Source organism: Lactuca sativa, chromosome 5 (assembly GCF_002870075.4).
Source record: "Lactuca sativa cultivar Salinas chromosome 5, Lsat_Salinas_v11, whole genome shotgun sequence".
Classification (NCBI taxonomy): domain Eukaryota; kingdom Viridiplantae; phylum Streptophyta; class Magnoliopsida; order Asterales; family Asteraceae; genus Lactuca; species Lactuca sativa.
The window spans coordinates 212,006,872-212,078,960 of NC_056627.2; positions in this window are offsets into that span (position 1 = coordinate 212,006,872).

Below are 72,089 nucleotides of genomic sequence, written 5' to 3' on the forward strand. Positions count from 1 at the left end.
TAGGAAGGGTGAGAATGTGTGTAGCATCACAAAATCGGGCCAAACACACCCAACGTAGTGTGTGCGGCCGCACACCCGAGTGTGCGGCCAGCCAGCCACACACAGCCAACCGCACACCCCCTTAGCCTCACACTCTAGCCTATATAAAGGACCTAAGTCAACCTTACACCCTTTTTCATACTCCTTCAAGTTGGAACATTCTCTCTCAAGAGTTCTTCAAGTTTTCCTCTCCAATCATCAAAACAAGTAAGTAAACACCCTTAGATCTTTACTAAAACACGTTGGAAAGCCTTTGCCTCGAGTTTGATCCATGAAATCATCATTTTAGACGATCTTCATGTGTGTATGGTCGCACATACATCATGTGTGACCGCACACACATTTTTTGGCCCTAAAATGGGCTTATACACTCACCCAAGCTTAACATCAACCAAAACACCTTCTTAGAATCATCACAAAGCCTTGGAAAAATCGATTTGGTCAAGTTTGTAGGAGTGTGTACGGCCGCACACACCATGTGCAACCGCACAGACCCTTTTTAGGGTCCAAAATGGCCCCAAACTCTTAGTCCGGCCAAGCAATGGTCAAAACACCTTCACTAGAACGTCACAAAGGCTTGGATCCACGATTTTGACACACTCCATAGTGAGTGTGTGGCCGCACACATACTTGGCCGCACACTCTGGCTGCACACACACAAAAGACATGCTTTTGTGGCCTTACACTCCAATATAGGGCTATACACTCCTTATGTGCAACCATATGAGTTGATAAAACTTGATTCTAAGTGTTTTATGTCCTTGGTACATGTCCCAATCATCATTAGTGGTGATAACTACTAATGTATTCACATATATGTAATTATATGTTAAATAGGATTCACTTGCGCTCAAGACTCCATTTGACACCCAACAATCCTATAGCGATCTTTCATTCGAGTTACTCACTGCAGGTGAGTTCATACCCCCTTAATCGACCCTTTTAAATGTTTTTTAAATGCTTTTATGGGGGGAATACAAGTTGAATCAAACAAGTTATAGTGTGGCGGAGCTCTGCTAAGCCTCTTGCTAAGCGCACCCTAATGGTCCTGTCAGCTGCGATCTCAACCTCAAGTGGACAATCTAGCTCTCCTAGAGCTCTGCTAAACCTCTTGCTAAGCGCAAGAGAAACGAATGATCGGGTAGCCCCCGAATCAAACAATAATGTGGCGGAAATATCGTTCACTGAGAATGACCCTATACAAAACATATAACCATAAGAAACAATCAATAATACATGCAGAGATAAGGGAAAAATACATACCCGTCACCACGTCAGGAGTCGCTCGCGCCTCCTCTGCGTTCAGCTGAAAAGCCCTACTCTTCGCCACCGGCGTCTCAACTCTGCCATGATGGCCATCCGTAATCCTCAAAGTAGCAGGAGCAGGTGCTGACACCTTCCCCGCAGCAGCTAAACTCGGACAATGGGACTTTTTATGTCCCCTCTGATTGCACTGAAAGCAAATCAGATCTGATGCCACAATGGCGGTAGTAGTGGCTGTACAATCTTTGCTCATATGCCCAATTCGGCCGCACTTGTAGCAGCCGGCACTCCCTGCCTTGTACGCCCCATCGTGCAATCTCCCACACTTGCCACACTGACCGTGGCTCTGCTGACTCCTAGCTCTGTGATCTGAACCCTTGGGCTTTTTTTCCGAACTCCCTGAACCTGGAGCCGCCTCCGACTTCCTCTTTCTCTCCATCTCAAGGTCAATCTCTCTCTCTCTCTCTCTCTCTCTCTCTCTCTCGCCCTAACAATCATGTCATCCAGCGTTTTACAGCTGGACCGGCTCACAAACTAGCAGATATCACTCTGCAACATCTCATGATACCGACCCTTCTTCATTTCCTCATCAGCTACGTACTGAGGAACGAGAACTACCCTCTCCCTGAACTTGGCGGTGATCTCCGCCACTGTCTTTGTCGTCTAGGTGAGGTCCTGAAACTCCCTGAACCTAGTAGTAAAGTCAGCCCAGGTCATAGCATCCAAAGCTGCGTCATCTCCAATGACATGTCTGATCTCCTCCCACCAATCCCGTGCCCTGTCCTTCAGAAGACAGGACGCCAATCTGACCTTGTCTCCCTCGGGACATCTGCTCGTGCGGAAAGCGTTGGCCACTTCCGCCAGCCATCTAGTACTCGCTATGGGGTCCCGCGCCCCGTGATAATCCAGAGCTCCGAATGCCTGGAACTCCCTAAACGTAAGCGTGCGTGACCCCATCATGGCCGCCACCTCAGCACGAAATGTGCCTAGTCTCTCCTCCATCAACTCTAGTATACCCTCCTTAATCGAACCAAAGATCACAGGAGTCTGCTCAAGTATGATGCGTGTAATCTCTGAAGAGAGAAACTCCCTAGTCTGCTCGTCCAACTGCCTGGCCTCCGAGCCTGGTCCAGATCCCTCTCCGGCACCTGAACTGCCGACTGCTAGTCTAGGGCGCAAAACCACCATTCTAAAAACACATTACGACAAATGTCAGAAACACTGATATATTTTGAGGGATCGCTACTACCGCAAGTTTCCTGGTCTCATCTCAGCTTTCCTTGGTTCAAGTACGGATCCTCTTCTTTCAGTAGTACGGGCCCATACTACCTTCCACATCTATCTGTACTTTCCTCAAGTACTACCTCGACTCCACCAAGTCACTTCTACTGCTACTGATCTCTGCTACTCTCATCCTAGGCTTGCCCTAGGGAAATCTCTGATTCTAGCCAATCCAGTCCTCAATTGCTGAAGGCCTCCTTGTAATGCCAATTAGTCATCACCTGGATACCATCACATGTGATGAGGCTCAGATAATCCTTTGAGTAAAAGACTCGTCCCTACAACGGTTGGACTCAGACTAGAGCTGCCCAATAGGGCCAAATCCAGCACTCTGAGATTATTCAACCATGTTCACATGTGATGTGACGTATTCAACTAATGGCTAACTCCCATCACTCAGAGTCCCACAAAGCACAAAGCAAGCAACATTCGGACATATGAAACCACTCAAGCAATTCTATCCTCATAACGATAAACTGTACTAGCATACAATGCTAAGTTCATACTATCAGGCATAACCTAAACAGGCTATCCTACTGATGTCTACTCAATACTAGCATGCAACTCTCATAAAGCTGAAACACATATAGTAGGCACATAAGGCATCCTCCTAGATCCTTAGTCCTATTCTAGCATGTTGTTCTACTGAAACTGAAACTGATAATTATAACATAAAATTGTATGGGTAATTTGGGAGTACTTGAGCTCGGTTGATCGCATGCACCATACCTTTTACTCTTTATCAAAACTCTTTTTCTCTCTAAGTTCTTTTCAAAAAGTTTTTTTTTTCAAAAATGTTTTTCCTTTGAAAATCTTTTACCGTTTCCTTAGTTTGAGTTCAGACACACCCGAAAGTCTATACGAATCCCTCAAACCAAGGCTCTGATACCAACTTGTAACGTCCCACAAAATACGACCCAAAAATTTTTGTTTAATCATTATTGAAATCATTGTATTAATACCATAAAAAAACCCGTACGTCAATATCTCAAAACCAAAACAAGTATCACAAGAACACTGTATCAAGATTGAATCAAATCATATCAATGAAAAGCTAAATCAACTCCTAGGACAAACTGAAGCTGTGGTGTGTGCGATGCCATCATCCCGAGCTCTTCCCTTTACTTGCGGAAGTACCTAAAACCAAAACTGATACTGTAAGCACGAAGCTTAGTGAGCTCCCCCAAACTACCACATACCATACAATAACATATAAACACATACTAAGCCTTGCCCACTGCATCAGACCGAAGTCCGGAAACTGCATTGGACCGAAGTCCGGAAACTAACCAGGGCCTTGCCCTCTGCATCAGACCGAAGTCAGGAAACTGCATCGGGCCGAAGTCCGGAACTAACCAGGGCCTTGCCCTCTGCATCGGACCGAAGTCCGGAACTGACTGAACATAACATAGCATAAACATATCAACTAGCATGAACACATATACTGCCTTTTGCATCGGACCAGGGTCCGGAACACATAACACAAAACATGCTTGAATCACAAAGACATCAAGCAATCTAACTACTGCATCAGACCAAGGTTCGGAACCACTGCTAACTAAACGGGTCGGCATTGTGGCCGTAGACCCGTTCCTACTGGAAGGAAACTCACATCGTGATGCTGACTGCTGAACTCCTGAATGAGAAATCCCCGACTGCTACTCCGGCTGCTTCCCAGCTATCATGGGAAATAAAATACTAAATTAGAATAGGGATTCTCCTATGGGTAAAATGACCATTTTACCCCTGTTATGGCATGGGTCACAACATGTCCCAAAACCCTCAATTCCTTCTAAGCCCATCCATGGCCCCATTAAAGGCCCACTAACGGCTCAATTTGCTCCATTGGTCCCAAAGCCCTTATTGGGCCTTACCCAAGCCCAATACTAACCTTTGGCCCATATTACAGAATTCTGAAGGCCACTAAGGCCCAAAGGCCCTAAGTCCCAAACTCAGCCCACACTGAGGCCCAAACGCTCGAAGCCCAAACTGGCAGCGTACGCAGGGCGTACACCGAGGTACGCTGAGTGTACTGGCTACTGGCTGGTACGCAGCGCGTACCTCCTTGTACGCCCAGCGTACATCCCTGTTAAGCCAAAGTCTCATTAAGTGCTTAATAATCCGGGTCAGAAGCTAAAATCTTAGATCCAGGTCTTATCCTACGTATGAAACCATAAAGTTGCTTACTTGATGGCTTACAAGACTCTCTTAAGCTCAAACTTCTAAAAACAACCATTTATAACCAAGAAGGTGGCTAGATCTCATGCATGGCTTCATGAGAGCCTCAGAAATCGAAACTTTATTACTATGGGGGCACTTGAGCTTCATGGATAGCAATCCCAAGCTCCAGAAACGAAGTTTCATGGTAAAGGTCCTTCCTTTGGACCTAAAAGGTCCAACTTCCAAAAACTCTTAGATCTAAGCTTACAAGAGGAAAGTGTAATGCCCGAAAAATGGATCTACCAATGATCAAAGACAAATAACAGAAGCAAAGATGAAATAATAAGCAAATAACAAAACGAACCAATCTTGCGTACGCCTTAAAGCAATAAAACGTCAGATACAACTTGGGGAAAACACGAAGGCATCAACAACCTTTAAAGTCTGACACAACGCCCTATTTATAGCCATGACTTACAACCACAAGGAGTTTACGGCCGTAAACACATACCAACCGTAAACTAGACAAAATTGATTTTTCTACACAATCACTACCACTAATCAGTATACCTAGACCAAACCATTAGACAGGGTCTTTCAATCTCCCCCTTGGTTTGGACTAGCTCGAGTCCATTCCTTTGTCGACAATCATCACGTCTATCTGGCCCATCGCTCCATTCCACATTCTCTTGCTTAGAATCTCCACGATCATCGTTGTGTACACCTTGGCTCCTTCCTCGTAAATATCTTCAACAACTTTAATTTGAAAGTTGCTAAGATAATGAATATCCCATTTCCTGAACTGCAGCAAGTCTCTACGATCGTACAAACGAATTCACCCATTCTTAAGTTTGATAATAGCTCCCGATGTATTTTCATCATAGACCCAACATACCAAAGAACTGAGAGATCCATCTTGATAGCCTTGAAGTACAAGAAATTGCTTGACTTGTTTTGTTGCTGGCCACATCACTACCTGCAACGGCTTGTCAGTAGACGGTTCCAAGACATCTGGGTGTTCAAATACAACTGACTCTGCCGTCGGCATGGATGGAAATCCTTTCTTCACTTGATCATCCAGAAAGTGTTTAAACTGAGTAACCTGAGGAGTGTTGAAAAGATTGATAAATGGAGCTTGAGACAATTCCGTTAAATCAATTCTCGTGAACGACCTAAATGCATGAATGTCCTTATACAACTCTGAATCACCACTCTTACGAATGACAATCCACATTCTGAGAGCATCATGAAATCCCCGGGCAGCCACTCCTGATCTATCTCCAAATGTATCTCGGAACCTAACAACTTCAAGATCAGTAACAGTTATTAAGGGTTCGCTCCGAAATGTATTCTGATTAATATTCCGTTTAAACAACAATTATCCTTTCTGAACATCATCTTCTTGATTACGACGAATAAGTTCTTGAATGTGTGGAGCTAATGGAGGTTCAACAACAACACACTCAGCAGTACCAGAAGACTGACCGACTGGTAGGTCAACTGGAAAAGCTTGTACGTGAAGATTAATCCTTTGTTCTTCAACAGACGTCTGGTATTTCTCACCAAAATCAGCTTCAAGTTTCTTCTTTAACTCAAAATAACTCGAAGTCAGCAGATTAAAATGATCTTGTAAATCGGAGACCTGTTTGCTTTTCACCTTCTTATCCGTTTTAAGTCCAGCCAGTTGTCTGCGAAGATCGACATTCTCGGCACGAAGCTCTGCCACCTGAATATCAAGCTCAATATTTTTCTGGCTAAGAATCGAAATATCTTTCTGCAGACCAGCAAGAGTAAGATTGTCATCCCTTGCACCACCTTCTTCAATGGAAACACCCTTTCCTCGAGGATCTGGCGATGCAATTTGTTCTTCATCCATGTGCAACGCCAACCTTTCAGAAGCAACATCTCGACGGTATCTAGGGACTGAGAAACCAGGCGGTGCAGAGGAACCACCGACATCAAATGTTGAACTCGGACCAGTTGGAAACATCTTTGTAGTGGTGAGCCTTGTAGTAGTAGTAGTGAAAGGTGGGGTAGGATGACCACTAACCAAACTTGTGATTAGTTCAGATTGTCTTGCATCAAGTCTTCTTCTTTTAGATTGTTGTTGGTCAGCTTTAAGAGAAAACACACTCACAAACGGTTCGCGAGTAGGAGAAACAGACACAGGAGGGGAACATCCCATAACCATCTCCATAGGAATAGAAGTTGACACCATTTGCTTTGAAGTAGGAGTTCGCGTATCAAACGCCTCGCTCGATTTCCTTGTCTCAGTTGTGTGAAGACCAACATCATCGATATTATAGAAAATTGTGTCAAGATTTTCATGAGACACAACATTAGCACTGCTTGCCAACGAAGCTGCAATATCATCGCGATCGAAACCAGTCAAATCTAGATCATCAAAAGAGTCATTTCTCTCTTCACCCATACTCATCTCTCCATTAACTTGATCATCACTCAACTCTTTTTCATGTTCTGAGACAGTTTGAACTTTGGGAGTTGGAGAATCTTCTTTTTTGGTTTCTTTATCTTCGGACACATCTATAACAATGTTGTTTGGCATTGACCTTTCAGCAGATGTCTGCTCCGAGGAAGTTTGCTCAGACGACTCATATGACTCTGGAGTCTCATCCAGTTCAGTAAATTTCCCAAACTTTTCAAGAGGATATAGTCCTCAAAATATGACTTTGCCTTTCCGATTTTGTTTGATGAGTCCCACCGTGTGAGGACCTAAGGACTTCATATCTAATGTCTCTCCCGTCTTCCTCACTTTTGGAAATTGAATGTTGATGAACACTTGTATGAAGCGGGGATACAACAGAAAAGCATCCCGAGTAGAAGCTCTGATGTTAATAACAAATTCCTCAAGGATGAACTTTGAGAAATTAAAGCGAAAACCAGCAGCAAGAGTTACCAGAGCACCAGTTGTGCGCTGAGAGATCTCATCTGCCCCAGACCTCTTTCCCGAGATGCAGCTTACAAAAACATGGCCCAAAAACCTCCAGTATGGGTGTAGCAACTTTTTCAGCGTCGGCGGAAAGGTTCCCTCGTAACTCATTCTTCGTAGAACCCTTTGAATATCTTCGATTCCAATCTCTGTCGGGAAATTGGGTTGATCATCAATTAGCAACGCTTCACGAATAAAGCCTTCATCAATGACGATTTCTTGATCCTGTACTTTCGCCTTCACTGTAAAATTGCCATCATCATCCATGTGAGTCTCCACAGTCGCCCAAAACTCGCGTATCAAACTTTGATAAACCACCGGATTGATAGTGATTTCGGATGCTAAGCAACATTCACGCAATCGATGAATCATCGAACGCATATCCGAGTGAACAGCTGGAGGGTCCGCGAGTACAATTGCCAGGTTGTGCATATCTGCAAATTTTAGGTTCGCCATTGTCTACACTCAAACACAACTGTAAGAAACCTCAAAAAAAATTATTTTGACCAAAAAAAAATTATGACCAAAATAAAAGTTCATAACATTAAGTTTACTGCCAAGATGTTACAGGAAATCAATATAACTAGTGATAACATAGTTTACGGCCAAGAAGTTAACAAAAACTGAAAAATCTGTTCTTGGGCCGTAAACTCGAGGTTTACGGTCTAAGAATTATTTTGAAAATCAACACACGATATCCCTTTAATTATCTTATTCGAACTGAAAGTAGTAAACACGTTGTTCCTGAGCCGTAAACTCGGAGTTTACGGCCTAAGAACTTTCAGTGGAAAAACCCCAAAAATCGATTCTACACTTCGAGTTAGCGCATAGGACTTGAAGATACGTAAATGTAAACTTCTATGGCACCAATATAAATTAAAAACAAGTCCAAAATTCAAGTGCTCGGAGTTTACGGCCTAAGCTTACGGCCGTAAGCTCCGTCGAATCGTTTTTTGTGATTTCTGGCATAATGACACGGTGAAACACGAAACAAATTACATATTTGTGATCTAGAAGTGATTACCTTTGTGATGATATAAGTGGTTTTCCGAAAAACAAAGATTTTTTTTTTGCCTTTTGAGAGGGTTTAGAGAGAGTTTGCGGCCGGAAACTCGTGAATGAGGAGATTCCGGCAGTGAACTCCTTTTTACTCCTTTCACCCTCACTTACCCTCTTACCTGATAATTACCTAGTATTTCCAAAAACTTTGAGGATTAATTTAATTTTTTTGAAAAATAAAATAAAATAAAATAAAATAAGATAAAATAAAATAAAGTAAAAGAAACGAACTTAAAATAAAATTGAAATAGAAAAAGTAATTAAAAATTAAAGTCAAAATTAACATTTTTACAAAAAATAAAAATAAAATAAAATTAAAAAAAATAAAAATAAAAGATAAAATTGAGAGAAAAATATTTTAACTAAAATAATTTTACACAACAAAATTTAACCACTGTAACCTTTGTGATGCTTGGATCAAAGTTGTTGGACGGCCTTATTCCGCTTGTCGGTACCCTTATCTTCACATTTTCTTCTGACCGATTGTCAGTATTGTGGTCCACTTAAGCACGATAGATTTGTGACATTTTTTTGGACATTTTACCAATGACATAATTCAGGCATATACCTAATTGTAAATTTATGTAATTATGATAACTCCTAAATCTTAAATAAATTCACCTTATGACCATTTAACTGACTACAACCAGGGATATTGTTGTCCACCTAAATCGAGCAGCGAGATCTACAGACAATCTGTATGAGTTCAATTTTAAGTGTACTGGAACGTGTTTCCCGCTTCCTGATATGCCCCAGCCATCAAGAACTTCCAGAGTACTCCTTACACCGGGTGAGCAGACAACCATTCAGAAAGAGAAGAGATTCAGAATTCTATTGCTAACTACTTCAGAGTGGTTGAGAAGAAGAAGGTTGCATATGCTGTGTACCAGGTCGGATTAGAAGTCGCGTAAAGGAGACAACATATGGCTAACAGATGAGAAGTATTTCACACACACACACACACACACACACATATATATATATATATATATATATATATATATATATATATATATATATATATATATATATATATATATATATATATATATATATCCTGCAGAGAAATAGAGTTTCATATGTTGTGTACCAGGTCGGATTACAAGTCGCGCAAAGGAGACAACATATGACTAACAGACGGAAAGAAAGAAAATGATATTCTACAGACCTAATTTATCGGAATTTACCAGTCGCCCCATCCAACCGGAATTAAGGACAGAATCCGCACATCGAGGAAAAGTTAAGCCACGGTTCCAAGTACGGGTTCAATTAATGTGACGAGTAGATTCTCATGTTTATCTCCCTGCTCAACCTATTCGAGCGGCGTGACATCAGGTTAAACGGATCTAACTAGGTTAAAGTTCGTCAAGTCCTCAAATTCATTAGGTTCAACTTTCCTAGTCAAGTCCATTCAAAATCTTTCGTGCCTACGAGCACATCGAGTACAGAGCGTAGACGATTCAACTTAGGTACGTTACGCCGATTCAGGTTGCCCTTTATCACTTGTTAATTTCATTTCCCATCATAGTACTTACAACCGAAGTTGTCAACATTAAATTTTAAAATGCTGAACAGAAATGACACTATTTTTGGATTTTTGTAATTTTTTGTTGTTTTTGGATTTTTATTTCTCCCCCTAAATTTGTGCATTGGTGAGAATACGAAACAAAATAATGAGCAAATTTTAAACTATCCTGAAACAAAATTTTAAAAGGTAAACTAAGAAAACCAAAAATAAATTGAGAAGAAAAAGAAAAAGAAAAAGAAAAATTAAAGATAATAAAAAATAATAAAAAAAACTTAATCCTCAATACGTATCATTTTCAGAAATCCAACAAGCACATCGAAACGAGCTTTGTTAAAAGGCTTTGTGAACAAGTCCACCACATTGTTATCAATGTGGACTTGTTCGATTTGAATTAAAGATCGTTCATAATAGTCTCTGATAAAGTGAATTTTAATGTCGATGTGCTTGGTTTTAGAGTGTTGGACTGGGTTTTTAGCTATTTGAATTGCCGCTTCATTATCACAATAGATAGGGGTTTCGAAGTAATTCAAACCGTAGTCCAACAGCTGATGTTGGATCCAAATAACTTGAGAGCAGCAAGCTGAAGTAGCAACGTATTCCGCCTCTGCTGTTGAAGTCGAGACAGTGTGCTGTTTCTTGCATTGCCATGAAACTAATCTGTCACCTAGGTATTGAAATCCTCCTGAAGTTGATTTCCTGTCAAGCTCACATCCTCCATAATTACTGTCAGTAAAAGCATAAAGATTAAATTCAGAATTCTTCGGATACCACAGACCAAATTTAGGGCTTCCTTTGATGTACCGAAAAATTCTTTTAACAGCAATAAGATGAGAGAGTTTAGGATTAGCCTGATATCGAGCGCATTGACAGACTGCAAACATAATGTCATGTCGACTTGTAGTAAGATACATCAGCGATCCGATCATCGATCGATAGAGAGTTTGATCTACGGACTCGCCTTCAGGATCTGGAGTCAGGAGAGGGCGTTCAGCTATCGGTGTAGAAGCAGATTTAGCATTGTGAAGTGCAAACTTCTCAAGAATATCCTCCACATACTTGGCTTGATGTAGCAAGATTCCGGTTGATTTTTGTTTAGCCTGAAGCCCCAGAAACATGGTCATTTCTCCCAACGAACTCATTTCAAATCTTTTCTTCATTACACTTTCGAACTCTTTGCAAAGCTTTTGGCTTGTTAATCCAAAGATTATGTCATCGACATATATTTGTACGAGAATCTGGTCCTTGTCGACATGCTTTATGAACAGTGTTTGATCAATAGTGCCGCGAGTGTAACCGTGTTCGAGAAAATGCTTTGTTAGGGTTGCATACCATGCTCTAGGAGCTTGATGCAGCCCATATAACACTTTGTCCAACTTGTAGACATGATTAGGATACTTCGAGTCGACAAACCCTAGAGGTTGATCAACGTAGATTTCTTCCTTCACCTTGCCATATAAGAAGGCAGTCTTGACATCCATTTGAAAGACAGTAAAGTTCATATACGAAGCATACGCTAGGAAGATATGAATAGCCTCCAGGCGAGCTACTGGAGCATAAACTTTAGTGTAGTCAAGACCCTCGACTTGTCGAAACCCACGTACTACCACTCTGGCTTTGTTTCGCACGATAACCCCTGAATCGTCTTGTTTGTTGCGATAGACCCATCGTGTGTCAAGAGACTTCTTGCCCTTTGGTAACTCAACCAATGTCCAAACACCGAGTTTTTCAAATTGATGCAATTATTCATGAATTGCATCCACCCAACTAGGTTCATTTAGAGCCATTTCTACATTCTTGGGCTCAATTTGAGAAATAAAGCAAGAATACAGACATGTATTCACGTCTCCACTCTGACTTCTAGTTTTAACACCAACATCTAGCTGGCCGATGATGTTTTCGATCGGATGATCCCGTTGAACCCTAGAAGGTATTTCTTGGCTGATGTCATTGAGAGAAACAGGTAGAGTGTGAATGTTGAGACCTCCTTCATTTGCTGGTTGAGTAGTACCAGATGGTTCTTCGACATACTCATCTGCAATAAGGTCAGGAAAGAGTAATTCCATCAGGGTTGAAGAGACAGCGGAAGCATCATTTGGAACGAACTCTTTCTCTGAAGATATGTAAGGTCTCGATTTAGCATCAGAAGAATCAGTGTGGTCTGATTGAGGACTATCATGTTCTAAGAACGGCCTCCCTTGAGGAGTAGCAGAGGACTTTTCCGAAGATGTTGCAGAAGACTCCCCCTTAATTGCAGCAGAAGGCTCCCCCTCAGTTGCAGCAGAAGGCTCCCCCTCAGATGCAGCAGAAGATTCTCCCTTGCACGAGTTAGAGGACTCCCATTCAGGTGAAGCTTTAGACTTTCCTTTCGATGAATTAGAAGGTTTAGATACAGGCTTGTATACGACTTCTTCGTCTTCATCTTCAGATATACTCTTCCAATGCGAACCAGTTCTAGATACATCATTTGAATACATGTTTAAGGATTTGAAAAGTGACGTATAATCAAACAACCAATCGGGACCCACTCTTGCGTCTGTCTCATTCTCTTCCAACCAACGCACGTCATAGGATTCCACAATATGTTTGGTTTTCTTATTGTAGACTCTATAAGCGGTACGAGCAGCATACCCAACAAAATAGCAGTCATCGGCTTTGGCATTAAACTTCGGGTTGGCATCTAGGTGAAGAAGGGTGCAAGGACAGCCAAATACTCGGAAGTGACTGACTGACGGCTTGTGTCCATAGTAGATTTCATACGGAGTTTTCATTTGAGCTTTGTTGATAAGCACTCGATTCTGAACATAATAGGCAGTGTTTATTGCCTCCGCCCAAAAGAAAACAGGCAGCTTTGAGTCACACAACATTGTTCTTGCAGCGTGTTTGAGTGTTCTGTTCCGCCTTTCAGCAACACCATTTTGTTGAGGTGTATGAGCTGAACTGAATTGACGCAGGATACCCTTTTCAGCACAGAAGTGATTGAGAACGGAATTCTTGAACTCTGTTCCATTATCGGTACGAAGCGCCTTCACCCTATGATTGGTCTGATTCTCAACAAGTACAATGAACTTCTTGATCAATTCAGTGACACCCGCTTTGTTGGATAGAAAGAAAACCCACGTAAATCGAGAGAAATCATCAATCACAACTAAACAATAAGAACTTCTGTTGATGCTTAGCACGTTCACTGGACCAAACAAATCCATGTGAAGTAATTGAAGAACCTGACTGATTGAGTTAACCTGTTTTGGCAAGTGCGGCTTTCGATGGTGCTTTCCTTGAGCGCACGACACACATTTTTCAAACGTAATAAAGTCCTTGACGGGCAATCCACGAACCATCTCATTTTTCGCAAGACGATTTAGATTCTTAGCATTAGCATGACCTAATCTTCGGTGCCACAACATTGCAGTTTGCTCGGAAATCTTGGAAAATAGACACGTAACTTGTTCTGGGAGATTGCTATTCATATCAATAATATAGGCGTTCCCATCCCTTTTTGATCTTACGAGAATCCATTCTTCAGGGATGACAAAGCCTGGCTTTAAAACCATGCATTCCTTGTCAGTGAAATGCGTAGAATAGCCCTTGTCACAAATCTGAGAAACGCTTAACAGACTGTGTTTCAACTCGGGAGCGAAATTTATGTTTTCGAAACTTAGAACTCCATTTGACATGGTTCCCCTTTGAGTGATTTTCCCTCCATCTCCACCCGCAAAAGAGACATACCCCCCGTTAAATGATTGAATGCTGCGCAGTTGGGTGATATCTCCCGTCATATGCCGGGAACAGCCACTGTCGACAAACCAAGGTCTGACGACATTTCCCCGCAACTATCCTTGCAAAATGTGCGGGTTTAATTAGATTTGGGCACCCAGGTCATGATCTTCCTGGGTGATCCCGATGCCTTTTCAGAATTATTGCACTTAAACTTCTCTGAGGACACAGATGATGTATTGGGAGCAGGTTTGGGCCTCCATTTATAATTAGGTTTTCTGAAAAACTCAGTCAACTTTGTCATTTTATGTTTAACAATCTGCTTAAAGCATGTGTTACTTCTACCAGAGTTGGTTGAAGATCCACTATTGCTTTGGGATGAGCTTGACCTTGGCGTGGCTATGCTCCTTTTTGGCAGACTGCTCGGGACAAAGTGATTAAAAACCTTTTTATGTCTGTGAAAAATATCCCTTTTTCTATTTCTTTCATCTGCCCAATCATCATTTCGAGAGCGACTTCTAGAGGAATTTCTTTTTAAAGACCTTCCTCTGAACTCGTTCTCCCCTCTTGGAAGATTATGACTCAAAAACATTCGATTAAGACAATTTCTAGCAATAGGACCACTAGTACCACAATTAAAACAAATCTGCTTGTTATTGTTAGAACTTGTGCTGCATTTATCAGATTTGTTTTCCCTACAAACACCCTTGCTTGTCTCACAGGAACATGCAACATTATTAGGTTGTGAGGCAAGTGAGGGTGCTATACTTATGGAGGGTTGTGAAACTAGTGGTGTCTCAACATTTTTATCACAAACATTCAAATTGTCAACCAAATTGTTCAAAAATTTATCAGACATATTAGAAGCACTCACAACTGTATCAGAAGTAGCAGCTACTGTATCAGAATAATTAAAAACACCACAAGAAATATTGTCACTTAAAACATTTGAAAAAGAATTGTCTTTATTTAAAATGAAAGCTTCAGGTTTGGACTCGATTTTATTTTCAGAAACACATCCTTCAACTTTGTGCTTTGACTGATTCAAGGATTGATCTGTAGGAGAAGTAGAAATGTTAGTACTTTCAACATTAATAAATCCTCCCAAAACAAAACCGGAGGGCTTGCCATAAATCATAAATGATTCATTGACAATCTCTTCTTTGGACAAAGGCTTGGACACATATGAATGATTGAAAGGAGGGGGTACATGATTATACCCTAGACCTTTTGATTGATTCCTTTTAAACTGCATACTTTGGTCTATCATATTTGCAACCAGCTCACTTGAGAAATCATATTTTCTAACATCAAGTTTGGCGGTCTCAAATTTTCCTTTCAAAGATTCAACTTCAGCCACTATCTCAACATTTTGTTTGACTACATAATCATAGTTTTCACATTTGTTACTATAGTCTTCCTGGAGTCTCCTAAAGTCTTTAATTTTTTATTCTAGTTAAGCTTTAAGTGGTTTTTGTCCTTTTCGAAGTCGGTACCCTTCATATCTAAGGTCTTCTATGTCTCTTATTAATTTGTCATTGAGTTCACGAAGAATCCTAAGATTTTCTACTTCATTGCCTAATGTCTCAATTTTATCCTGTAAAGTTTTCACATAATCTATACAAGCCTTAGAGCATGATGGGAGACTTACCTTGGACGAATTAGGTTCATAGGAAGAGGATACCATCAAAGCAAATTGTAGCTTCATCACACTGTCTTCAGCTGCTACAATCCCTGCAGTAGTATCATCCCTTACCTGTGCCAGACGAGCATTTTCTGGTCCAGATAAGTTGAGAGCTTGTATTTGATCATCCCAATCGAAAGTGTGCAACCATAGCCTTTTCATTGTTTGCTTGACTACTGCTTCGGTTGTTCCCAACAGCAACCATTGTTCTGTCATTATTAATCCTTCTATCGGGGTGAGGGCAATCACGAGAAAAATGCCCTGGCTCGTGGCAATTGAAACACCGAATCTTTCCTTTGTTGAATCCAACCTTCTTGTCAGCGATCATTCCCCAATTGTTCTTCCCTGTCTTTTTGGCAAACTGTTTTGCCCTAAATACAGCCATGGCAATTTGCCATGTGATGTCCATTTCCTCAACGTCCTCCGGATGGATTTGATCAAGATCTGCAAATGAAAATTGAGGCGGAAGCTCGCCCCGCTACAAGCGCATTGTAGCAATTCACAAGCCCTGCTGCAAAGACAAGGTTTTCATCACCCTCCTTTCCTTTTGAAGAGGAGGTCACATTTGAGGTTGGAGCAGTTTGGACAGACACGAGTGGTTGAGTTTGTGAGTGGTGAATGACTGGTGCAAAGGAAGATGAACCTGCAGAGGTATAAGAGAAAGAAGAAAGAGCATTATTAGTTGAAATGCCAAGATTGGCAGCTGAGTAGGAGTTCACATGATTGATCTCTCGCTGCTTGTCATCAATATCACACGCTTTGATGACAGCCATCACTTCAGCTAGAGAAAGGCGATTGAGATCCTTAGTCTTCTTAATCATAGCTATGTTCATGTCCCAAGATTTTGGGAGAGCATTTAGTAGCTTCTTATTAATTTCTGACTTTGTATAGAAGATCTCTGCCACAGTCATCTCTGTGTTGAGAGTTGTGAATCGCTGTAGTTGAGCTTCGAGAGTCTCTCCGGGCACATAATTAAACATGTTGAAACGTTGCCTCAACATATCTTGGCGGCTCTCTCGTATGTCTTCATTTCCCTCATATACTTCAATAAGGGCTTCCCACAGTGCTTTAGCAGAAGTATACTCTCTGAATCCTTGAGCAATGTCTGGAGATAAGGCCATAGTCAAAATGGCCAATGCCTTTTCTTGTTCTTCTACACTCTCAAAATCTTCATCAGTGTAGTTTTCAATTTTCTTGTCAACCACCTGCCCTCCAACTGTAGTTGTGATTCTGACTGGTTCCTTTATAACACATTTCCAAATCTTGAAGTCCTTCATCTTTATATATTTCTCAATTCTATATTTCCACTCGGGGAAACCATCAGCGGACATGAGTCGTGGAATGCGCGTGGTTGTTCCCATCACAGCATCGAGTTCTTGATATTGATTAGGACTTTGTGATTCCATTTTTTTAAAATTAAAGTTAATTATTTATTTAATAAGACTTAAAAAATTTTAATTAATTAATTTACTGTGATGAATTCCGAAAATTAATTAATTAAGATTTTAAAACAAGTTTACTGCCGAGAAAATGCTTACTGCCGAGAACTGTTTACGGCCGTAAACTAGGAGTTTACGGTCCGTGAAAATTTTAAATTCTGAATCAGAAAATGAAAGATGCAATTTATCTAAAATCGATTATCAGATAATCGATTTACGACCAATGATTTTTTGAGAGAATTTCGAGTTTACTGCTAATGAATCCGAGTTTACGGCTAATGAATTTCTTGTTAAAAATTTCTTTTATTTGAGAATTAAATGCAATGAAATATTATTCTGAAAGCCTTAAGTCAGGAACTCGATTTGCTGGAGAAGAGATTCGATTGCAGTGTATGAACCTTGAATAGCTTGCGGCCGTGAACTTGGAGTTTACGGCCGTAAGCTCAGACCGTGAACTCTTAAACACACGAAAATCGACTGGAATAAAACGTTTCTTTCGCTGCAAATATCATTTTAAGCAAAAACGCAACTGTAGGACATCTTTGACACTGGTCTTGCTCTGATACCAATTGTAAAGCCCGAAAAATGGATCTACCAATGATCAAAGACAAATAACAGAAGCAAAGATGAAATAATAAGCAAATAACAAAACGAACCAAGCTTGCATACGCCTTAAAGCAATAAAACGTCAGATACAACTTGGGGAAAACACGAAGGCATCAACAACCTTTAAAGTCTGACACAACGCCCTATTTATAGCCATGACTTACAACCGCAAGGAGTTTACGGCCGTAAGGAGTTTACGGCCGTAAACACATACCAACCGTAAACTAGACAAAATTGATTTTTCTACACAATCACTACCACTAATTAGTATACCTAGACAAAACCATTAGACAGGGTCTTTCAGAAAGTTGGAAGCTTTAAACCTCTTTTGAATGCCAAGTGAATGAATGATCCCATATCTATTGAGTTCAAGGTGCTCAAGTTCTCCTTCTTCCACTTCTCTTCTTCTTCTTCCCAACTTTTCTTCACAAAAATGAGCCCAAAAGATCAAACACACACACAACAAGGAGAAAGGGACGAACTAGGGTTTTCTAAGAGTGAGGAGGCTTATGGGAAAACAGGGAAGGAGGCTATAATGGGGTTTATATAGCCTTAAACCCCTAAAATTAGGGTTTTTCCTCTGGCCGCGTACGTTGGGCGTACCATATGGTACGCTGCACGTACGCTTCTCCTCCCTGTGATTCATTAAGTCACTACGCCCAGCGTACAACGGGTTTACGCCCTGCGTACGGCTTATGGGCAGACTATGGCTCGGCCCAAAACAAGAGGCCCAATCCCATATACAATTCTATTATAACCCTACATAAAACTTGGGAATCTAAATAAATTTATACCTTGGAAGACGATCGTCACAGTTTGCATTCAATATAAAATTGATAGTTATTAAGGAATAATCCCAAAAGGATAAAGGAAAATAATTTCCAACAATTAGAAAGTAAACCATATCTATAAGGTAAAATTCATCATTTATTATCACTAAGGATTTAGATGGTATTACTGAATTGGGTCTCAACTTTATATTTGAAAACCTCAACAAACATTTCACAATTATGTTTTAACATGTAAAATATAATTACAGCGACTATGGTTATGAATAAAGTTGATTTGGTATCTCGTACTAAATCTAGACATTCATTAGAAAGGAAGTCATATATCACAATGTATAGTTCCTTAATAATTATTTTCTATACAGTTTAGTGATAATATCATTAGTAATCCTTTATATATAAATAAGATTAATTTGCCTTTAAAATCCATTTAATGAAGTTGGAATATGTGTATATCATTTATAATATAGATGACAATGTGTTAGATAAGTTTGATTCAAAACAAGTTTAAGCCAAAAGTGTGTGCCTATAGAATATGAAGGTGATCGGTATAAAAAATGATTTAAGTAAATAATCAATCATTTAATAAATTAACTGAGATATTATATTTAGATAGGCTAAATTAAAACATACATTGTTCCAAAACAAATATTGTTTTACAATACAAGTATTTTATGCTCTAAACATAAATATTAAACTAAACTCTGAGAGTGAAGTTCCAACTTGCTTGTGCTCAGTTGCTTAGTCTTCTTGAAATATTTGCAAGCCATTTATAAATATTAGATTAACATTAAGTACCAAGTACTTAAATGTTATATGAAAAGTATAAGTTCGATCTAGTAGATACCTAAATTAACACTAGTCTCTCCAGAATTTCTTCTCGGATAAGAGGGGCACTACCTCTTCCAGTGTCCTGTTTCTCCACAAAAGAAACATGATCAATCTCTATGGCCCTTCTTGGATTTCTTAGGCTAAAAGGTGTCATTTCCATGAACTAAGGGCCTCTTAGAGCACACATGGTGAATCTCTTCAACTTGAAACTCTTCTTGTATTTGAACTAGCTCAAATCAAATATCACTATATTGTTGGAATATCTGCTTAACCTGTCGGAACATCAGATATACATCTAAATTATCCAAGAATTCCTTAAAGTCAGGAATAACTGTTCCCGGTATGATGCCATAAACATCTACATCATCACAGTGATGCCTCCGTCAGGTATCATGTTCATGTCTTCTGCTAAAAACGGGTGGTTTAGGAATATGGTCGTTAAGAATGTTATTATTTCATGTAGATCAACAACAGAAAGATGATGTATGGTTATGAGACCAGATTTTGTTTTCAACTACAAAATTTTAACAAAAATTCATTCAGTATTTTCGATAGTTAAATCTTCAATAATTAATACCCTTAAGTTTCCAAAAAACCATTAATTAACAAAGTTTAGGACCCAAGTAGAAAAACAAATAAATGGTTAGGTATCCTTTTATCTCATTAACTGAATCCAACTCAATAGATATCGAGTATCAATTATATATAATTATATAATTCCTAGCATTATGAGATCGCTAATAACAAAGTTTAATAGACATGTTTGATCCCATGTATGCATCGTATCTCTCTTACCTAGGTATTCTTTCTCACAAAAGATTTCCGATCAAATCATTCAGTTTGAATGTAATTCCCTGTTAAGAATTGGTTCCTAATGCAGGGTGGCGACCCAAAGACTGAGTATCATCATGCTTAAGGCCATTGAGGAAAAGATATTTAGACCCATTTTGGTGTGGGTAATGTAATTTTGATGATCCGAGAATTCGGTTTGTGTTTTGGAGCCAAGGGGTATTTTGGTAAAGTGTCAGTTCAGGTTTTTATGGAAATTGACTTTTTGTTCAGGAAGATTTAAGGCAAGTAAGAGTTGATAGAAGTGCAGATCTTCTTAGGGATGAGCAAAAGGACCGAACCGGTCGGAACCGGCCCAAACCGGACCGGACCCGGGAACCAGCTTCGGCCTAAATCAAGAACCGAACCGGCCCAGCGACTCTACCGGTTCCCGGTTCCTACCGGTTTTTTTCGTGTCTTCAAATGTTGGAACCGGTCCTCGAAAAATAACATCATACGGTTCCTGTTTTTGCCGGTTCCGGTTATATTGGTTCCGGATCCTAATGGGTTTTAGCCATAAGAACATCCTATTTGCTCATGCAAACCCTAATGCTTGGATCTAGGTTTCTCTATTGTACATGCAATTCATCCAAGACTTTAAACCCTAGTTCTAGCATTAAACCCTAGTTCTAGCATACAATTAATAATATTAACATGTGAAAGGGTTTTTAGATCTTACCTTGATTGTTATGTAGCAATAACAATCTCAAATCCTCCTTGTAATGACTTTAGAAAGCTTAGAGTCACAAGTGTCACTCCTCTAATGGCTTACAAACACCAAGAACAAGAGGATGAAGAATAAGGAGAGTGGAGGCTGCCCAAAACGCGTGGAAACCCTAATCAACAAGTTCACCACGTTTTTGAGCCTTAAGGGTCCTTTAAATAGTGAGGCTATTAAGGTTATCTAACAAGGAAACCCTAATTTGGATGCTTAAGCCCTAAGCAACCCATGAAATCCTTCCTTAAAGGCCTAGGACGATTTATAATGGGTTTCCCCATAGAATTCATCCACCCCTTTAATATGGAGTCCATTAGCTCAATATTCAACTATCATACAATTGACAGTTTTAGTCCCTTAAGTTCAATTAATGTCTTTTAGCCACAAAATTAATTCCTAATTAATTATTGACTAATATTAATTAAACAATATGATTTCTCCTTTAATATATCATTCTCATAATATATTAATAAATAATAATTAATCCTTTCTCTCCATAATTCATCCTATCAAGTTGCTTTGGTGAAGGCAACCCAAAAGGACCATGCACCATCGGGTCAAGTACATACCAAAATAGTTATGGACTTAGACACTAATCCAACAGTCTCCCACTTGGATAAGTCTAATAACTATTATGCGTACGACTTCAGATCCTGATCTGCAATCGTAGCTTTCCAAAGCCGCTGTCAACTCTGATCTTATCAGATGCGCGTGTCCTTTAGATAAGGGATCATATGTTCCTCCATTCTAGATATCGTATAGATATGAGACATGAACTTAATCATTCTCTCTATACTATTTCCCGACTTCCGATTTATGACGACTGACAACAGACTACAATTGAACCATCAATTTAATCTCGGCTCGGCCAAGCGCTTAGGTGTCATCACTAAATCATCGAGAGGCCCAAAGATATTGCTTTTATCCTACTTTAGATAAAAGGAACAGATAAACTTTGACTCAATGCTCGCTTGCACTCACTTGCCGAATTACACACAACAATATGTTTTATAACACCAAGTTACTCGTGCGTTACATATTACCAATGTGCAACCAACTCGCAAGATACAACTCACACATCTCGGTTTCAAGAATATAAGATGTTATCGTCTCACCAATCACTCGTGATAAAATCCATGAAGTGATCCAAGTGAGCGTGGGTTTAATCCAATGCTCAAATAATATTCATATGCACTCATGAACATTGCAGCAAACATTTTCTTATGTCTAATACACTTTAGACAATCCACACACCAATTCACGACAGTCTTCATTCATACCTACTTCCAACATATGAACGATTGTGTTCCGTTCGAATAATTTGACTGCTCTAAACCAATTAAGTTATTCAGGAAGTCAAAACATGCAAAGTGAAACACAAGAATAATACTAATCCTATATGGCCTCAAACCTTTGAGTATAAATAAAACACGTTTTATTTATCACCATATCGATTACTCATTATTTGTCGTTTCGGGTAATCAACTTCTTACTTGAATCATTACTACATTTTTCCCATGCTCTTAGCATGCACACAATGTTTACCTACAGTTCTTACTTTATGAAATAGGTCAAATGAACACATTTCCAATCATACTCATTTCACAACTCCTAATCATTTTCACAAGTGAAAGAATATCAAATTCTTACTACTTATAGCATATGCTAGATTCTAACATTTTATGCAATGATCCTTTCATAATGCCATAGTACAAAAGTCACAATGACTATTGCCAATGAAATTACAAAGTCCTCTATCTGAGATTGTTACAATACAATTCCATAGACGTGACGTCTCTCACTCAAGGTACATTCCTCGAACATCCTTTCACATAAAATTTTCTAATCTAGACATAGACTCTCAATATCCAACTCCTAATATGGAAACATTTCCATATTTGTCATATGACAACTTATTCTTAATAGAATCTCATCTATTCATAATAATGTCGATATGGTCCATCCAATATCATACTTCCAACTACTCACAAGCGACCAATCATTAGCGAGCTTTGGATCGTCCTTTTATATTTGTTTAATTATCTTAGTCAAAACCGATTCTTGTCCTTTTTCCCACTAAATGCGCTAGACATTTGGAAAATTTTAGAATGGTCAAATATTATAGCATTTGCAATCGATCCTTTACCCGAAGCGTATAGGACACGATGCATAATGTCTTATATAAAGATCTGATACTTTATCAATCTTCTGCCATAGTATTTTATGTGTCACATTCTCACAATTCGAACTATGAAGAGGGATACCATAATCATAATCGAAATTTGAGAACGCACTATGTATCCTTGACTAAATTTATTAACATTCCACAACCTAAGCCTTTAGATTTTGAAATGAAGCATAATATTAATGAAGCATAATATTCTCTCCCTTAATTATAGCAAAACAACTATTTAACCCTTACGACTTTGCAAAGTGTAACTCTTGTTTTCTATAATTAATATTGCTAACTTGCAATACTTGCCTTAATAATCATACAAGCACAACATTTTGCTCCCACTATCATGATGATTATTATCAAATAAGCATAATACTTATGCTCCCACTAGCTTTGACATGATAATTATTTATCTAAGCTTCTTAAACTTATACACCTTTGCCTTAGATAGCTCATATGTATGTCTAAAAAATTCAGACTAATTGCCAAATCTCAATTCGAATCATGGAAAGGGATACCGTAACCATAATCGAATTCGAGAATACAATTTCACAATCACTATCTTTTTAAAATCTCTCTTAGTGAAAGCATTTCCTCACAGTCATCTTCATGATGGAGGGAATCTTATGACACTTAGATTTTAATGGTGTATGTGTTCCTATCCATGTGAATTTTTCAAAACCAAAGTTTACGACAAATTCAAACTCATATGGACCGAACCTTCTCAATCTTGATTTCTTGCCTTATGGTAACACGAGTGCTCACCATGTCTTCCAAGTAGTTAAGCAACTCACCCTTTCCTATCAATGTACTTTTCATTGATCAAGGTGCTTGCCTTTTATGCGTTCAAATGAGAACTCATAGAACTCATATGCATAATTAACTCGATTGAAACGGCACAGAAACAAGATAGTGTCAACACGATAGGTTGTAAACCTCAAATCGTGTGCTAGTGATGTTCGATAAGGTTTATTTTGATTTGTTCTTGAACCCTTTCAAGACCATTAAGACTCCCACTGACTCCTTGACATATAATATTCTCTTTTCAATAAACATTTCTTGACAAAAAAATATTCAAGAGTTAGTGTAGCTTTTATCAAGACAAAACACTTCACAAAATTGGTCCTCGTTGGTCTTTGTCTAATCCAAGACATCACTACTTACCAATTTCAAATGTGAAAGAATAAGAAAACCTTTTTCCAAATTCTACATTTGATGAATGTTATAAACCTTCTTAAGACTTGTCACTCAATGTCACAATCTTAACTCTAAGACTTGTTTTGGAACAAAGTATGATTGACTTCTTGATTTAACCATTTCTTCAATTCTTGATTCCTCTTCTCAGACATACAATTGTACTGACACTCACTTAGAGGATCAATTGAGATATGGTTCTTAATCATTAAGACCTATCATAAAACATAATAAAAGGTACTCTCCCTTCTTCTTAGAATAGAGAAACTTTTATCTTTCTGCCTACTTGATTCTTCTTATTCGTTCTGCTATTGATTTAAACTCTTTCAAATCAACTCGGAATTACACTTAATCTTATAAGTATAATCATTTCCACTAAACCTTTAGTAAATCATGACGAATATCTTTGTCATTCTTGTGGTGGACTTGATCAACATACAACCTTGTGTACTTGATCTCCTAGTCCTTCACTTGACACTTTGTCAACGAATTAGTCTAATTTCCAAATATGAAACTTCTCATTCATCATGCAATACTTGTTGTATGATTCCAAGTTTCTATCCAATTGAAACTTGGGCGATGAGAAGCTTTCCCTATTTTGTAAATTCTTGACCTTTCCACAAATAACATAATTAAGAATCAAATCCATTAGAAACTTACAAACATCAATTTTTCATACACGCCATTGCAAAGATAAATAAATAATATAAAATTAGAATTTATATTATTGCGGAAAAATTTGTCCTTACAATGCAATTCAATTGAAAAACTATGTTAATACATATTTCTTAGCAATCTTATTCTAACTCCAAGTAGTAGCACGAGATTCTAATCTTCAAGTAATGCGATCGAAATCCATTTCTTCACGATTAGATTTCGCTCACTTCTTTCCTTAAGCTTCCTCTCTTTTCTTCGATCCTATAAGACATCGAAATGTAATCTTATCACATCATGTATTAAGAATCTAGAATAGGAACTTAAAAGAGTTAGTTAATGGATTTTACCTAAAGCAGAGCCATACGTTTTGACTCTCCCATCTCTTAGATCTCTTAGGTAAATATGGCAGCTTCGTCTCCAATGCCCCTTCTCTTGGCAATAAAAGCAAATTGACTCTTTTGGAACAGCACATAGAACTACTTCTGACTTTGCCTTTCTCTTATGATCAAACTTTTCGATCATGGCATGCCTTTCGTTGCCATTGCCTATATCCATAGAGGTCTGGAAGGCCGATCCACTAATCAACTTTGCTTTTTCAGTGCACCAAATCATTGTTGATTCTGCAGCAATAAGCATATAGGTGAGATCAATGAGGGTTACGTCGTGGTTCATCATATAGTACTCTCTTACGAACTCACTATATGAGTTAGGAAGTGACTGAAGAACCCATTCAACAGCCAGCTCCTCACAGACAACAAATCCCAACATTCTTAATCTATCAATGTGTGACTTCATCTCTAGGACGTGTGCACAGACCGAATTTCCTTCTTCATGTTTACTTGCCAAAAGGGCTTGAGTGAGTTTAAACTTTTCAATCTTTCGAACTTGTGGGTTAGGGAGAATAATAGGAGGAGCTGGAGGAAGTGAAGCATGATCTCTTGTTCCTCGATCGAATCGTGGAATATCATCCTCATGTGGAAAGCTTGTTCCACGGGATTTGGGAATACCATAGTTGTCATACTTTGACATCTACAAAACGGGAGAAAACAAATTCAAGTTAGTAGATTAGAATCCTCGATGTGACACCCAAATGAAACATCGAGGCTAGGATCCAACACAATACACTACAACCAAGAAAAGGGATGTCGTAATCTAGTTGTAGAATATTTGAAGGTAAGTGAATGACGATTCACTAATTTTCCACCATGAAAAACGAAAAACCGATTAAGTTTTAAATGCTTTGAAAACTCCTAGATCCTTTGAGATTCATTGAACATTTCAACGGCATGTTTAAATCTCGATATGCCTCTCTAGTTTGTGACTGGGATACCGAGGATCACAAAGTGGGTGTGAATAATCATGCAAATCTACATGGTGCCCTCACATGTTACAGTCACCTATTCGATGTGCCGGTAAACCACACACGCTCCACCGAACTATGACAAACATTGAGTCACCCTTTGCTACCTTTGCTTAGAACCATTTAGTGTGCCAGTTAACCACACACGCTCCACTAACGTCTTCGCAAGGGCACAAAGTGTAATTTCATGGAATTGCATCAATTCACTTTTGCCTAAAGTAACTAAGATTGGGAATTTTATGAAAACATTTAGTTACTTTTATATTTCATTATACTCATAATGGAAGGTTTCTGTCCTATCCTACCCGTTCGGCTAACGACCCTCCACTAGTCACGAGTGTGGTGGGTAAGAGTGGATACCCATTTAATTGTCATTTTATAGGCAATTTCCTTAAACACCCCTTATAGACCAGTTTCGTGAATGATGCCTACTAACGGTAAGATTGACTTTTACTCATACATATATATAATGTTAGACTTTTAATGTTATATATAGTATAGGGTGTATTTTACACTTTAAAAATACTAGGTGGTCAAATTTAACAATTATACTTTTAATTCAATCAAATTGTGAACCAAAACTTTATGGATTTATTAAATCTCTTTTAATTATACACTTTAATTAATTAATAAAACCATAAGGGTGAGAATTGAACTTTTCAAAACAATACTAGGGTTTTAGAATTTAACATTTCTAAATTAAACTTTTAATCAACTTTTAAATTCCAAAACTTGAGGGCAAGTTTTGAAACATTTCAAAACATTAGGGTTTCAACTATTTAAATTTCAAAATAAAACCTTTAAGTTCAAATTTAAACCATAAAACATACATGGGCACAATTGAAACTTTTCCACAACACAAGGATCAAATAACAAATAATAGAAATTAAACAATTAATTTTGTCATCATCTATATTTGACTTAATTTCAATTTCTTGCAAGATAAGTTACCCAATTAATACAAATAATCAATCTTTAATCATATAAGGAAGTTATTATCTAATCAGTAGGTAATTATCTTTTGTTTAATCAAGGATATTCTCAAATATAGGATAAAATTCGAATATTAAAGATCCAAAACAATTAAGGCAAGTATCCTCAAGCAAAACAGCAAGAAATCTCGAAACTGCCTCCTTCTGACGCTCGAACTCGCCGAGTTCCTCTATGGACTCGCCAAGTTGGAGCTACTCGTCGTGTCCACATTGGAACTCGCCGAGTTCATCAGACAGGGGGGCCAAAATTTGATTTTTGAAGCTTGAACAAATAACCAAGGCATCAATACAATAGAAACCAGTCAAGGCTCTGATACCACTGATGGGTTTTAGCCATAAGAACATCCTATGTGCTCATGCAAACCCTAATGCTTGGATCTAGGTTTCTCTATTGTACATGCAATTCATCCAAGACTTTAAACCCTAGTTCTAGTATACAATTAATCATATTAACATGTGAAAGTGTTTTTAGATCTTACCTTGATTGTTATGTAGCAATAACAATCTCAAATCCTCCTTGTAATGACTTTAGAAATCTTAGAGTCACAAGTGTCACTCCTCTAATGGCTTACAAACACCAAGAACAAGAGGATGAAGAATAAGGAGAGTGGAGGCTGCCCAGAACGTGTGGAAACCCTAATCAACAAGTTCACCACGTTTTTGAGCCTTAAGGGTCCTTTAAATAGTGAGGCTATTAGGGTTATCTAAGAAGGAAACCCTAATTTGGATGCTTAAGCCCTAAGCAACCCATGGACTCCTTCCTTAAAGGCCTAGGACGATTTCTAATGGGTTTCCCCACAAAATTCGTCCACCCCTTTAATATGGAGTCCATTAGCTCAATATTTAACTATCATACAATTGACAGTTCTAGTCCCTTAAGTTCAATTAATGTCTTTTAGCCACAAAATTAATTCCTAATTAATTATTTACTAATATTAATTAAACAATATGATTTCTCCTTTAATATATCATTCTCATAATATATTAATAGATCATAATTAATCCTTTCTCTCCATAATTCATTCTATCAAGTTGCTTTGGTGAAGGCAACCCAAAAGGACCATGCACCATCGGGTCAAGTACATACCAAAATAGTTATGGACTTAGACACTAATCCAACAGTTCCTACCGGTTCCCGGTTCCAAAAATCCACAAAAATAAGATCCCGGTCCCGGCGCGACCGGTTCCGGTGCCGGTTCCAGTTCCGGTACCGGTTCCGGCGGGTTCCCCGATCCATATGCTCATCCCTAGATCTTCTCATTACCTCTTCGTGGATATAATGATCATCAGAAACAGACTTATAACAAAGAAGTTATGACCTTTGGAAGATTCATGGTATTAGGGTTAAAGCAAGTACGCGGGGCGTATGCATGTGTACGCATGGTGTACTAGTGACGAGGCCAGTATGTTGGGCATACAATGGTGTACGTTGGACGTACTAAGTAGTGTGATCGAGCATGCCTTATGAAGTACGTTGTGCGTGTAACACCGTAAATTTCAAACGATTTTTTGCATTTTATAAAAACACAATTCATTTAACATTCATAAAAACATCAATGTTTGAAACTCAATCCATGCCATATAAAAATCCCAAGATCTGATAACATAAAAATCCCGTATGTGTGTACTGATCAAGCTGGCGCCTTCCCACGGTCATCACTAGTACCTGAAACAAATAACACCAACACTGTAAGCACAAAGCTTAGTGAGTTCCCCAAAATACCACACATAACACATATTAGCCACTCGAGGCTATAACTCTGTGGGTCCGTGGACCCTACTCTGTGAACCCTCTGGTTCTAACTCTGTGAACCTTCCAGTTCCAACTCTATAAGCATGCACAGCATAAATCACATAGAAATAATGCAGTACAACACATAACATACATATAGCATACAAATACTCTATCACATAACTCTGATTACCTACTCATGGTAAGGTATAGTGAGAAGACTCACCTCGCGTATCTCGATAATTCGCAAATCTCGGAAGTCACTCGCGCTCGATCCCCCGAGCTATAATCCTCCTATAAAACAATATATCTCTAATTAATGCTTTCACAACTAAGGTTGACTACCCCTATCAAGTCAACACTGGTCAACTCTGGTCAATGGTCAACGGTCAACTTTGACCGGACTCGGCGAGTACATTAGAGCGACTCGGCGAGTCTATACGTTTTCACTGACTTCCTAGAATCCTCTCTTGACACGTCGAGTACTTCCCTAACTCGACGAGTTCCACCTGGCATGATTCGCGGGGCCACCACGACTCAACTCGCCGAGTCTCAAGAACAACTCGGCGAGTTCATGCTTGACTCAACCCCCTATTGACTCTCCCTGACTCACTGGGTCATCCCCTAACCCGGCGAGTCTAGTCGCTGATCAATTTACGTGAAACCCCAACCCTACTCGTCGAGTCTCAAGAACAACTCGGCGAGTTTGTGCCATGCACAAACTCTATTGACCTTCTGAGGTCAGATGTACTTTCCCAAACCATAGATCTGGCCTTCCCAAGCATGAATGTCACGTAAAGTTCGAAACTTGATGCTTGTACAACCCCCACAAGGCATCAAAAGGAGATTTGGTCCCAAAAACGACAACCTAGGTCCAATAAGTCCATAATAACCCAAAAAGCTCCAAGGGTTAAGGTATCTGGACCTCTTTGAGTCTAGATCCAAGGCACAAACTCGAAGAGGGACCATTTGCTTCACATAATCACTCTCCAAAGGGGTTAGAAAACCCTAACTCTAAAGATCAACCCTAAAACTGAAGGAGGTTCGAACTATTACCTCAAAATGAAGCCTCTGGACTCTGGATCTGCTGGAATCTCACCTCCTCCTTGCTCTTGCCACATTCTTCTTGCTAAACAAGGAATACAAAGGCCCAAAAGTGACTTCCTCTCTCCCAAAATGAATTAGCTCTCTTAGGGTTCTCTCAAGGGACTGGTAGCCGCAATGGGAGGCTATAAGTGCCCTTAAATAGGCTCCAAACCCGGGGAATTAGGGTTTCATTAAACCGCGTGGACTCGCCGAGTCCAGAAGCGAACCCGTGCCCAAAGCCGCGATCATACTCGGCGAGTTTGAGCTCCAACTCGCCGAGTCTCCTCACAAATCACCAAAATTACAAGAATGAATAATACCTGGGAATCCAGGCTGTTACAATTCTCCCCCACTAGAACTAGACTTCGCCCTCGAAGTCTCGTTCTGCAAATAACTTCGGATGCTGCTCACGCATCTCACGCTCCGGCTCCCAAGTCATCTCGGACCCCTTCCAATGCTGTCACTGAACCAAAACCAAGGGTACCTCCTTGTTCCTTAGAACCTTGATTTTCCGATCTCTGATTGCCACTGGTTTCTCAGCATAATTCAGGCTCGCATCCACCTGGATATCCTCTAATGGAACCACTGCTGACTCATCGGCAATACACTTCCGCAGTTGTGACACATGGAAAGTGTTGTGAATCTGCCCCAACTCTGCTGGCAAATCCAAACGATAGGCTACCCTGCCTACCCTCGTGATCACCCGGAATGGACCAATATATCGGGGCCCCAACTTGCCCCTCTTCCTGAATCGAATCACTCCTTTCCAAGGAGAGACCTTTAGGAGCACAAAGTCGCCGACCTGAAACTCAAGCTCGGACCGGCGTCTGTCCGCGTAACTCTTCTGACGACTCTGAGCGGTCAACAACCTCTGCTTGACCTGCTGGATCTGCTCTGTCGTTTGAAGCACGATCTTTGTATTGCCCATCACATGCTGTCCGACCTCTCCCCAGCAAATGGGGGTCCGACACCTCCTCCCATACAATAGCTCAAAGGGCGGCATACCAATGCCCGAATGATGGTTGTTGTTGTAGGAAAACTCCGCCAAGGGAAAGTACGTATCCCAACTCCCCTCGAAATCCAGCACACATGCCCGGAACATGTCCTCGAGCGTCTGAATCGTCCGCTCACTCTGTCCGTCTGTCTGGGGGTGATATGCGGTACTAAAATGCAGCCTAGTACCCAACTCCTCATGAAACTTCTTCCAGAATCTGGAAGTTAAACGTACATCCCGGTCTGAGACAATCGAGATCGGCACCCCATGCCGAGATACCACTTCCCTCACGTACATCTCTGCTAACCTCTCTGCAGAGGAGCTCTCACTAATAGCAAGGAAGTGGGCGCTCTTCGTCAACATGTCCACAATCACCCAAATTGCATCGATTCCCCTAGTGGTCCTTGGCAATTTGGTGATAAAATCCATGGTGATCTGTTCCCACTTCCATTCGGGAACCTCCAACGGCTGCAACTTACCATGCGGTCTCTGGTGCTTGACCTTAACCCTACGGCAGGTTAAGCACCTCTTAACAAACCACGCAACATCCCTCTTCATACAGGGCCACCAATACTCCCTCCTCAGGTCCAAATACATCTTAGTGGCCCCAGGATGGATCAAAAATTTCGACCGATGAGCCTCTTCCATCCGAATGGTATGCACCCCTCCCACAAATGGTACCCATATACGCCCCTGAAAAGTTATAAGCCCCCGATTATTGGTAACGAACTCCGATACCAACCCAACAACTCGCTCTCTCTTCTGGTTCTCCGATCTCACGGCCTCAGCCTGTGCTCCACGAATGGTGTCCAACACCGGATCCATCACGGTCAATCGCAAACATACACCTCGCAATGGGGCGCTCTCCGCCATGCGACTCAGGGTGTCGGCTACCACATTAGCCTTTCCCGGATGGTACAGAATCTCACAATCATAATCCTTGACCACATCCAACCACCTCCTCTTCCGCATATTTAGGTTGGGCTGATCCATCAAATACTTCAGGCTCTTATGGTCCATGTATATCGTACACCGAACACCATACAGATAGTGACGCCAAATATTGAGGGAGAACACCACTGCCCCAACTCTAGATCATGGGTGGGATACCTCGTCTCATGAGGTTTCAACTGCCTCGATGCATATGCTATCACATGCCCTATCTGCATCAGCACCGCTCCCAACCCCAAGATCGATGCATCACAGTATACCACAAAGTCCTCCATCCTCTCCGGGAGGGCTAACACCGGGGCTTCGCATAACCTTTGGCGAAGCGTCTCAAAGGAGGCCTGCTGCTTGGGGCCCCATGAAACAGCGATACCCTTCCGGGTCAACCTGGTGAGTGACACTGCGATCTTAGAGAAATCCTTGATAAATCTCCGATAATAACCTGCCAACCCTAGGAAACTCCTGATCTCGGAGGGTGACCTCGGCACCTCCCAACTCATCACCGCCTCAACTTTGGCCGGGTCGACCAATATCCCTTTCTGGTTAACGAGATGACCCAGGAACTAGACCTCTCGCAACCAGAAATCACACTTGGAGAATTTAGCATAAAGCCTCTCCGATCTCAGAACTCCAAGGATCTCCCTCAAATGCTCCTCATGCTGCTCTCTAGATCTCGAATATACCAAAATGTCATCGATGAATACAATCACTGACCGATCCAGCATCGGCCTGCACACTCGGTTCATGAGATCCATGAACACTGCCGGGGCATTGGTGAGCCCGAAAGGCATCACCACAAACTCGTAATGCCTATAACGCGTCCTGAACGCTGTCTTCTGGATGTCCTCATCTCGCACCCTCACTTGATGATATCCAGACCTCAAATCGGTCTTGGAGAACCAAGATGCTCCCTGTAACTGATCGAACAAATCGTCGATCCTCGGCAACGAGTAACAATTCTTGATCGTCAGCTTGTTCAACTCCCGGTAATCAATGCACATTCGGTGTGAACCATCCTTCTTCTTGACAAATAGGATAGGCGCTCCCCATGGCGAGCTGCTCGGCCGAATAAACCCCTTCCCCAGCAGCTCCTGAAGCTGTGACGATAACTCTTGCATCTCTGAAGGAGCAAGGCGATAAGGCACCTTGGCGATAGGCGCGGCCCCCAGAACCAAATCGATACTGAACTCCACTTGCCTCACAGGAGGTACACCCGGCAACTCCTCTAGAAATACATGCGGGAACTCATGCACTATCGGGACCTCCTCAACTGACCTCGGCCTCTCGGAATCAACCCGCGTATCCATCACATACGCCACAAAACTCTTACAGCCCTGCTGTAGACACTGCCTCACCCTAGCGGCCGAACAAAATGCCGATCCAGAACGTGTACCCTTGCCGTACACCGTAAGAACTCCCCCACTAGGGTCTCGTATGGTCACCAGCTGTCGCTCGCAGTCGATAACCGCACCGAATCTACTCAACCAGTCCATGCCCACAATGACACAGACATCACCCATCGCAATAGGAACCAAATCAATCGGGAACTCAACACCGAAAATCTCGAACACATACCCCCGGAGAACCTCCGTGGCATATATCACCCTCTCGTCAACTATGGAAACTCTCAGAGGCCGACTCAACGCCTCACGACTAACACTGATATGCTGGCTAAAAGCCAAAGATACAAAAGACCGACTCGCACCCGAGTCAAATAACACCAAGGCAGGTACAGAATTCATAAGAAAAGTACCTACGCATAACATAATATAAGCATAATATCTCAACATCAAAATAAATACACGTAAGAATACATACCAGCCACGACATCAGGCGCTGCGCGGACCTCCTCCGCGGTCAACTGAAAGGCTCTCCTTCGTGCCCTCGGCGCCTCGGCCTTCACTGGCCGACTCTCGGTAGCTCTGATGGCGGCAGGGGCAGATCCCTGAGGTGCTCCCTGAGATGACCCCCGCAGCTGCGGACACTCCACCTTCCGGTGTCCGGTCTGGTTGCAGTGGAAACATACTGCAAAGCCCTTAGGGCAGTCCTTGGCCATATGCCCCTCCTTGCCACATTTGTAGCAAAATCCAGCTCTACATACTCCGTCATGACCCTTGCCGCACTTTCCACAAGTGCGGCCCTTCTGGCTCCCCAATTTGGGATAAGCGGGTTTGGCCTGCTTGGCTGCCGGCTGGGACTGTGCCGGTCGCCGATCCCTCCCCTGAGACTCCGCCTCCTCCCTGGCCTGAGTCTCTAGCTCAATCTCCCTCTTCCGGGCATTTGCCTGAAGCTCGGCAAATGTCCGGTACGAGGAGTTCGCCACGAAATTCCGAATGTCTCGCCTCAAAATACTCAAATATCGGCTCATACGCGCCTGCTCAGTGGACACGTGCTCAGGGCAGAACATCGCCCTCTCGTGGAACATCCTGGTAATCACCGTAACAGACTCAGTACCCTGCTTGAGGGTCAGAAACTCATGGGCCAAACGCTCCCTCTCCACCTGGGGAATGTACTCATCTCGGAACATGGCAGTGAACCTCTCCCAGGTCACTGCCGCAAGCTCAACAGGCAGAAAGTGCGTCGTCACAAACTTCCACCAGTCCTTCGCTCTCAAGCGAAGCTGGTTCAGTGCGAACCGAACTCTCAAATGCTCAGGAGATGAGCAAGTGAAGAAACACCCCTCTATGTCAGAAATCCATCTCATAGCCGCCACCAGGTCCTGGGTCCCATCAAACTCCGACGGTTTTGTGTTGCTGAACTCTCGGAACAGCAACGCATCACCACCCTCCGGCCTCGCGGCAGCAATAGCTGCGGTGGCTGCTGCAACAGCAGCCTCAGAAAGAGCGGCATATTGCTCGTCGAAGGTCTCAATCAACGTGGTCTTAATAGACCCGAACATCTCTGGTATCTCTGCCCTGATGGCCGCAGCCACCTCCTCATGGATGATCTGGCGGATCTCCTCATCACTGGCCCCACTGCTCTCAGGCATAAGACGTGTCCTCACCATGATCTACCTCTGAAATACAATATACGATAAATTAGAATCCATTCGAGCATACTCACACTCGACAACTCATTTCTCCTTGATCCTTGGTATTCCAAAGATTCTTACTTGGGCTGTACACCGCCCCGGTGCTTTCAGTAGTACGGGTCCAATACTACTGTCCACACCGTATCAGAATACACCCCAAGTCCTCCACTTTGGATCCCAAATTCCAAGTACTCTATTATGTATAATCCACTCTCTAACTGATCTCTCATAAGCCCCTCGCTGCTACCTACTCACTCTCAAGCATCTCATAGCAGCTCACCTCTCCCTAGGCTAAGGCATCACAAATCAGGCCACTCTAGTCCTAATAGGAGTACCTAGCCTACTCTAGCATGAGAATACATCATATCAATATCAATATCACATAACATGAGGGTATTTTGGGAAATCACCGTTCGGGCGCGGACTGATCGTACACACAACTCTGCTCTGCGTTTTTCCAAAAATCCTTTACTCTTTTTGAAAATACTTCTCAAATCCTCAGTTTGAGTTCAAATACGCCCGAAGGTGTACTCGAATCCCTCAAACCAAGGCTCTGATACCAACTTGTAACACCGTAAATTTCAAACGATTTTTCGCATTTTATAAAAACACAATTCATTTAACATTCATAAAAACATCAATGTTTGAAACTCAATCCATGCCATATAAAAATCCAAAGATCTGATAACATAAAAATCCCGTGTGTGTGTGTGTGCTGATCAAGCCGGCGCCTTCCCACGGTCATCACTAGTACCTGAAACAAATAACACCAACACTGTAAGCACAAAGCTTAGTGAGTTCCCCAAAATACCACACATAACACATATTAGCCACTCGAGGCTATAACTCTGTGGGTCCGTGGACCCTACTCTGTGAACCCTCTGGTTCTAACTCTGTGAACCTTCCGGTTCCAACTCTATAAGCATGCACAGCATAAATCACATAGAAATAATGCAGTACAACACATAACATACATATAGCATACAAATACTCTATCACATAACTCTGATTACCTACTCACGGTAAGGTATAGTGAGAAGACTCACCTCGCGTATCTCGATAATTCGCAAATCTCGAAAGTCACTCGCGCTCGATCCCCCGAGCTATAATCCTCCTATAACACAATATATCTCTAATTAACGCTTTCACAACTAAGGTTGACTACCCCTATCAAGTCAACACTGGTCAACTCTGGTCAATGGTCAACGGTCAACTTTGACCGGACTCGGCGAGTACATTAGAGCGACTCGGCGAGTCTATACGTTTTCACTGACTTCCTAGAATCCTCTCTTGACACGTCGAGTACTTCCCTAACTCGACGAGTTCCACCTGGCATGATTCGCGGGGCCACCACGACTCAACTCGCCGAGTCTCAAGAACAACTCGGCGAGTTCATGCTTGACTCAGCCCCCTATTGACTCTCCCTGACTCACTGGGTCATCCCCTAACCCGGCGAGTCTAGTCGCTGATCAATTTACGTGAAACCCCAACCCTACTCGTCGAGTCTCAAGAACAACTCGGCGAGTTTGTGCCATGCACAAACTCTATTGACCTTCTGAGGTCAGATGTACTTTCCCAAACCATAGATCTGGCCTTCCCAAGCATGAATGTCACGTAAAGTTCGAAACTTGATGCTTGTACAACCCCCAAAAGGCATCAAAAGGAGATTTGGTCCCAAAAACGACAACCTAGGTCCAATAATTCCATAATAACCCAAAAAGCTCCAAGGGTTAAGGTCTCTGGACCTCTTTGAGTCCAGATCCAAGGCACAAACTCGAAGAGGGACCATTTGCTTCACATAATCACTCTCCAAAGGGGTTAGAAAACCCTAACTCTAAAGATCAACCCTAAAACTGAAGGAGGTTCGAACTATTACCTCAAAATGAAGCCTCTGGACTCTAGATCTGTTGGAATCTCACCTCCTCCTTGCTCTTGCCACCTTCTTCTTGCTAAACAAGGAATACAAAGGCCCAAAAGTGATTTTCCTCTCTCCCAAAACGAATTAGCTCTCTTAGGGTTCTCTCAAGGGACTGGTAGCCGCAATGGGAGGCTATAAGTGCCCTTAAATAGGCTCCAAACCCGGGGAATTAGGGTTTCATTAAAAAGCATGGACTCGCCGAGTCCACCTTTTGGACTCGCAGAGTCCAGACGCGAACCCGTGCCCAAAGCCGCGATCATACTCGGCGAGTTTGAGCTCCAACTCGCCGAGTCCCCTCACAAATCACCAAAATTACAAGAATGAATAATACCTGGGAATCCGGGTTGTTACAGTGCGTACTCCAGTCAGACCCAAACCCTAATTTAGGGTCTTAGACCCTACTTAAGCTCTTTAACTCACCACAAAACTCTATTATCTTCAGCCTCCATCCCTCTAAACCCTAGAAACGAAACTCTAGACCCCCATTTGAGTGGTTTTTGAGCCTTTGGTGGTATTTCAAGCATTTTCGTGATCTTTGAAGAACAAGGAGCTTCTTGGAATAGCGTGGGATTTCTTGGTGCTTTTGGATCCAACCTTTGTGCACCTTGATCTATCTTCTGGTGGTATAAAGCTTCTATCTTGATGACTCTAGGTGTTAGATCTAGTTTAAGGAGTAATTTGAGTTCTTTTTGGTCCTTAGAGTCATCCTTGTGAGTATGAGCTATTCCAAGAGCTTAGAATGATAGATCTTGGCCTTTGGGATGTCCCTTGTTCATAAAAATGTCATTTTGATGAGTTATTGTGGTTCATGCATGAGTTTAGGTGATTATGGATTATATTAACGTTTTGGTCCCATTAAGCATTACAAAGGAGTAAAATTGACAACTTTACGTGTTAAGACATCTCATTAGGGTCATATCCAAGTTTGAAAGTCATTGTCTTAACCATTAAGAGCTTATTTTGGATTTATGGACCCTGGAGGTGTATGTTGGGTGTACGCAAGTGTACGCTCAGCGTAATACCTATTTTGTGCCTTAGGGACTTGTACTCTATACTTAGAGGGTGAGTACGTTGGGTGTACCATTCTGGTACGCGAGGCGTACTCCCCAACTGGTTATTGTGGGCTTTTTGAGGTTTGAGCCTTATTGGCCATTGGGCTTCTGACTTTGGGCCATGGATGGACATAGGGTTTTTTGGAAGTAGGTTCATGATGGTTTTCGGGCCAAATCAGGTTATTTGGCCATAATGGGCTTTTGTTGCTTTTGATTTAGGCTTTGGTTTGCCATTTTGGGCATTGGGCTTTTTGTGCATTTTGGGTTGGGCCTTAGTTATGGAACAAGTAAGAAGGTAAAATGGTCTTTTACCCTTTAGGGAGTCGGTTTATGGAGTGGGCCTCGGATTTTGGGTTATCTTGTTAATTATTGATTGAGATTATATTTATTTTTAGTTGGCACAAGGTTATTCGGTACAACGGTCCGAGCAGTTATTTGATTATCAGAGGATTGAGGTGAGTCTACACACTGTACTTATGGGTCGAAGGTACCAATGTTGGCCCACTAGGTTTTGTTATGCTAGTTATCTTTGTAACTCTTGCATGGTATGTTGGGTTGGCACATTATATGTCGCGCTAGGCTCATTTGTATGTTGGGCTAGGCCTATGGATCAGAAGAGACTAGGCCTATGTATGTTATGTTGATGTTAACTGTCTTTGTGACTTTTGCATTTGTATGATTGGGCTAGGCCCATTAGATTGTCAGAGATAGGCCCATTACGGTGGTTTGGGCCCAATATGGGGGTTGGGCCCAATGTGAGGGCTAGGCCCAATGGTATGTATGGTATGTGGTATTTTGGGGAACTCACTAAGCTTTGTGCTTAAGGTTTTTATGGTTATGGTTTCAGGTACTTACGGTTCGAAAGGGAATGACCTGACTTGATCGTAGCATAACCACCCATGTTTCCACATCATGATGATTTTGGGATTGTAATCTAATAACTATTTTCTTATAAAAGTACTTCTAAATATTTGGATAAGCAATTATTGAATGTAGACTTAAAGATAAATAATGTTTTGGTTGAATTAAGAATGAAATTTTTTTCCTCAAAACTTTCGGTCGTTACAAGTTGGTATCAAAGCCTTGGTTTGAGGGATTCGGGCACACTCTCAGGTGTGACTGAACTCAAACTAAGGAATTGGTAATTTTTTTCTTAAAAAGAAAACGAGTTTCTAAAAAGATTTTGTAAAAGAGAAGAAATTTCTAAAAGGATTTTTGGGAAAACAAAGGGGGTGTGATGCGTGCAATCGGTCGAGCTCAAGTAAGTGATTCATAGAATACCCATACATGTTTGTTATGATTATATGTTAGAGGATTGCATGCTAGGATGAGACTAGGGATACTTTTAGGAATTGCATGATAGATTGGCCTGATATGTGATGCCTTGTAGCCTAGGAAGCATGGGATGCTATGTGTGACATCCCCAAATTTCATGGCCAGAAAAGACCAATTTGTTTATGCTTTGTTTTAAAGTCGGAGTAATCTTTTAAAGAAAACTGTTGCGGAATTTGTTCCCAGAAAACATGATAAATACTTTATCTGAGCATCTCCGAAGAGATGTATTTTATTTGTTTTAAAACGTTCGGGAGTCAATACAGACACATAAGCATAAACCGAACTTACATTCATCTACACTAATGATATACATTTCTTTAATCTCTTAGTGTAATGTGTCTTTGTATCGATACCTGTGATACAAAAATATTAAGTGGGCCCGGTTTCGAAAACCTGGTGAGTACATAGGGATTTCAATCCCACAATGTTATAACATATAGATAATTTAGAATTCACACAATATAAAATTATATATATATATATATATATATATATGTATGTATATATATATATATATATATATATATATATATATATATATATATATATAACCAACTCTTACCCCCACCCCATCAATCCTCTCAACGAGACGATAAACCAACCTCTCGACCTGATCCATACTCCCAGCTCTAAACTAACCTCTCGACCTGATTCATACCCCTGGATCTAAAACTAACCTCTCGACTTGATCCATACTCCCGAATCTAAAACTAACCTCTCAACCTGATCCATACTCCCAGATCTAATAACAAATAACTATGTCGTGTCCATACTCCCAAACTAAGGACAACTAACAATGTCTTAATCCATACTCCGGGATTAATGACAACTGACTAAGTCTTAATCCATACTCCCGGATTAATGACAATTAACTAAGTCTTAATCCATACTCTCGGATTAAGGACAACTAACTAAGTCTTAATCAATACTCTCGGATTAATGACTATTAACTAAGTCCAATCCATACTCTCGGAGTAGGGACGAATAACTATGTCTAATCCATGCTTCTGGATCAATGACATATTTTAAAGTTCTATTCTCCATATATATCTCACTCATACTGATAAAGAGATACTACCCCATAACCATTATAACAAATCTTAGGTTTACTCTTTAACCTAAGTTATCATAAACAATCAGGTATGTTCTTTAACACTTAATTCAGACATCATCAAATAACTCACACAAAACATATATTTAATACATTTAAACAATACTTGTATTAAAATCATGTTCATGAAAGGGACTATGCACTCACTTGATAAGATGATTATCGGACAACACTACGGCTCTTCAAGTAGTATTCTTTGATGAAACCGAAATGTTTCTCAGAAACCGGACTTCTCACAGGCAGAGTTTCAGCTCGAAAACTCTTTCTCTAGGGATCTTCTGGACTTCGGGACTCGCTTCGGGTGTCAGGATGATACCGGGGCTTTGGGGGCACTTCAAGAGGGCTAGATAGGGTGTAGGAAGTGAGAGAGTGAAGGAATTAGCAACCATGGTCGACTGCCCTTCAGTTTCTATTTATAGGGTCATTTTTCTGGATTCACATCGTGAATCTCAAATACTCACGTCATGAGTTCAGTAGTCATCAGGCTCCAGAAGGCATAAATACTGGGTTCACGTTGTGAACACTGTATTCACATCGTGAACTCTGACATAGTGTCGGGGTTCGCACCCCGAACTTCAGAAATTCATATCTTTTGCATACGAGCTCCGTTTTCGACGTTTTTTTATATCCACGCGTAGGTGAGATTATGATCTACAAGCATTGTTTAGAATCTGTCGGCTAGTTTTGAATTTATTTTTTATTATATTATTTTTTGTAGACCCGGGACAGGAAAACTCCGTTAGTAATTCACAACTGCTTCATCTGACGTCCGTTTTCGTCTGTCTTTTCACCGCAGGACTACTATCGACGAGATTTTCGATTCTCGTTTAGATTGTTTCAGCTAGAAATCACTCGATCTCATATTCGAAATTTGGGTTGCATACCGCTAAATTGAAACTTCGAAAAATCATAACTTCCTCATACGAAGTTAGATTTAGACGTTCTTTTTATGCATGCTCTCGGTTTAACGTATTCTACGACTTTCGCTTAGATCACTAAGGTTAAATATCGCTCTATCGTAAATTCACTATTTACGTCATGCAATGTCATGTTGGTTCTGTCGCGAAACTTCGACAGGTCATAACTTCTTCGTTATAACTCGGATTTCGGCATTCTTCATATATCCGGAGTCTAACCGTTGTAGGATGAGTCTTTTACTTGAAGGATTATTAGAGCTTTGTTGCATATGATTGTATTCATCAGGTAGCTATGTAGCACCTGGTTCCTGGTACGTAAAATTTATCTTAGTGTTTTTCTTTTTAGCCTTGGACTCAGCGATTCGTAGGTCCGACTCGCCGAGTAGGGACGAGATCCGGAACACGTTTAAGTTGGCGACTCGGCGAGTCCATATTCTGGACTCGGCGAGTCACCGCTGTCTGATGAAACCCTAAATTTCAAGGGTTTGCACCGTATTTAAACCCCTTTTTTCCGCCCCAAGCTCGCCCCCATTCACCCTCAGAGCTCTATACCTCGTTCAAGCCTTGTTCCTTGTGAGTTTGAATCATTTGGTGTGTTTTCTTGAAGATTTGGAGTGGGAAGGAGAGTAGATCAAGAAGAAGAGGAGGAGGCCAGGCGTCTTTGAGCTATCTCAGTGTTTTCCTTAAGGTATAACTCGATTTCCCCTTTGTTTTCATGCTTTTAGTCCCTTTTAGCTCCATGGAAGTCCTTCTTGAGCCTTTCCCCAAGCTTGTTTGTGTTTTGTGGGTTGTAATAAGTGGTTAGCCTCTAGATCTAGGAGAGATTGAGCTCCAGGAGCTTAGATCTACTGTCTTTATGGAGCCATATTGCATGAAAGCCAAAGATCTACTGTTTTGGTGCATTTTGAGCCCTAAAACCTTTATTGGTGATTATTTACACGTAGAGTTGGAAACTTTACGTGTTATTCATGCCCTAGAAACCCAGACCTATGAATAGCATGAGCTGGATCCAAGCAGAATCGTGTGTATAGTTTTTGCATGTGGCCGACTCAGCGAGTCGTTCATCTGACTCGGCGAGTCGAGTCGCGAGTCCCCGAGTTTCCCCCTTTTCGCATTTGCAGGTTGGGAGTAGTGAATCATTGGGTGTGACTCAGTGGGTCGGAAGCCAGACTCACTCATGAAGTCACTCGGTGAGTCAATGCCATGACTCGGCGAGTTCAAGGCAAACTTCTTGTCTCAAGAACAACTCGGCGAGTTGTTCATACAACTCGGCGAGTCACAGCTTAGAGTGTTCTTCGGATGAAGATGAACTCGGCGAGTTGTTCATAAAACTCGGCAAGTAGGATGAAGGACTATTGGCCTTTGGTTAGAAGGAAAAACCCGTCGAGTCAATGCCTAACTCGACGAGTAGAGACGGGCTCATGGTCAGACATAGGGATAGGGACTCAGCGAGTTGGCAAGCCAACTCGGCGACTCTGGTCAACTGGCAGTTGACTGTGACTTGGCTCTTGATTTGCTAAGGGTAAATGGTCAATTTACCCTGAAGTCGGTTAGCAGTATTTGACTGAGTATTTTGTGGGAATTATAGTCGGAGGATTTCCGGAGCTGCAGCAGCAGCGGATAGTCAATTCGCACACAGATCAGCAGCTATTTCGAGGTGAGTTACCTACCAGTAGCGGTGGGTCTATGGCCTCAATTCCGGCCCACCAGTAGGAGTTGTATGTTGGATGATTGGATTTGTGATATCATCTAGGTTTGCTACTACCTGATACATTATATGCTAGCATGATATGTTATATGTGATAGTAGTAGAGTTCGGTTGTTAGGACCGAAGGGTAGGTCAGACACCCCAGATATGTCTGACAGTATGTGATGATATGATATATGCTGGTATGATATGTTATATGTGATAGTAGGAGGGAAATAGTCCCCGAGGGTCGGTTGTTAGGACCGACGGGTAGGACAGCACCCCAGAATGGCTTGACACGGGTAGGTTAGCACCCCAGAATGGTCGTACCGGGTAGGTCGGGCACCCCAGAATTGCCCGGCAGTATGTATGATATGTGATTGTATGGTATGTGGTATATTGGGGGAACTCACTAAGCTTCGTGCTTACAGTTTTCAGTTTTGGTTTCAGGTACCTCTTCTTTGAAGGGGAAGGAGCTGGCGAGGTAGCGGTACATCACACACCTGCTTGTATTCCGCATTCTGATATTTTCCTGGGAAATTGTACTCTGACACTTTTATGATTATGACAATGTTTTCCGTCGTGCAACATCTTTTGTGAAATGAAATGATCATTGAATGATTTATTCCTAAATGTTTTGCTAAGTACATGTTTTAAAAACGAAATTTTTGGCTCGTATTTTTAGGATGTTACAAGTTGGTATCAGAGCCCTGGTTTGAGGGATTCGAACACGCCTTCGGGGGTGTTTGAACTCAAATTGAGGGATTAAAAGATTTTGGAAAAAGAAAATGTTTTCTAAAAAGCTAGTAAAGGGTTCTAAGAAAGAACGAAGTGTGTGATGTGTGCAACCGGCCAAGCTCAAGTAAGTATTCCCCAAAGTACCCATACAAGCTTATGTTATCCTTATCAGTTTCAGTAGAACAGCATGCTAGAATAGGACTAAGGATCTAGGAGTGATGCCTTATGTGCCTGCTTTATGTGCTTCAGTGTGTGAAAAGTTACATGCTAGAATTGAGTAGACAGCAGTAGGATGGCCTGTTTAGGTTATGCCTGATAGTGCGAGTTTAGCATTGTATGCTAGTTCAGTTTTTCCCTACGAGGATAGAGTTGCTTGAGATTGTTTTCTTTATGTCCAAATGTTGTTTGCTTTGTGCTATGTGGGCTTTGAAGTGATGGGAGTTAGCTGTTAGTTGAATATGTTAAAGTCACATGTGATCAGGGTTGAATAATCTCAGAGTGTTGGATTTGACCCTATTGCATAGCTCTTGTTTGAGTCCTAACCGTGGTAGGGATGAGTCCACTACTCGAAGGATTATCCGAGCCTCGTCACATGTGATTGTATTCAGGTAATAGCTAATTGGCATCACCAAGAGGCCTTCAGCAGCTAAGGACTGGGTTGGGTGGAGTCAGAGGTTTCCTAGGGTAAGCTTAGGATAAAAGTAGCAGAGATCAGCGATAGTGAAAGGGACCTGGTGGAGTCAAGGCAGTCCTTGGAGAAGGTACGGATAGATGTGGAAGGTAGTATGGGCCCGTACTACTAAAAGTAGAGGATACATACCCGAATTGAGGAATGCCAAGATAAGACAGGGGAACTTATAGTAGGTGTGATCCCTCCAAAGGTATCAGTATCGCTAGCAGTTGTTATTTATTTTGTATTTCAGAATGGTGGTACTACGATCGAGGCTAGCAGTAGGCAGTACAGGACAGGGATCGGGTTCGGGATTAGGTTCCGAGCCAGTAGATGAGGGGCTACGCGAGTTCATCGCGTCTGAGATCACCAGAGGCATCCTTGAGTCAACCCCCATCATCTTCGGGTCGATCAAGGAAGGGATATTGGAGTTGATGGAGGATCGCCTCCGGGCATTCACGAGCGACATGGCATCTGGCCAGTCGGGATCTCGCACGCTATCCTTCAAGGACTTTCGGGGCAGTGGTGCGCCGGATTTTCATGGGGCGAAGGACCCCATAGCTGCCAGACGATGGATTGCAGACATTGAGTCTGCACAGTTGACTAGCTTCTGCCCTGAGGGGTCGAAGGTGAGGTATGCAGCAGGATGTTTGAGAGATCGAGCTAAGGATTGGTGGGAGTCCATCGGTGACTCGTTGGGAGCCTCGACTGTCGAGGATATGACCTGGTCGGACTTCGTGACCAGGTTCAGGGCAGAGTTTGTACCGGCTATCGAGCTTCAGCAGCTGGCCAAGGAGTTCCTAGATATGAGACAGACGACGGAGACTGTGGCGGAGATCACCGCCAAGTTCCGGGGGAGGGCGTTGCTGGTGCCCCAGTACGCGGGTGACGAGGATATGAGGAGGACCCGCTATCATGATATGCTACGAGCTGATATTCGGGAGCATGTTAGTTTTTCAGCTTGCCCAACCCTGGACTCTATGATTGCCAGGGCAAGGGAGAGGGAGATAGACCTGGAGCACATCAGGAAGAGGAAGTTAGAGGAGGGACAGATAGGAGGGGCTTCGGGGAAGAAGCACAAGAGATCTGATGGTAGGCCGAAAGGCCAGTCAAGACCGAGCCGCTGCAGGAAATGCGGTAGGCCTCATGAGGGGGTATGTAGACTGGGATCGTCAGGATGCTTCAGGTGCGGCAAGTTGGGGCATATCAGCAGGGATTGTTCTGCCCCTGCACTTGTGATTCAGATATCGGAGTTGTTGTGTTTTCACTACAACCAGAGGGGCCACAAGAAGGCCAATTGCCCCCAGTTGACAGCATCAACGCCGGTTAAGGCGCCGGGTCCAGCTTCCCTGCGGATTACTGATGGCCGGCAGGGCAAAGCAGAGGCTCCAGTGGTGAGGAGCCGGGCATTTCAGCTGACGGCAGAGGAGGCATGCGCCGCACCCGATGTGGTGACAGGTATGATTCTTTCCCTCTACTTTATTTTTATGATATTATGTTATTGATATGTGCTCTTTGTATATGCATTAGGATCGTTCCATGTGAACGGTATTCCTGTTCAGCTGTTGTTCGACTCGGGTGCCACCCGATCATTTGTTTCCCTTGCGCTTAGCAAGAGGTTTACTGAGTCTTCGGGTATGTTGGATTGCCCTTTAGAGGTAGAGATTGCCGATGATCGGTCGGTGCGAGCATCAACAGTGTTCAGGGATTGTGTTCTGAGGTTATTTAAGGAGCGCTATTTGGTGGATTTGGTTCCCATCCTGATGCGGGGGAACAAGGTGATTATAGGCATGGATTGGTTGAGCCCTAATGGGGCAGTGATAGATTGCGCACAACAGCTAGTGCGGATTAGGACCCCGAGTGGAGGAGAGTTGGTGATTCACGGAGAGAGACCACAGCGCGGGCCTGTAGTATGTTCAACAGCGAGAGCTAGGCGCTACCTTCAGCAGGGATGCGTGGGGTATGTCGCGTATGTTATGGATACCCGGGAGACGGGTAAGGCGACGGTGAGCGAGGTTCCAGTGGTGCGAGACTACGCTGATGTGTTCCCGGAGGAGCTTCCTGGAATACCTCCGGAGCGCCAGGTGGAGTTCAAGATCGATCTAGTTCCTGGTGCGGCTCCAATAGCCAAGGCACCCTATCGTTTGGCTCCTCCCGAGATGCAGGAGTTGTCTATGCAGCTGCAGGAGCTGCTAGACAAGGGGTTTATTCGACCGAGCAGTTCACCCTGGGGAGCTCCGATCCTGTTTGTAAAGAAGAAGGATGGGTCGCACCGGATGTGTATAGATTACCGGGAGCTGAATAAGGTAACGGTGAAGAACCGTTACCCACTCCCGAGGATTGATGACCTCTTTGATCAGTTGCAGGGAGCATCCTGGTTCTCCAAGATAGATTTGCGTTCAGGTTATCATCAGATGAAGGTCAGAGAGGAGGATGTGCAGAAGACCACGTTCTGGACGCGTTACAGCCATTATGAGTTCGTGGTGATGCCGTTCGGGCTCACCAATGCTCCTGCCGCGTTCATGGACCTCATGAACCGTGTGTGTAGACCGATGTTGGATCGGTCTGTGATAGTTTTCATTGATGACATCTTGGTTTATTCCAAGACATAGGAGGAACATGAGGAGCATCTGAGAGAGGTTTTGGAGACCCTAAGGAGGGAGAGCTTGTACGCCAAGTTCTCCAAATTTAAGTTTTGGTTGCGCGAGGTGCAGTTTCTTGGGCACCTCGTCAACCAGAACGGGATTTCAGTAGACCCGACCAAGGTGGAGGCTGCGATGAGGTGGGAGGTTCCGAAGTCTCCATCTGAGATTCGGAGTTTCCTAGGATTAGCAGGCTACTATCGGAGGTTCATTCAGGATTTCTCCAAGATAGTCGTACCCCTGACACGGTTGACTAGGAAAGCCGTGGTCTTTCGTTGGGGGCCTGAGCAACAGGTAGCATTCGAGATTCTGAGGCAGAGATTATGCGAGGCGCTGATCTTTGCCCTGCCCGAGCGCGTAGAGGATTTTGTGGTATATTGTGATGCGTCGATCTCAGGCCTAGGCGCAGTATTGATGCAGAGGGGGCATGTCATTGCTTATGCATCAAGACAGCTGAAGCCTCACGAGGCGAACTACCCGACGCATGATTTGGAGTTGGGGGCGGTGGTTTTCACCCTCAAGATTTGGCGGCATTACCTCTATGGGGTTCGATGTACCATTTACACGGACCACAAGAGTTTGAGGTACCTCATGGATCAGCCAAATCTGAACATGAGGCAGCGTCGGTGGTTGGACGTGGTGAAGGATTATGATTGCGAGATCCTTTACCACCCAGGGAAGGCCAAGGTGGTGGCCGATGCGCTTAGCCGCAAGGCGGCGCCGATCAGGGATATTTACATGAGGATGACTGTGGTGACTCCCCTGTTGGAGCATATTCGGGAGGCTCAACAGGAGGCTATGAAAGAGGAACATCGGAAGAGTGAGCGAATAGTGGGTCAAGTCACCTCCTTCGATTATGATAGTCGGGGGTTATTGACACTACACTGTAGGGTGTGGGTGCCGTATCATGCAGGCGTGCGCCAGATCTTGATGGAGGAAGCGCACAAATCCCGATTCTCTATTCATCCAGGGGCGACGAAGATGTATAGGGATCTTCGCCTAGACTATTGGTGGCCCTGCATGAAGCGGGATGTGGCGTGGTACGTCGAGCGGTGTTTGACCTGCAGGAAGGTCAAGGCCGAGCATCAGAGACCGCACGACAAGATGCAGCTGTTGGATATCATGTTGTGGAAATGGGAGGATATTATGATGGATTTTATCACAAAGCTTCCCCGGACGGCGCGGGGAGTAGATTCGATTTGGGTCATCGTGGATCGATTGACCAAGAGCGCCCATTTTATTCCGATTCAGGAAAGCATCTCGGCCGAAAAGTTGGCCGATATTTACATCAGGGAGATAGTGGCGCGGCACGGGGTGCCAGTGTCAGTGATATCGGATCGAGATGTGCGGTTCACTTCCAGGTTTTGGAAGAAGTTTCATGATGAGTTGGGCACTCGTCTGCACTTTAGCACCGCCTTTCACCCGCAGACGGATGGTCAGAGTGAGCGGACCATCCAGACTTTAGAGGATATGTTGCGGGCATGCATGCTAGACTTCGGTGGTAGCTGGGATACCTATCTTCCCTTGGCTGAGTTCTTGTACAACAACAGCTACCACGTGAGTATTGACCGCCCTCCATTCGAGATGTTGTACGGACGGAGGTGCAGGACCCCGATATGTTGGGGTGAAGTTGGCCAGAGGGTCATGGGGAGCACCGAGGTGGTGCTAAAAATGACCGAGAAAATCCAGCAGGTTTGGAGCAGGCTTCAGACTGCACAGAGTCGGTAGAAAAGTTATGCCGACAGGCGTCGATCAGACCTAGAGTTCCAGGTCGGGGATATGGTTCTCCTGAAAGTGTCGCCTTGGAAAGGCGTCATTCGATTCAGGAAGCGAGGCAAGTTGGGCCCGAGATACATTGGTCCGTTCATGGTTGTAGCCCGGGTGAGAAAGGTGGCATATAGGCTGGATCTGCCAGCCGAGCTCAGCCAGATCCACAGCACCTTCCATGTTTCCCAGTTGCGGAAGTGTCTCGTGGATGATTCAGCGGTGGTGTCGTTAGAAGATATACAGGTTGATGGCAACCTGAATTACATTGAGCGCCCAGTCGCGATCCTCGACCGGAAGTCGAAGGATCTAAGGAACAAGAGGGTGGAGTTAGTGAAGGTGCAGTGGCAGCACCGAAAGGGGTCCGAGTGGACTTGGGAGCCGGTGGAAGAAATGATGGAGCATTACCCCGAGCTGTTTCAGGATCGAGCAGCAGACTTCGAGGATAAAGTCTAAAATAAGTGGGGGAGATTTGTAGCACCTGGTTCCTGGTACGTAAAATTTACCTTAGTGTTTTTCTTTTTAGCCTTGGACTCGGCGAGTCGTAGGTTCGACTCGCCGAGTAGGGACGGGATCCGGAACACGTTTAAGTTGGCGACTCGGCGAGTCCATATTCTGGACTCGACGAGTCACCGCTATCTGATGAAACCCTAAATTTCAAGGGTTTTCACCCTATTTAAACCCCTTTTTCCGCCCCAAGCTCGCCCCCATTCACCCTCAGAGCTCTATACCTCGTTCAAGCCTTGTTCCTTGTGAGTTTAAAGCATTTGGTGTGTTTTCTTGAAGATTTGGAGTGGGAAGGAGAGTAGATCAAGAAGAAGAGAAGGAGGCCAGGCGTCTTTGAGCTATCTCAGTGTTTTCCTTAAGGTATAACTCGATTTCCCCTCTATTTTCATGCTTTTAGTCCCTTTTAGCTCCATGGAAGTCCTTATTGAGCCTTTCCCCAAGCTTGTTTGTGCTTTGTGGGTTGTAATAAGTGGTTAGCCTCTAGATCTAGGTGAGATTGAGCTCCAGGAGCTTAGATCTACTGTCTTTATGGAGCCATATTGGATGAAAGCCCTAGATCTACTCTTTTGGTGCATTTTGAGCCCTAAAACCTTTATTGGTGATTATTTACACGTAAAGTTGGAAACTTTACGTGTTATTCATGCCCTAGAAACCCAGACCTATGAATGGCATGAGCTGGATCTAAGCAGAATCGTGTGTATAGTTTTTGCATGTGGCCAACTCAGCTAGTCGTTCATCTGACTCGGCGAGTCGAGTCGCGAGTCCCCGAGTTTCCCCTTTTTCACATTTGCGGGTTGGGAGTAGTGAATCATTGGGTGTGACTCAGTGGGTCGGAAGCCAGACTCACTCATGAAGTCATTCGGCGAGTCAATGCCATGACTCGGTGAGTTCAAGGCAATCTTCTTGTCTCAAGAACAACTCGACGAGTTGTTCATACAACTCGGCGAGTCACAGCTTAGAGTGTTCTTCGGATGAAGATGAACTCGGCGAGTTGTTCATACAACTCGGCAAGTAGGATGAAGGACTATTGGCCTTTGGTTAGAAGGAAAAACCCGTCGAGTCAAAGCCTAACTCGACGAGTAGAGATGGGCTCATGGTCAGACAAAGGGATAGGAACTCGGCGAGTTGGCAAGCCAACTCGGTGAGTCTAGTCAATTGGCAGTTGACTGTGACTTCACTCTTGATTTGTTAAGGGTAAATGGTCAATTTACCCTAAAGTCGGTTAGCAGTATTTGACTGAGTATTTTGTGGGAATTATAGCTGGAGGATTTCCGGAGCGGCAGCAACAGCGGACAGTCAATTCCCACAAAGATCAGCAGCTATTTCGAGGTGAGTTACCTTCGAGTAGCGGTGGGTCTATGGCCTCAATGTCGGCCCACCAGTAGGAGTTGTATGTTGGATGATTGTCTTTGTGATATCATCTAGGTTTGCTACTACCTGATACGTTATATGCTGGCATGATATGTTATATGTGATAGTAGTAGAGTTCGGTTATTAGGACCGAAGGGTAGGTCAGACACCCCATATATGTCTGACAGTATGTGATGATATGATATATGCTGGTATGATATGTTATATGTGATAGTAGGAGGGGAATAGTCCCCGAGGGTCAGTTGTTAGGATCGACGGGTAGGTCAGCACCCTAGAATGGCTTGACATGGGTAGGTCAGCGCCCCAGAATGGCTTGACACGGGTAGGTCAACACCCCAGAATGGCTTGACACGGGTAGGTCGACACCCCAGAATGGCCGTACCGGGTAGGTCGGGCACCCCAGAATTGTCCGGCGGTATGTATGATATGTGATTGTATGGTATGTGGTATATTGGGGGAACTCACTAAGCTTCGTGCTTACTGTTTTCAGTTTTGGTTTCATGTACCTCTTCATTGAAGGGGAAGGAGCTGGCGCGGTAGCGGTACATCACACACCTGCTTGTATTCCGCATTCTGTTATTTTCCTGGGAAATTGTACTCTGACACTTTTATGATTATGACAATGTTTTCCGTCGTGCAACATCTTTTGTGAAATGAAATGATCATTGAATGATTTATTCCTAAATGTTTTGCTAAGTACATGTTTTAAAAACAAAATTTTTGGCTCATATTTTTGGGATATTACAAGCTAACTAACATTATGGGGAGTTCTTTAGTAGTTGATGGCAGGGTGGGGTCGGAAACCTAGGAAAGCCTAGGAAATGATTCAGTGGGTTTTGTTGCGTTGTTTAGCTAGTACTTGGAGTGTTAGTTTGAGAAGGTGAATAACAGGATTCAGGATGATGCTTGAGGAAAGTATGGATAGGTGTGGAAGGTAGTATTGGGCCCGTACTACTAAAAGCACAATATCCATACTCGAATCGGGGAGAGTCTTGGAGAATCTAGGAAGCCTGTGCGATGTCGATTATTGGGTATGTTCTAATCATTTGTATGTTTGTTTTTCAATATGGTGATGAGCACTCAAGAAGGGGATTCAGGTTCTGGTTTCGGCTCAGGTGCAGGTATTGAGTCGTTTGATGAGCGGACGCGGGAGTTCTTCTCGTCCGAGATTACCTGCAATATTTTGGAGCAGACTCTTGTGATCTTTGGTATGGTAAAATAGGGGATTTTGGAGATTTTATATGAGTGTCTGGGCGCATTCCGCACTGTAAGTTCCGTGCTTGTGGAGCTCTCGAGTTCTTTGGGGAGAAACACCCCCATTGCTAGTAGGAGATGATTAGCGGATATGTTAATGCTTTCAGGATGAGTTTTTGCCCCCAAGGGCTCGAAGGTCAGGTTTTCCTCATTCTTCTACAATACAGAGCCCAAGATTGGTGGGAAGAAGTAGACTTTGCTTTAGGAGGCGGAGCCTTAGAGACGATGTTTTGGGATGAGTTTGTGACTCGGTTTAGGGATGAGTTTGCACCAACGATTGAGGTGCAGCAGTTGGAGAGGGAGTTTCAGGATGTTCGCCATATGACTGAGACTGTGGTAGAGATCATTGCCAAGTTTCGAGAGAGAGCTTTGTTGGTTCCGCAGTATGCTTCAGACGAGGAGATGAAGAAAGTGAGATATCATGACATGCTGAGGGATGACATCCAGGATTTCGTGATTCTGTCACGGTGTGAGACCCTGAATGATATGATTGCTATAGCCTGGGAGTGTGAGATTGATTTGGAGCACATCGGGAAGAGGAATCCAAAACATTCTCAAATTTCAGTGGGCCAGGTGAAGAGGCCTAATGTGTGTGAAACCAACTAGTTTTAATCCTACTAACTTAAACACAAAGACAAACACACGAAAGGCAGTGTACCTATCGATTAGCAGTTTAGTTCACTTAAGTAGGGTATCGAACACAGGGAACGGTAAACAATTAAAATAAATTCTAGTATTATCTAAATGAAACAAGTAATACAAAGGGGGTTTTCTCTAGTGTTTCAAGACTAGAAACTTAAACAATTAAATAATACTCAAACTAAGCAACTAACAGCTAAGCAAACACAAATCAACTAAATCCAATAATAGAAGAGACTTCTGTTTAGGTTTGAATCATTTATTCCTATGCTTGATTTTATGATGAGTGCAATGGATTAATTGGCATTGGCTACCGATAAGTGTGATTAGGTTCACGTTCGCTATTACTAATCATTAGAAAACATATCAATTCAAGCAGTGATCAAGTGATTAAACTAATAGATTTCCTAGTTTATTAATTCGGGTTAAGTAAGACTTGTAATAAGCTAATCAAATATGCTAATTCAATTAACTCCTTGTTGATGGTTCGTCACCCAAGCTCACACATTAACTTACCCATTTTCTAGTTAACCCTAGTTTCACGTTCGTTATTCCTAGGCATATAACTATGTGTTCACATAAATCATATGGGATTAGAAATTAAGAGATGTTCATACAACTTAATTACTAATTTATTAATAGAAAATAGTTATTGTTAATATATAAGGTTCTTTAACAAGCTTAACAAAACAATATTACCAAATAAAATTTATCCTAACCATAAAATCATACCATAATCATAAAGTCATCTATCCTAAACAGAAGATAATAGTTTTAGCTCATGATTACAGTAAAACTAAGATAAAAAAACGAAATCAAACAACTCAAACATAGTTCAACTTAAAGAATAAGTAAGAATGGACTTGAATTTGCCTTGATTCTTCTCAAAATTGGATATAGGGTTGATTCTCTAGCTTCCAGCACCTGAGCAGGTCTTCTAATCGCAGCTTTACCCCCAAGGGTTTCTCTCCATGCCAGGATATCGATCTGAAAGTCCCTTTATATAGATTTTCACAAAACATAGGTGACTCGTCGAGTCCAGTGACCTACTCAGCGAGTCCTTCACTTAAGACCCATATACGGCAAGTCAACGACTCCAGAATCGCGAAAGTTCGAAGTGACTCGTCGAGTTTATGGCCTACTTGTCGAGTCCTTTTGGAATCAGGATTTTCTCAAAACACAAAAGTCGTCCAAAATTGTGTCTAGTTCTCAGAACATTTTGAATCTCATCAATCGAAGTTACGGTTCATGTGATATGGCTAAAACACCGACGAGGGGTCAAGCTGTCCAACAACATCCTTCTTTCTTCAAAATCCAAGATCCAAGCTTCCAATCGTTAGTTCCGCTTCCTTTTCCACCCGAGCATGTCATTGTTGCTGAAAAATGAAATTCTAAACTAACTAAGCACCTTTTGTTCATTAAATGAGACAAAAACAACATAAAGTATTAAGATAATGCATGAATTTTATAACTAAATATGCCCATATCAAGGCCCATGACTCAGGATTCATGTTTGGAAAACCATCAGGACCGGGGCATTTGTGCCAAGTGTGGGAGGACCCATAAGGGAGGATGTCGGGAGACAGGTCAAAGATGTTTCGGTTGTGGTTAGATGGGTCATTTTAGTCGGCATTGCCCTTGTGGTTCAGATCCGATGTGTTTTCACTGCAATTAGGTGGGCTGCAAGAAGGTCGACTATCCAATGTTGAGGGGAGGAGCAGTGAGTGCACCTACTCCGGTTACTTTGAGGATCACTGGCGGTCATGTGGGTAGGGCAGGAGCCCCAACATCGAGGAGCTGAGCATTGACGTGTCAGTCAAGAGAGGCAAGGGTTTCATGAGGTGCTATTGTGGGTATGTAATATTTTGCTTTCTTCTTGATTATTATCAGTATTTAAGTAGCTTTCAAACCTTTTTTTGGTGTAGGTAAGCATTATCTTGTATTTAGTTCTCTGTTATTGCTTGGGTTATATCATCAATAATTGGTATATGCCATTTTGCATGCCAAGAATCATTAGTGGGTCGTATCTTGTTGATCGGGTTTCAGTTTGTTCGGTTGGTTTTCTGGTTCTTTGACGGGGCAATTCAGGGGTATCATTTGGAAGGTCTATGGTTGGATTATTTTTTTAGTTCTCTAATGAAGGTGGAAACCGCATGAGTTTGTTTGGTCAATGGAGGTGCCAAGGGAATGTTTTTTTATTGCAAGGGTTGAAGATGGTTAGATTTATGACATTCTTCTGAGGATGGGAAGTTGGAGTGAAGGTTTTCTAGTTCAGAGCAAGGGTTATGGTATTTGTCACCAGCATAAAGGATTTAAGGATTTGGTGTTGTATCATGAGAATCAATTGGGGTATCGGGCTTGTGTGATTTCAGGGAGTATTCATCTGGATTCTAAGAGTTGTGCGATCATCGAGATTGGCTAGTAATGGAATGTTGGCATTTATAAACTCAGGCTGTCATCTGTCCGAGTTGTAAGGTTGTGAGATGGATTGGAAATCCATCAAATCTTGAGGATTAGAAGAGCACAGTCGAATACAAGTAGGGAGAACCTTTTGGTCTAATAGATTGCACAAGAAAGGATATTCGTGTTTCGTTGCACATCCGTAGTGGCACACGACGGGTATGTGGATGGATACAAGTTGAGGGTTGTGTTAGAGCCTCGCTACATGTTCTTGTTTGATGAAGGCTTTGGGGTTCGAAGCATGACCCAAACACCTGACTGGGGTTTAGTCGGATGTGGGTTCGATGCAAGATGATTGTGGATTATATGGTAGAGGTATCGTAAAACCATGGGTGGTGTGTTGGGTTTTAGTTCAAAAATAGTTTCATAATCTAGAAAAATATGGCAAACAGAAGAATTTAATTTTTGAAATAACATAAACAATTTATACCCACCAAGGATCTTCTTGCAAGTTATAGAAAGATCAAATACCAACCAAAGAAAGGATGAAGAAATAACAACCTTTGTTGTTCTTTGGATCCTCTTGGGAGGCTTGGAAGTTGATGAAGAATGTGGAACCTTTGAGACACCAACAATGAGTCAACTTGATGTAGGTGCTAGTCCATAAACTCTTAAACCCTTAAGCTTTAAGTTCATAACAAATATGAAATTAAAGAGGGCATGAAGATGCAAGTGTTCTTCAAGTTTTCTAACCAAACCTAGAGAGAAGGGGAGAGGAAAGAGTGGATTCGGCCATTTTCATCAAGCACACAAGAATGAGTGCAAGCCTCATCTTTTATATTCATAAAGTGATTTTATGGACCATAAGTCCTTAACACTTTAAGACAATAATGTCTCATAAAGCCTACTTGTCGCCCCATGCTTTTAAGACAGGTAATTCTTTTCTTTTAAATAATCAAAAGCCCATAACATGCTTTCTAGAAGCATGTCATGGTTTTATAAAATAAAAAGAAGTAAAACATTTATAAAAAATCACAAGATCTTTTATAACTTATAAAATTTGGCTTTTGGCTAAAATAAAAAAGTATTTCTAGTCCAAAATAAGGTACATGACTTATAAATCATACCATATGATATATTATTTTACTTGCTAATGAAAACTATTATTTCCATAAAATAAATAATTTCCAATTTAATTAAAAGAGTTTATTAAATATTTATTAAAATAAATTTATAATAAATAATCAATTATATCAAGTTGAGTCAAAACGACTATTTCTCAAAAGTCAAAACCATTTTTCTTAAAACCCAATTTGAAATGACATATTATATATTATTAAATTGTATTTTACTATTTGAATAAAAATTATTTTATTTACGTTCCCTTTTTCATTTGCCTTGTTTCTTTTTTCTTGAATAAAATCTTTATATATATATATATATATATATATATATATATATATATATATATATATATTAAACACTTTTTGTTTTACTTTTCATTTCTAATATATATATATATATATATATATATATATATATATATATATATATATATATACTATATTACATGTTGGAAAAAAAATCAAATAATTTCGACTTCATATGAGTGAGTTATGCACATTTTTAAAAAACAGAAAAATTGTCAAACCGGTTCCGGTTTTTAGAACCAAGACCGGTTTTCATAAAAATTGAGAACCGGTAACCGGACCTTGTTACCAATTCCGGTTCTGGTTCCAGTCCGGTTCTGGTTCGGTTATGGTCCGTTTTCGATTCTGGCAGTCCTAATGCTCATCCCTAGAAGAAAGGGTCATTCATATAAGTTTTGAAACCACATGGACAATGTTCGTCAAAAAAAATTATCAGGGATTGACTTTGTGACTTTTGGCAAACCATAAGGACCATTTTTGTAATTTTGTCATATATATATATATATATATATATATATATATATATATATATATATATATATATATATATATGAGTGGTTAAAAATGAAATCCTATAATTATAAACATTAATAAAAATTAATTAATTTAAACAAAAATGTGAGAATGGATTTAAAAAGTGGAAGCTGTCATCACTGCCTCTGTAAGTCATCACAAATATTCAATACATTTTTTATTTTTTCTTAGGTGATAAATTATTAAAAGCTGTTTTGACTTAATTAAAATATTCAATACATTTTTTATTTTTTCTTAGGTGATAAATTATTAAAAGCTGTTTTGACTTAATTAAAAGTGGTTTTGACTTTATAACCGGGTGCCTTTAACCCCCCCCCCCCCCCCCCAAAGTTGTTGTTGGTGTGACCCATTACTATCATATTTTAATTAGCAATAGCATTTAAATATGACTCTTGAGCATACTAGACCTTTCACGGTGATCTTGGCAGGATAGACGTGTCGTATGATTACGGAGTGGTCGTAGCATTCACTGGATCCACAAATAGTATGGAACTATTGTAAGTCTGCGATGGGATTGTAGCACTCACCATATTGAGGTAGACCATTGTTGGGGTGGTCGTGAGTATAAAGGAGGATTAGCTCGTTCCATGGGCAAGGCAGATATTGGGGTCGAAGAGCATCTCTCTCTGTTATGGGATGAGGACCATTAGGGTCTGTGGCAAGGTTGGGCCTGTGTAGCTCTCAATGGGGTAAGACCCGTAGGCATGGACCGTTCACTGGTATAGACTGGTAAGATCTGTGGGCGAGGCTCGTATGATTATGGAAATGCAGGTGAGACCTGGTTTAGATTGGTTGGGTCAAGGAATTGGATTATAGCTTTAGTAGGATGATTATGTGGCCAGGGAGTGGCATAGTGTGGTGCGGATGCTAGGGTAGCCTCATTGGTTGGACTCTTAGGAACCTGTTGGTTGGACTAGGTGTGAGACTGGTAGTCTCAGAGGTGGTTGGGGATTTTATATCCCAGTTTAATGGATGTAGAGGATGGAAAGAAACTAGGTTAAATGCAAGTGTAAATCCTTGGATCTCCGGTTATGAGTTATGTACCGAGTTGGATTTTCGTCGAGACTCTTGTAATTATGTTTTGGATTGGTTCCTCCTGCGTGGAGGATAGGCAAGTGATGGGATTTCATAATTCTAATAGTATCATATTGGATCGACCGTTAAGTTATCAGTGATTTGTTCAGCACTTTAATATTTTGATCGGAGCGTTGGTTTTCGGGAGGGTGGTAAGGAGTGATTTCGAGGATGAAATCTAATTTAAGTGGGGGAGAGTTGTAACGTCCTGTTCCAAAACGTCTCCTAACGCGGGGTGGCGACCCGAAGACCGAGTATCATCAGGATCAGGGCCTTTGAGGAAAAGAGATTTAGACCCATTTGGGTGCGGGTAATGTAATTTTGATGATTCGGTAGTTCGGTTTGTGTTTTGGAACCTAGGGGTATTTTAGTAAAGTCTCAGTTTAGTCTTTTATGGAAATTGGATTTTTGTTCGGGAAGTTTTAAGGAATGTATGAGTTAACATAAGTGTAGATCTTCTCATTACCTCTTTGTGGATATAAGGATCGTCGGAAACAGACCTATCACGATGAAGTTATGGCCTTCAGAAGATTCATGGTTTTAGAGTTAAAGCAAGTATGAGGGGCGTATGCATCTGTACGCATGATGTACTAGTGAGGAGGCCAATACATTGAGTGCACAATGGTATAAGTTGGGTGTACTAAGTAGTGTGATCGTGCATGCCTAATGGAGTACGTTGGGCGTACTCCAGTCAGACCCAAACCCTAATTTAGGGTTTTGGACCAACCTTTGTGCACCTTGATTGATCTTTTGAAGGTATATAGTTTTTATCTTGATGACTCTAGGTGTTAGATCTAGTTTAAGGAGTAATTTGGGTTCTTTTTGGTCATTAGAATCTTCCTTTTGAGTATGAGCTACTCCAAGAGCTTAGAATGACAGATCTTGGCCTTTGGGATGTCCCTTGTTTATAAAAATGTCATCTTAATGAGTTATTGTGGTGCATGAATGAGGTTAGGTGATTATTATGGATTTTATTAAGGTTTTGGTCCCATTAAGCCTTGCAAAGGAGTACAGTTGATAAATTTACATGTTAAGACATCTCATTAGGGTCATATCCAAGTTTGGAAGTCATTGTCTTAACCATTAAGAGCTAATTTTGGATTTTGGACACTGGAGGAGTAAGCTGGGCATACGCAAGTGTACACTCAGCATAATGCTGATTTTTTGCATCAGGGATTTGTACTCTATGCTTAGAGGGTAAGTATACAGGGTGTATCATTCTGGTACGTGTGGCGTACCCCCCAGCTGGTCATTTTGGGCTTTTTGAGGTTTGGGCCTTGTTGGGCTATTGGGCTTCTGACTTTGCGCCGTGGATGGACTTAGGTTTTTCTTGGAAGTAGGTCCATGATTGTTTTGGGGCCAAATCGGGTTTTTGGGCCATAATAGGCTTTTGTTGCTTTTGATTTGGGTTTTGGGCTTTTTATGCATTTTGGGCTGGACCTTGGTTATGGAACAAGTAAGAAAAGGGTAAAATGATCTTTTACCCTTTAGGGAGTTGGTTTATGGAGTGGGCCTCGGATTTTAGGTCGTCAAGTTAATTATTGATTAAGATTATATTTATTGTTAGTTGGCGCGAGGTTATCCGGTTCAGCGGTCTGAGCAGTTAGTTGATTATCGGCGGATTGAGGTAAGGCTCTTCATTATACTCGTGGGTCGAACGCACCAATGATGGACCAATAGGTATGGTTATGCTAGTTGTCTTTATAACTCGTGCATGGTATGTTGGCTACGCCCATTTTTATGTTGGGATAGGCCCATTGTATGTCGAGCTAGGCCCATTTGTATGTTGGGATAAGCCCATGGATAAGAAGAGGCTAGGCCCATTGTATGTTATGTAGGTGCTATAACTGTCTTTGTGACTTTTGCAGTTGTATGATCGGGTTAGGCCAATTAGATTGGCAGGGCTAGGCCCATTATGGTTGGTTGGGCACAATATGAGGGCTTGGCCCAATGGTATGTATGGTATGTGGTATTTTGGGGAACTCACTAAGCTTTGTGCTTACAGTTAGTATAGTTATGATTTCAGGTACTTCTGGTTCGAAAGGGAAGGGCCCGTCATGATCACAACACATCCACCCATGTTTCCGGATCATGATGATTTTGGGATTGTACTCTTATAACTGTTTTCTTATAAAATTACTTCTGAATATTTGGATAAGCAATTATTAAATGCTGACTTAATTATAATTAATGTTTTGGTTGAATTAAAAATGAAAAGTTTTCCTCATAATTTTGGGTCGTTACATTGGAGAACTTGTGTAATCAACCTATAACTAGGTTATAGGAATTGCGAATACACCCTAGCCATCAAAAGATAATACAAGTGGTTAAGTAACCTTTATCCCACTATCACATACAAGTGACGAGCGAGTACTTTCAAAATAGATTGCATAGGTTTGAGTTTAAATAAGGGGTGTTTGATGTTTTTATAATTCTAGTTTGTAAGAAACATATTATATCAGGGTTATTGCATTCATCTAATAAGCCATAATATACTTTTCTTTAAAATGCAGATTTTATATAATAAACGCGATTAAATTTTAAAATCTAATATCTAGTATTAAGTTTGGATGTTTTAGCGGTAAAGAACATTAATTGGCCTTTTAATAAACCATCCTTTTATAAAATAATGTTTGGAGTTTGACAAGTCTCTAAAATCTCAAATTTAAACTTATATAATTTTAATCTCATAATTTACGGTTAACTAGTTTTTAAACGATAAAACTCATTTTATTTTTAAAAGTATTTTACCATCTTATGTTAAACGATAAATTTCGATAAAATTAGACTCCGTGTGATGTGATTTATGTTCAAACTATCATTTTGCATGTAAAATTTAATTTAACAACTATAAACATAATATCAACATAAATATAAACAACATAAGCATGCGAAACATATGTGCATAAACGAACCATAAACTAGTAACATTTTGTGAGTCATCACAAAAATATCAAGTCCATTCCTAAGGGACCTAAATGGACCAAAAATCTTGTAATGTCTTCATGCTCCTACTTGCTTTAACACTCTATAGCATGTTTATAAAAATAAAACTTTAATAAAATCAAGTTTATAAATAGAATAAACTTAAAACTCTTTTAACCCACCAAACACAGATAAACTACTTCAAGATGCTGGTCTTTACTTATATTAAGTTGTTATTAAGCCATTAAGTGTATAGGTATTTGAAGTAAGAAGGCATGGATTTAAGAGGGAGAGAGGTGCAAATTCACGGAATTGGCTGCAAGAGAGGAAGAGAAAAGGTGATAAAAAAAAACTAGCTAGTTTTGGTCTCTTACTCTCCTTTAATACTTCTACACCCAAGATAAGGACCATACCTCATTAAGTGTATAAGTACTTCAAGTAAGAAGGCATGGATGTAAGATGCAAGTCAAAAAAGCAACATACATATACGCAAGCATATCTACAACTTTCTCCATTGTAGTAGGGCCATGATGTCTTCCTCACTCCAATTCATAACTATCTGAGTTACATGCCTAACTAAGTGGTTACTCAAAGTGCCAACTTATTTGTACATGATCTTAATATTCATACCATATGATATTAACTACCTTTTGTTCTCTTTATTATTATTTCCTAAAAACAATAATTCTCAATATGATGGTAAAATATGGTTTTTATAAAATAATGTTTTCCAAATTAAATACAAGTGTTGGTTATATTTATTAATAATCAAGTTACTCTAATAAATAATCAATAAGTAGTAACTTGCTATAAGGTGTGACCCTATAGGATCATATTTATTGGCAAATATCATTCTTTAATTACTCTTGGTCATAAATAATTTTCATCATGGTCTATCAAAATTGTGAGTAACATCATTCGAAGTCTAGGATGTTACAAACATGCTTCCAGATTGAAAGTCAATCTATCCAAAGCAAGTTGTTTAGCAATTTTTTTGGTTTTGCTGTTGGTGAACCGAACTTGATATTTATAACTAGGCTTTTGAATTACTCAATAAGATCTCTTCCATTCACTAATCTAAGAATTCCAATGGGTACTCACGTTCGTGTATTCCCCATTGGGAAACTTTTAATTGAAAAGTTTTCGTTCTAAACTTCCAATTTGGAAAGAAAAAAATTGCTATTCATGGGTATCCTTGTGTAGTGCAAATGTATCCTTAGAAGCCTAGGATCTTATCACTTCTAAATTTTTCAAGTCTCCAAAATAAACCAAGATTTTATTGTATGAGACTGTATCCTCATGTAGTGTAAATACATCCCTAAAAGCCTAGGATCTTATCATTTCTCGATTTAGAAATGTTAATCAGGGTTTGGCTGTCTATATTGCAGGTTTTTTGTTGCCTTCTTGGGTTTCTGTATCTATAAATACAAATCCCTTGGATCCCTATCCCATACCCCATATCGTTTGATCTTTCTTTTCTCTCCTTTATTCTTCTCTCTACGATTTTTGCAACAACAAAATCCGAGTTATTTTGTTTCTGATTATTCGCTTTGATTTTATCTCTTTTCCGTATATGTAGGAATGAGTAATATTATGCATCAAATTCTAGGTGTTTACGCTAAAGGTTACAACCTTAGATTGACATAAAAACCTTTAAGGAGAAGAGCTTCTTCCATGTAGTCATTTTATCGATCGAGATCTATAACTACGAGGTTTATTTTGTATTACTATAACATCGTTTAATTTAGTCCAATAAAGGGAAACTCTTATTCTACCTTTCTTATAAACATATATGATCGCGAAGGATCAATCTACTTTCTAGATGAAACTTGGTAATTGTATTATAAATGTTTGAGTTCATTATTTTCACTTAATCGAAATATAATTCTCAATATTATTTGTCGCTTTTCTTGCATGTCTACTTTATTTGACATTCAACAAACTTAAATGTTTTTAACATGATTACAATTTTCACAACTACTGAATATTGACATCTCTTCTGCAAACTTTCGATAAATGAACCAAGAGTTTGTACAAATAGATCATTTCGACAGTCAAAAATACACTTGATGGGTTGAAAAGGCAAAGTTTCTACTTGTCGTGATAAAACTGGGTTATGTTCTTTATCTTAAATTATCTTATGTTCCAGTCGATCCGATCCCCGAATAGGGAAAGGAGCCAGATCTGAAAGCAATTTCTAAATTAGAAAAGTAGAGGGCTCTGCATAAAGAGTCTGAAAGCTTATGTCTTGTCCACATTAATAATTCTATATCTGATGGCCTCTATGATTTGTACATGCTAATCACAGATCCCAATGATCTCTAAAAGTCCTTGAAACTCAAGCACAAGGCACATGAAGAAGTTACCAACAAGTACATTGTGTATAAATACTTGTAATTTCACATGGTCGACAATAGACCAATCATGGAGCAAGTGTATGAGATCCAAGTCCTAGTTAACAATCTGACTTCTCTTTCCATTGCTCTACCTAAGCTCTTTCAAGTAGGCACAATCATCGCAAAGTTTCTACCCTCTTGGAAAGACTTCTCAAAAAGGATGATGCATAAATTTGATGGCCACTTATTAGATGATTTGTTGAAGCACCTATAAATTGAGGAGGAAATGCTCAATAAGGACAGGAGGAGTAATGTTGGATCCAATGAGAACCATGTGTCTAGTGGGCGTTTTTGCAACAAGGTTAAGACTGGGTTCAAGAACAAGAAAGGCTTGATACCTATGAAAAAGGATTTCAAAAATCCAAACTATCAACAAAACAACAACCAACTGAAGAAAGCTTAAATCTGTCACGTCAACGGAGAGATTGGACATTATGTACGTGAATGCCCATGCAGAAATATGGCCCTTCAAATGGATACACAAATGTTGTTACAGATCTTACCCACCTAGTAGCAACTATAGATCTTGAAGGAGTCAACATGGTCTCTTGACTCTCTTCACTTACTCTAGAAGTGACGGCTCGAGGTTGGTTTATGGATTGTGTAGTGATGTGTTATTTATGTACTAGTTTTAAATTTATAAATCATAATTCATCATGTCTCAACTAATACACTCACTAGGCAGTGAACCTAATCATATAGTTGTATAGTTGTCGTAAGAAAGGGTGTCAAACACTAGGGGAACAAGAATGGTTTAGATCAAACAATTCAAATGTTAATTAAACCGAATATAGTAAAGTAAAAAAAGGGGCTTTGTTTAAACTAAATTAAACTTGCTTTAACACTCAATTAATCAAACGAAGTAAATAACTAAATTAAAATAATAGATAAGAAGTACTTCCACTAGAATATGAATCCCCCTAATTTCTATGTTTAATTTTTTAGAAGTGCAATGGATTAATGAGTTGGTTACTAAATTGTAATATGACTAGGTATCTTGGTCGGGTCTCCTAGTACTAGTAATTAATTAACAACTAACACACAAATCATGCAATTAGTGAACACATAATTAATTAAATATATTTGAACTAGGAACGATATGATTCAATGATTTCTTATCAATTATCATAATAATAAATCAACGATAACATGGATATCTATGACTCTCTAACATAGTCAAGATAACAATTAATATTACCTAACCCTAGGATTGGATTGATCACTGGTCTTAAGATATTAGTGGTCACAAATCAATTAAGATTCAAGTTAATGTAATAATATAGGTCTTCTTAACTACACATAACTCAACAATAGACAATAAAAATCATAAATCTAACATGAAAGTTAAACAAGCAATCAAACATAAGTACTAACCAAATTCAAGTAATCCTACTAACGAAATCACATCAAATTAGAGAGGGTTCATCTACATCTAGTGAAATTAAAGGTTTTATACCATAATCAATAAACTAAAGCAGAAAAACATCACCAAAAGATTGCGAGACACGTTCATCAAGCAAACCCAAAGTGAAATCTCAACGCAAATAACACTTTAATCTTCAAATCCTTGCTCCAATCAACTCTCTAACTTCGAAATCGACCCTCTAGGGATTTTGGATATCAAAAGTCAGGTAAAAGTCGCTAGTTAAGGAAGCCAATGGTTGCACGCCGATTAGGGTTCAAAATCTCATATATTTATATATTTTGCGATACCACGACGTGGTATGGTCTTCACCACGGCGTGGTATGATCTTTGGCATGACATGGTGGTCGAGTTTCCTTATTGCACACGAATAAGTAAACCAACATGAGTATTTTTGAGATTTTTCAGGTTTGAATAGGGGCACGACACGCCTAGGAAAAGGGCATGGCGCCTCTTTCGCTGATTTTCGTGTATTTGTCGTTTTTTCGTCTTTTTCAACTCCGTTCTCTTCCTTTTGCATCTCAGTCCCAATTTTACTTATAATTACACATTTCAAATCATTTTAAGTATCATATATCTTAAAATATAACATTTTTAGACTATTTTATTAAGATAATGACTTAAAATATATAGTTAAATAAAGCAATATCAACATACCCTACACTTATGTTTTGTTTGTCCTCAAGCAAACTAGATTTATATTATAATTTCATTCTAATACCACACATCAAAACCTTTCTCACCAACATCACACAAAATAACCCAAATCGAATTCATCAATTATGTCTCGCTTCAACGCATATATTTGTATCTTGATCCTAATTAATTCTCAAATCCTAAATACTCATGATCCTCATAAATGCGCCCTAGTCTTTTTGAACGATATTCATTTCTGCATCCCTCTAAATACACACTTAGAAAATTGCTTATCCTCAAGGTATTTTTGCTAAGTTTCCAAGCCAACATGCGATAAAATAACATAGAAATAAAATTACAATTCTTCTTTGCAACTTTTTCCTTTTGCATATTTTCATGATTTCTTGATCTTCATTCTTTGTAAGCTCTTATTGACTCAATAATTTTCACATCTCTTTTTTCTTTTTCAAACTTTTTTCATTTTTTTTCATACTCATTATTTTTCTCTACTAAAAACCTAGAAAAACATATTCTTAAGCTTGGAAACTTAACTTCAACATTTATTGTCTAATGATATAGTCTAATATGTAATGACTAAAATAAATTTTCATGAATATATTTCAGTACACGGTGAAAACATATTACATCCCCCAAACTACATAAGTTTGCATTTTTGTCTCACGATTACACTGGAACTAGGAAGCCACAAATATACTATAACGTATTGGCTAAACAAAACCTTAGAATTCGCATCAAATTATCTCACATAACAATAGAAAATGCAATTCGAACACTATAAGACAAAAATAAAATTTTTAAATTTCCTAGATTATTCTAATGTAGACCATCTTTCAAGTCTTTATCTTTTTAATTTTTTCAAACTAGCATATTAAAAAAAATTATCTAGCATTCTTCATCCTATTTTCAATCCTCATACCTCACACTTAAGTTACACAGTGCCTTCATTGTATAAATAATTATAAATCGCATAAATAATAGAGGTAGAAAAGGAATGCACTCGCCTTGGGTATGTAGTCGTGAGATTGGATTGATTGTCGTGGGTTGTTAAATGATACCAAGCTTCAATATTTTGCTAGAACACTCTAGAATCTAAACATCATTGCTGAAAATAGTGGACTCTAGGCATAAAAGTAGGCAGACAACTTTAAAATCTCAAAAATAAACATGAGTAGGGAGTTGCCGCAACGTGGTAGAGTAATCTGCAGCGACGCGGTCTCGGAGCAAAATAGAGGTTACTCACGTAAAAGCTTCTTCGCAATGCACAATGAGAATTGGCGTGTAGTGGTCTTTTGAGAATAAACTCGTGATATAAAATAGCATCGAAACAGGCAGATATGCTTGACATGTTCCGATCTTCTGATATCGGGAAAAATCGGACATGGGGAATCGTTGGCCACGCCGCATGTTAGCTAGGCTCGCAGTGCGGTCTTGTGAAAATTTGAATTCTTCATCACTCAATGAATCGACCAATCTTGAAGTAGCTAATTTCTCGATTAGTCCCTCGTGTCCTTTTCTTCCCATATATAATATTGATACCTTCGTAGACTCTTCAGTTTTGCTTCATATCGGATGTGCACCCCACACTAATTTGTGTGTCATGCCTCTCGCTGTTTCCTTGTAATAATCCACCCCGCTCTTGTATTTTTGCTCATCATCAATTTCTTAGCTGAAAATTTACGTGTCACAAAAATAAAAATCAACAAAAACATTTTTATTCAAAAATAAAACTAAAAATAAGAATGAAAAATAAAAACAAAATTAAAACTTAAAAATTCAAACTAATTTAAATAGTCGAGTTGTCTCCCGATAAGAGCTTCTTTTTGTGCGAGTCTTCAGCTGGACTCCGAACTTAAAAAACTATTAATAATGTCATTGTCAATCCATCTGTTGCTTTTAACACACTTTATAGACCAATTCGTAAAATTTGACTCTTTGTTACTAAAATCGTTCAATCGAGCGTGAATCCATAAAATCTCAAAATTTTGACGGGGGTCGGTTGGACATTAATCAGAAATGGATCGCACATCAGAACTCTCTCCAAAGATAGAATTGCCACCCCACGCCTCAGAATACAAACCAGAAAAACAGTATACCGCGAAGCGGTTATTATAGGAACGCGATGCGGTTCCTGCAATTTAGCTTGTTTTTGTTCTCCGTCTGAGTCTTCTGCTAGCAACCTCTCAGCTCCTCCAAATCCTTTTCTGGATCAAATAGATCATCAAGCGCCTGAAGCTCATGCTTAATAATATCATCACTCGTATCCATTTAAAATTAAACTAAAAACCGAAATTTAATCAACAAATAAACAATTTGAACAAAACGCAACCGTTCCCTGGCAAATGTGCCAAAAACTTTATGTGTTATTTTTGAACTGGTTTTAAATTTATAATTCCTAATTTATCTCGTTTAAACTAATCCACACAAGACAGTGAACCTAATCATATAGTAGTGTAGTTGTGGTAATAAAAGGTGTCGAACACTAGGGGAACGAGAAATGTTTAGATCAAATAATTCAAATGTTAATTAAACTGAATAAATTAATGTAAAAAAAAGGTTTTGTTTAAACTAAATTAAACTTTCTTTAACACTCAATTAATCAAACGAAGCAAAGAACTAAATTAAAACAATATATAAGAAGTACTTCCACTAGAATAGAAATCCACCTAATTTCTATGTTTGATTTATTAGAAGTGCGATTGATTAATGAGTTGGTTATGGAATTGTAATATGACTATGTATCTTGGTGGAATCTCCTGGTACTAATAATTAATGAATAACTAACACAAAGATCATGCAATTAGTGAACATATAACTGTTTAAATATATTCGAACTATGAACGATATGATTTAGTGATTTCTTATCAATTATCATAATAATAAATAAGCGCATAGCATGGATATATATGACTTTCTAACACATTCAAGATAACGGTTAATACTACCAAACCCTATGATTGGATCGATCACTAGTCTTAAGAGTCTAACGGTCATAAATCAATTAAGATTCAAGTTAATGTAATTAGATTAGTCTTATTGACTACACATAACTCTGCAATAGGCAATAAAAATCATACATTTTACTATTGTATTAGTGTCTAAGTCCATAACTATAATTGGTAAGACTTAACCCGACTCGGCATGGTCCATTTGGGTTGCATGGCATCAGGACATTTGGATAGACCGTTTGTAAGAAGAGGACATTTGTGACATATTAATATATTATAAGTTCTAATATATTAATATAAAATTATGTTATTTAATTAGTATTGATCAAGAATAAATTTAGACTTAATTTATCGATCAAAAGAGACTAATAAAATATATGGGGATTGATTGTTTAAATCATTCATTCTTATATATGTGGGCTTATGATCCAAGATTTCTTATGTTGGGCTTAACCCATGTGGTGGTCCATGGATACTTCATGAAGGTTAAAACCCATGGAGCATAAGGAATGGGTAAAGTCATGGGTTACATGGTGTAACCCTAATGTGCACACTATATAAGGACCCATTTAGTTCAAGAAATTGACACAAGTAATACACATATGAGGGCTAGTCAGTTTGAGCTTGGAGTGTCTTCTTCTCATGGTTATTCCAAGTGTTCATGATGTTGTGTGAACCATTTGAGGTGTCACACTTGGGGCACTAGGCTCTCAAGCTTCATGGAGTCAAGCAACAACAACAAGGTATGTATTCTATTTATTTTATTACCCAAGTATATGATATTTGTATGCTAGTATAGGGTAATATCTTGGAACCTTCATATTTGCATGTATAATAGAGAAAACATAGTTCCAAGGTATTTAGGGTTGTATGTGAACCATAGGATGTAGTATACTAAAACCCAACAGTGGTATCAGAGCCATGGGTTGTTTTCTGTTATATTGATGCAAATGTTTTATTTTCAAAGTTGGAAAAAAAAAAAAAAGAAAAAAAAAACATGACGTTTGTCAAATTTTAAGATAATTATTTGTTTTTGTGAAAAACGAATTATTTGTAAAATTTGAATGATTTTCTATATGAGTTGAATTAGGTCAAATTTAGTAAAAGATAACATGATATGATTATTTTATTAGTTTTAAAAGTTTGATCTAAAGAGTTTTTTGAAACCTCCTTAAGTTATGGAATCCAAAAGTTATTTTTTTTGTGTTTCCTTGATTTATGAGTTAGTTTAGATTAATGGAAAAACATTTGTGTTTTAGTTGTTTTCAATCCTAATTAATCTAGAGGTAGTTCATAAAATGTGTTTTTGTAACTTGTCCTCAAGTTACATAAAAGGTCACATTTATGAATCTTAAAACTCATAAAAGTGTCATAGGTTACATAAAAAAAATGAAGAGTCTTTTTCATTAAATAGTATTATGACTCCATAACTTGTCCTCAAGTTATGGATGTTTAAGAGTCACTTCTTTAAAAGTGTTCTTAAAGAACAAGAGGTTACATAAAAAATGAAGAGTCTTCATTTTAATGAACCATTAAACTCATAAGTTAAGAAATGAAAATGTTTTAACAGTTTCAAAAACTTGCCCTCATGTTTTGGAATTTGTAAAGTTTTCCCATGAATACTTTAATTCCAAGTTAAGCCCTTAGAATTTTAAAAGTTAAAATTCAACCCTTATACTTTATAATATTATAAGTTAATAATATATATATATATATATATATATATATATATATATATATATATATATATATGTATATATGTATCAGAGCAAGTCGTCTTATCATTAGTAGACCTCATTCACGAAGCCGGACTATAAGGGGGTATAAGGTTACTGCCTATAAAATGGCAGTTTAATGGGTGTCCACTCTCACCCACCGCTTCCTTGACCGGTGGAGGGTCGTTAGCCGAACGGGTAGGACAAGGACTATAATTCTCCCTTCATTAAAAGTATTAATGATAAATACTAAGTAACCAAACATTTATAAATTCCCAATCTTAGTTACTTAGGAAAATGTGAATTTGGTGTTAACCCATGAAATTAAATGGGAGGATCATAGATGTCTGAACTAGAAATATTTTGGGAGATATTCAAGATAGTTGATCTAAAGTCCTTAATATAACACCCAATATGAAATATTAAGGCTAGGACCCTACAAACTATTTTATAACTTGGAAGAGGGATGCCGTAATCCAAGCTATAAAATATTTGAAGGTAGGTGAATGACGATTCACCAATTTCCACCAAGATAAACAAAATGTATTATTTGGTTTTAATTGGTTTTGAAACTCCTAGGTTCTTTTGAGATTCATTGAACTTTTCAACGGCATGTTTCAATCTCGAGTGTGCCCTTCAGGTTTTGTGACTGGGATGCCGAGGATCACAAAACAAGGTGTGAATAACCATGCAAATATACTTGGTACCCTTAATATTTACCCCTCAATCAATGTGCCGGTTAACCACACACGCTCCACCGATGCTATGATAAACATTAATTTACCCTTGCCTACCTTGTTAAATCAAGCTAGTGTGTCGGTTAACCACACACGCTCTACTAACTGACTTAAGAAGGTGCAAAGTGTAATTTCTCTTGGAACTTCACTTCCTCCACCTCCTCCAACTATTCTCCCAATCCCACAAGTTCCAGGTCACTCTAGCCCTATTGGCAAGCAAAGTCTATGTGTGATTGCATCTTGGAGATAAAGTCACATATTGACAAGTCAGGAGAGTTAGGTGTCAAAGTCTTGAGAAAGTTGGATGTCCAATCACTTTCTAAGTCACATAGTGAGTTCCTTTAGGACTCCTATGAAACAGACTATGGCAAGACCCTTAATTATCTTATCTATTTGCTAAGATCAACTTCCCAAAACTTTATGGACATTGACAATGATGACACTGGAAATCCAGAAAAAGCATTCTCTTCCCAATAGAAAGGGATCGGCCATAGTCAATTCAGTTGACCAAATGGTAAAGAGAAATGCTAAGTCTGAGATAGTCCCATGTACCATTACCAAAGGGTCCATATGGTTATATTGCCAAAATAAGGGACATTGATGGCAAAGCGGCCTATTTACCTAAGGATGTTAAAGTCAATAAGTTTGACTCTACTTCAGGTAAAGTCCACCATCGGACTCTGTTAAGTTTCTGTTATGAGATTCTTGTTACATGATGTGACTGGGTCACATGTTGATGTTTTAAGAATCAAAGAAAAGTGAAGAAACTTAAAAGAAGAGTATGTTGAATCTGATTGCGAAGATGGATTTCTATCGCTTGGTTGAAGATCGGATTCTTAAGCTACTCCTTAGGAGTTATGATAGATTGCTAGGAAACATGTAATAGCATAGTTTTCATTTTATGTTGCATTGTAAGGAAAAGTTTTTTTCGCATTTTAAAATAAATAAAAGTTTTTTTTTACTTTATTTTTATCTCCTTACAATGGCATTCATGAAAACTTGATGTTTGTATGTTTATAGCAATATTGGAAATATGAATTTGATTCTTTCATTTGTGGTAGTGTCAAAATTTACCAAATAAGGAAAGATTCTCATCACCCAAGTTTCAATTGGACCGAAACTTGGAATCATACAAGGCGTTTAGTGTGATGTATGAGAATTTTCAACTTTGGAAAATTAAGACTAGTTCT